This window comes from Diplotaxodon limnothrissa, linkage group LG16, assembly GCF_057381915.1.
Source record: "Diplotaxodon limnothrissa isolate DT_005_m linkage group LG16, D_limnothrissa_male_GT1.1, whole genome shotgun sequence".
In the NCBI taxonomy this organism is placed as follows: Eukaryota; Metazoa; Chordata; class Actinopteri; order Cichliformes; family Cichlidae; genus Diplotaxodon; species Diplotaxodon limnothrissa.
In genome coordinates, this window is record NC_140611.1 from 19,453,849 (window position 1) to 19,515,128 (window position 61,280).

At 42.0% G+C, this 61,280-nt stretch overlaps 3 protein-coding genes across 4 annotated transcripts; 1 reads left to right on the top strand and 2 right to left on the bottom strand.

Moving 5' to 3' along the window:
* Positions 1–23,590: 23,590 nt before the first annotated feature.
* On the top strand, positions 23,591–27,204 carry LOC146616043 (dynein light chain Tctex-type 3-like). Its single transcript, XM_085374370.1, has 5 exons — positions 23,591–23,685; positions 25,117–25,158; positions 25,254–25,377; positions 25,495–25,572; positions 26,830–27,204. Exons 1-5 carry the CDS (start codon positions 23,659–23,661, stop codon positions 26,904–26,906), a joined length of 348 nt encoding a protein of 115 aa, XP_085230496.1. The 5' UTR covers positions 23,591–23,658; the 3' UTR covers positions 26,907–27,204.
* Positions 27,205–29,692: 2,488 nt separating this feature from the next.
* On the bottom strand, positions 29,693–38,297 carry xk (X-linked Kx blood group (McLeod syndrome)). Its single transcript, XM_085374395.1, has 3 exons — positions 38,036–38,297; positions 33,669–33,931; positions 29,693–30,914 (listed from the first exon to the last, which is right to left on the bottom strand). Exons 1-3 carry the CDS (start codon positions 38,278–38,280, stop codon positions 29,986–29,988), a joined length of 1,437 nt encoding a protein of 478 aa, XP_085230521.1. The 5' UTR covers positions 38,281–38,297; the 3' UTR covers positions 29,693–29,985.
* A 4,165-nt stretch (positions 38,298–42,462) lies between these two features.
* LOC146616045 (lanC-like protein 3) lies at positions 42,463–50,092 on the bottom strand. Of its 2 annotated transcripts, XM_085374902.1 has the most exons (5): positions 49,559–50,092; positions 47,153–47,276; positions 44,827–45,024; positions 44,534–44,741; positions 42,463–42,622 (listed from the first exon to the last, which is right to left on the bottom strand). In XM_085374902.1, the coding sequence occupies exons 1-5, from the start codon at positions 50,090–50,092 to the stop codon at positions 42,463–42,465; spliced, it is 1,224 nt and encodes a 407-aa protein (XP_085231028.1). The 2 variants fall into 2 exon arrangements, with proteins under 2 accessions (XP_085231028.1, XP_085231027.1); XM_085374901.1 differs by lacking the exon at positions 42,463–42,622 and having other exon boundaries at positions 44,365–44,741.
* Positions 50,093–61,280: the final 11,188 nt, after the last annotated feature.

A 61,280-nucleotide genomic window follows, 5' to 3' on the forward strand; every position in this document is an offset into this window, starting at 1 on the left:
TTTGAACTTCTTGTTGGCTGCTGAGTGCAGTCTAACAAACGTCTTCAAAGAAAGGATGACTGCTAGCTGAGCTATCCGATCACTGCGTCTCGCCCTGTGTGAGAGCATTCAAAGCTGCCTGCTGAGGAAAAGCTTTAGAAAAACTCATTTGTTCAAGCTTCATTATTCCAAGATAGCTCCCCCGCCCACGGATAACCCCACCGTCACACCAGGCGAAATACTTAATTTGTTTGTTTTGTTGTTACATGTTTGCAGCAGTCTGTTTCCACTAATGTTGGCTTTGCAGACGTTTTTCCAGCGCTTTTCCAGTGATAAATGTTGGAGGGAAAAAAAATCACTGCCCTTGACACTGTATCTCAGTAAGCTGTTAAAGGCCTTGGCAGCTTGTTACCATGCAGTGTGAGCATAGCAGTTTTCTACTCAATTTGAGCACACAGAGAGTCTTTTACTAGATGCCTCATTCATCTACATTCATACAAGCACTTTCTTCTTAGCTTTAAGCTAATATTCACACACTCGTACATCCGACATATGCAACAGGAGTGACTTAGGGTTCAGTATCTCGCCTCAGGGTTTTCTAACATTGTCACTGGTGGAGGAGCCAAGGATCAAGCATTGACCTTCCAATTAGTACACAACCTGCTCTACCCTCCTGAGCTATAGACACTCAGGAGGTTTTTGCTCAGGATATTTTGTTTGTAATAGCAGTTGGATAAATCTCTCTTATACTCACGTCCCAAAATTTGTAACATTTTTCCTATAAATGGGGAACAACCCCTCTCCCCTCCACGTTTGCACAGTTTGGAACAATTATAAACGCTTGTTGATTAAGACCTCATCAAAAATGTATTGTAAAAAGTAGTTCACTTCAAAGAACCTGATACCTGCAACCTTCCAAATATTATTTTGGATTTGTGGGAGAGGAGGATGTTTAAAGCGGGTACAAACACTCAATAGCCAGTTTGTTAGGTGCACATGTTCACCTGCTTCACAAATATCTAATCAACCAATCACATGGCAGTAACTCAATGTATGTATCATTGTATGGTAAAAGTAACCCCCTGAAGTTCAAACTGAGCATAAGAATGGGGAAGAAAGTTGATTTAATTGACTTTATTGGTGACAGATGAGCTGATCTGATTATTTCATAAACTGCTGATCTGTTGGGATTTTCCACACAAGCGTCTCTGAAGTTTACAGTGAATGGTTTGAAAAACAGAAAATATCTAGTGAGCTGTAGTTCTCGAGGAGAAAATGCCTTGTTGATGCCAAGGATAAGAGGAGATTTGCCAGATGACTTCAAGCTGACAGTAACTCGAATAACCACGCATTACAACGTAGATGAAGAAGATCATTTCTGAACCTTGAGGTAGATTGTAGTGTTAAGTGCTGGTAGAGTAAGTGACGGAAGTGATGTTGTAGGTGACGTCAGACGCCGGAGATTTTGGCGGAGAGAAAGCAAATGGTAGCATAGAGTTTAACAAAGGTTTTCCAAGCTTCAGTATTACCAAATATACTAATCAATTGTCATATAACTAACAACATCTATTTTATCATCTCTAACACCCTGGAGGACAACGGGGAGAGTTTAGACGCTCTCCAAGATTACATCGACCGCTGTTTTCAAGATTTAGTAATGCATAAGGCCCAGAGTGCATCTTCCCCGGCCAAAATCGAGACGCCGTCATCGAAGAGAAGTCGCCAGGCAGACTCCCCCGGTACAACATCGCCTGCCGGCAAAGACATCGCAGAAATCCTGGAGTCCATCGACAAGCGATTGTCCAGTTTCGATGCGAGGCTGTCCCTGGTGGAGATCTTACACCGGGAATTTAAATCTCTGAGAGAATCCCTGGAATTCAGCCAGCGGCAGGTGGAAACGCTTGCCGCTGAAAATGCCACGCTACGGGAGTCGGTTAAATCTCTCACCGATAACGTGACCCAGCTAAACATTGAAAATAAAAAAATAAAAGAGTCCGTTATCGATTTACAAGCCCGTAGCATGAGAGATAATCTTGTGTTTTCTGGTATTCCAGAAACTGCCGGAGAGGACGCAGAGGCAACGGTGAAAAGCTTCATTAAAATCCACCTGAAGCTGCCGGAGGACACCGTAAAGAACATCGACTTCGATAGAGTACATCGCTTGGGGGGCGCGCGGTCGCGGACCGGGAGACCACGGCCTATTGTGGCCAAATTCAGCCAATTCAAACAAAAGGAACAGGTGAAGAGTCGCGGCAGAGAGCTGAAAGGAACGGACTTCAGCGTGAACGACCAGTTCCCCAAAGAGATCCTGGAACGACGCAAGGTCCTGTTCCCAGTTCGACGTAGCTTTATCCAGAAAGGCTCCCGTGCTGTCATCGCTGTGGACCGGCTCTACGTGGACGGACAGCTGTACCGCGACCCCGGCACCACACCGTGGTTATACTGACTGCACTCCAGATAAGAACCCGCTACACTCTTTTCTTATTCATTCACACTTTCTCCTTTAAAATGTGTTTAACCTAGTAATATCAGTAGGATGTCATAGCAGATATAACACCGTCACCCTCCGTCATTGCTTTAATTGGAATGTTTCCGTTTCGTCTCTTTTTTTTTTGTTGTCGCTCACAGTTCATGTGGTTTCTTTCTTTCTCTTGTCTTTCACTGCTGTGGTCACCTACTTCCCCACTCACCTACAAACAACACCCTCTATTTCTACATATTTTCACAACACGATCACGCAAACACATCAGCTCAACGGCAGCACATTCACAACAGCCTCACAGCACGCACAGACTTGCAGGACACATAAGCAAGCCACGCTTGTTCATATTAGTGAATATTCACACACATAGTCAGACTTATGGAGTCTCTCACCACACTTCTTTTTCTCTTTCTATTTACAAACAAGGGATGTTTCCATATTCTCTCCACCTGTCTAAACGAAACACCCAGCATACATCATTAAACATACACGCACAATTAAGGGCATGCTGAGGTTTGTCACATGGAATGTAAATGGAGCTGGCACCAGAGGAAAGAGGTTAAAAATATTTAACCAGCTTAAAAAACTACAGGCAGATGTTGTTTTATTACAAGAAACTCACAAACCTGTCACAGGTTTAAATGAACTTAAAACACCTGAGTTTCCTAACGTGTTTGCAGCCGGTTATAATTCTAGACAACGGGGAGTAGCAATTTTAATACATAAAAATGTTAATTTTACAGTACTCGATACAGTTATAGATCCAGAGGGTAGATTTCTAATTATTAAACTATCAATATTGAACAAAAAACTATGTATTGTTAGTATATATGGTCCAAATGTTGATGAACCCTCATTCTTCCACGGTTTTTTTAGTGCACTCTCTGAACACCTTGATTGCACACTCATTCTTGGCGGTGACCTCAACCTTGGACTAAATGAAGAAATGGATAGGCTCAACACAACAGGAACTCAGCGTAATTGGCAGTCCACAAATATAATCAAACAGTATATGAACGACTTTGGTCTTTGCGATGCATGGCGCTCTCTTCATCCCACCAGTAAGGAATATACTTTTTTCTCGCATGTTCATCACTCTTACTCTCGTCTGGATTATTTTTTGGTCAGCAGCTCACTGCTGTGTGACATTTCAGACACTGAGATTCATCCTATAGCTGTCAGCGATCATGCTCCTGTATCTTTAACACTAATGCACAAGAATAATACTACGCCAAGTAAAAACTGGAGATTTAATATATCACTACTTAAAGATGAAGACTTTATTAAATACTTTAAAAAGGAATGGACTTCATATTTAGACTTTAATGACACTCCCGGAATATCTGCTTCTGTTCTATGGGAAGCAGGGAAAGCTGTGATGAGAGGTAAAATAATTTCTTTCTCATCACACAAAAAGAAAGAAGAAAACAAAAATATTCAGGAATTAGAAAAAAACATCAAATCACTAGAAGAAGCCTACGCGTCCCACCAAGATCAGGAAACATTGAACAAAATATGCAAAACAAAACTAGAATTAAATGAAACTATTAATAAAAAAACACAATTCCTTATACAAAGACTTCGCTTGCAGAATTTTGAACACAGTAACAAATCAGGTCGATTTCTAGCTAACCAGCTAAAAATAAATAAAGAAAAAACAACTATATGTGCTGCTAAAGATTTATCGGGGAACACAATATATGATCCTGGAAGAATAAACAACATTTTTAGGGATTTCTATGAAACTTTATACTCACCACAAATAAACCCATCTAAAAATGAAATTGATCTGTTTCTTGACAACGTAACTCTTCCAAAATTACTAGACAGTCAAGCAATGGAATTGGATTCGCCACTGACGCCAAGTGAACTCCAGGAAGCCCTGATAAGTATGCCCAATAATAAGGCTCCAGGTCCAGACGGCTTCCCTGCAGAATTCTACAAAGAATTCTGGACAATTTTGGCACCAGTATTCCACAGCATGTTGCAGGAAATCGAGGAAAAGGGCAGACTACCACCAAATATGAATTCTGCCAACATTAGTCTCCTGCTAAAACCAGGCAAAGACCCTTTATTTCCCTCAAGCTATCGTCCAATTTCTCTTTTAAATGTAGACCTTAAAATAATCTGCAAAGCTCTCTCAAAGAGATTAGAGAAAATGACCCCCCTCTTAATTCATCCTGACCAAACTGGTTTCATAAAAGGTCGGCACTCCTCAACAAACACTCGTAGATTACTTAATTTAATAGACTACTCATACGATAAAAACATCGAAGCCATAATATTATCTCTAGATGCAGAAAAAGCATTTGACAGAGTTAATTGGAAATTTTTATTCGCAACTTTACACAAATTTGGTTTTGGAAACTCTTTCATAAACTGGATAAGAATATTATACAATTCCCCAACGGCTCGTATCAGAACAAATGACCAGACATCCTCCAGCTTCTGTCTCCTGAGGGGCACCAGACAGGGATGCCCACTCTCCCCCTCACTTTTTGCAATTTTTATCGAACCTCTAGCAGCAGCATTTAGACAGGCTACAACAATTAAGGGCATAAAATGTAAGAACATAGAACATAAAATCAGTCTCTATGCGGATGATGTGTTGCTTTTTCTGCAAAACACACAAACCAACCTCTCTGAGGTAATTACTTTAATAAACTGGTTTTCAAGAGTTTCAGATTATTCAATTAACTGGCCAAAATCTACAGTTCTCCCCATTAACTGCTCCTTCCATAATTCTTCCTCTGCCCCACTGCAATCCGGAAACATTAAATATTTAGGTATTAATATCTCTCCTAAGCTTTCAGACTTAACTAAACTAAACCACATCCCACTTCTAAAGAAAGTAGAAGGCGATCTGACTAGATGGAAATCTTTACCCATATCACTCATGGGAAGGGTCGCCACTATAAAAATGATGATCTTGCCAAAAATAAATTACTTATTTTTGATGATCCCTAACAAACCATCACAAGATTGGTTCAGATCTCTGGATTCATATATTTCCAAATTCCTTTGGAAAGATAAACCCCCGCGTATTAGCTTAAAAACGTTACAAAGAACCAAGGATAGAGGAGGATTAGATCTGCCTAATTTTCACCAATACTTCTTAGCCAATAGGCTTCAGTTCATCTCAGAATGGTTAAAACATACCTTCTTAGTTGAGCCCTGGCTAGATGTTGAACAGGCACTATGCAAGGATCTAGAGATTTCAGACCTACCATTTATTAGCTCAAACATCAAAAGACATGAATGCTTTAAAAGTATCAACATCAGCTTTTCTCTAACAGCATGGTGGGAGTTTCTAAAAATAACGGAGTCTTCATTAATCCCATGCAAACGTACACCTATCTGGAATAATCCTGACATATTACAAAACAATAATATGATTAATTTCCCAGAATGGAGTTGTAAAGGAATTAAATACTTAGAACATATATTAGAGGGAACAGAATTTATTCCATTTGACAGACTAGTTGAACAATATGGGATCAACAAGACAAGGTTTTTAGAATATCAACAAATTAAATCCATAGTAAAAAAGAAATTTAACCTCAGTCAAGTTGAATTACAAACACCACTAAGTGCGGCACATTTTCTTACTCTTAAATCCCCCAAATTATTATCTAAAATATACAGAACACTTTCTAAATTAGATGAATCAATATCCCTTCCTACTGCAAAGTGGGAAGCAGATTTATCAGTCAACCTAGACCAAAACTTCTGGTCTCAGATTTGCTTAAAAACTTTTAAATTAATTAAAAATCCCAGTCTGCAATTAATACAATACAAAATACTTCATAGAGTGCACTATACAGGTCATCGGATGTTCAAGATGGGCTTTACATCTTCCAACAACTGCTCACACTGTCAAGGCAATACACCAGACAATTACATCCACGCTCTTTGGTTCTGTCCACCAGTGCAAAAGTTTTGGCGCGAGATATGTGAAGACTTATCAAAATGTCTGAAATGTAACATTCCAACCTCCCCCTTAGTGTGTTTGTTGGGCAGCTTAGATAATGTCACTTCAGAAAAGAATATAGCCCATATGATCTTCACTGCCCTATGCATAGCCAAGAAAACAGTCCTCATGAACTGGAAAAATAAAAATAATCTTAATTCTAACCAATATAGAAATTATCTATTAGATTACATTAGTCTTGACACAGCCTCTGCCACCACATCAGATCAATTGCTCTGGGCCCCTTTTATCAGCTCCATCACCTAGTGGGGGTGGGGGGGGTCATAGTTTGGTCCCGCCTTCACTGTTGTGATTGGTGAGGGGGTAGGGACAGGCTTAGGGTGTCGGGGGGTTCCCCGGAGGCATCTTCCTTGGGGGGCTCAACCCGGGGTAGCGGTCACGTCCGGTTGAGGGCTCTGTTGGCTCTCAGGTGACTGTTTCCTCGCGGCTGCGTGCAGCGGGGCTAGGGGAGGGTCTGTGCTGACGGACGTGGGTTACTGACCTGGCAACCTGGCTGCCCCTGGGTGGGTCCGGGATGGGCGTGAGGTTCTGGGGGTGCTCCGTCTCTGGGCGGGGGCCCGGGCCGGGCCTCGGGGGCTCGGGTCCTGGTTGGTGTGTTGCCGGGGTTGTGGGCGGGTGGGTGCATGGGGGCCCGGCCCTGGAGCAGGGTGCCGCCGGTGCATCGAGCCGCCTGGGGGGCTCTTCAACTGGTGGGGGGGATGGTCACATCTGGCAGGAGCTTTCTTCTCTCAGGAACTCTCTGCAGGAGGGGGAGATACAGGAGAGGTGGAGGAAGATCTCAGCCTGGGCGTTTACCGTCTTATGTAGTCTGGAAGATGTGTGGTTGGTGGGGTGGGTGCAGTTTTCTCTGTGGTGGGGTTGGGTGGACTGTCCAGGGCTCTGTGGAGCCGGGGGGCGCTACTGCACTGGGCCCCGGTCTGATGGGCCTGGGCCCCCCTTCCCTGGCGGGTCGCGGAGGGTGGGAGTGCCTACTGGGGTCAGCGGGGGAGCTGGCCCCAGGGAGGGGTTACCTGCCCCTCCCTTCCTTCCCTCCCCATCTCCAGCTGCCTCCCTCTTCCCGCTCCTCCACAACCACCCACACATGCAGGGCCTTGGAGTGGGGGTATGTCACCAGGGTGCAGAGGAGGCTACCCCCCCCCCTGTCCCCTTCTGGCTGCCTCTGCCTCAATTTTATCCCACATCTTAGACATTCACATTATTCACACTCTCATTACACATACATATAGGATCTTGGGGGTGGGCACAATCACGGAGTCCAAATCACCATCAGGGTGTATACCTCACCCCTGACGTCGTTGCCCACCTCTCAATTTTAAATACACTTAGTCATTGAGGGTTAGCAGGAGGGACTATGCGCTTACCTGCTGCTCCTTGGCAGGTAGCTCCATGCCCTCCTGGGTTTTAATTGCACCTTAGAACACATATGCATCAACACTACAATGAGCGGGTGGAGGGAGGTTTGGAGTCTTCTCCCACCCCCATTCTCTGCGGCCTGCTGGAGCGGGAGGGCTAGTAGGAGGAGTTGGCCGTCCGACTGCGGTCTGGGGTGTGGGGCCTCCCTGCTGCTGCGGAGTCGGGGTGGTCTGCCTCTCCCCACCGCAGGGAAAAGGGTAACACCACCTGGGTCTGGGTGCAATTCCCCCCTCCAGGGGCAAGGGTACCTAGACCCGGATTGTAGAGTACGCTTGGGGAGTGTGATTGTGTGTACAGCGTCTCTTTATGTCTGTCTCCACGTTGGTTGAGTGTGGAGTGAGTGCATATGAGAGCATGAGGGTGGGAATGGATGTTTGTGTCTGTGTGTGCCTGTATGTCTGTGTCTATATGTCAGGTTGGGTATCAGACGCCACCTCTCTGGGGACACCTCAGGCCCTCCAAGGTTTGGAGGCCTATCTCCACCCACCACCACTTCCCCTGCCGGTGGCGGACTCCCTCAGGTGTCGGTGTGTTGGTGGTTCTTTGTGTCTGGGGGTGGGCGTCCGGGTACACACCGGCTCACTCCTTGGCGGCCGCTTGTCGGGGCCTGGGGCCTGGGGCTCGCTCGGGCCCCCTTTGGGGGTGGGGTGCCCCCGGCCTCTCGGCCTAGGGCTCGGTCACTCAGGCGCAGCTGGGGGCCGGCGGAGCTCACGGGCGCGTCACTGCAACCCCCCCTGGCTTCTGCTCCGCGGCTGCTGAGTGAGCCCTCATCTGGGACTCTCCTCAGCTCTTACTGGAACAGTGGCGCGGCTGCCCCTCTGTTGGTCTTCCATGGTCTTTTGTGTTCTGGGGGCCTCTGGATGTCTGGAGTTTTGATCTCCTCCATACCCGCTTCACACCCTGGAGGACGGGGCTGAGGCCCCCCCACACTCCCTAGCAGATCATTACATGGAGAAACCTTTGGAATGCAAGCATGCTGATCCACACAGGTATGCACACATGGGTATTCACAGACGCGGACTAAAGCTTTCTTGGCTGCTGCCTCAAAGCACACTGTGCGCTGTCTATCTTGCGTGCTGCACAATATTGTTTATTACTTAGTAAATACTGATATCTATGACTAGCTAGTTTATTGTGATGGTGCTTTGTTTTCTCTATTATTATGTTGCTCTTTGTTGTTTGCTGTCTCCTCTGTTTGTTTGTTTGTTTGTTTGTTTGTTTTTTCTCCATACAGGTGACCCAGGAGTTTTTTTTTTTTTTGTCTCTCTTCCCCCCCCTTCTCACCGTCTCTTCTCCCCTTTGGTTTTCTTTCTTTTTCTCCCCCTCTCTCTCTCATTCATTCCCCCTGTCCTATTTATTAAAAAAAAAAAAAAAAAAAAATGACAAAGGATGAACTGAAGCTCTGCCATCACGTAATGTCGCATACTGCTGTTTCTGATGTCATTTAAAAAAAAAAAAAAAAAAAAAAAAAAAAAAAAGTGCTGGTAGAGTGAGAAGGGGCAGATAGGGTAAGAAGTTTTCAAAAACAACAACAAAAAAAAAAAAGCATAGCTCAATCCTGCCTTGTATCGATGGTTCAAGCTGGTGGTGATGTAATGGTGTGTGCGATTGTTTCTTTTATGACCACAGCGTACCCATTTTCTGATGACTGCTTCCAGCAGGATAACGCACCATGTCACAAAGCTCAGATCATCTAAAATTGGTTTCTTGGACATAAAAATGAGTTCATTTTACTCAAATAGCCTCCATTTAGTAGCAGATCTCAATTCAGTAAAGCATCTTTGACCTGACATCAAGTAATGGATGTGCAGCAGACAAATCTGCAGCCAGTGTGTGATGCTATGATGTCACTATAGACCAAAGTCTCTGAGAAGTGTTTCCAGGACCGTGTTGAATCTGTATCACAAAGATTTAGGACAGCTCTGAAGGCAAAATGGGGTCTGACTGAGTACTAGCAAGGTATAGCTAATAAAGTTGTCTAGTGTTTATAGAGTTTATATGAGATTTTCCATCTTCTGCCGCTTTATACTAGGGCTGGAGATGAACGGTTACCTGCTCTAATGTTTACTCTCTGACCAATTTCTCTTTGATCCGACTGCTGTCAGAGTTACTTGGGTAAGAAGAGCTAACCCAACATCAATTGTCTTTCAGGACTCAGCCATTATCTTTGGCAGCAGGAGGAACAAACTACTGCTGAGAAACCAGAGTTCACTCAAACTTAAAGTGACTGTTAGCTTAGTGAATGTTTACTCTGAGTCAGCTCCAAACTCAATGACACTTAAGAAGGAAATTGACATTGTGGCAGCATTTTGTTCAAACAGACAAACGAGAAGTCCATTTTGTGGTTCAAATACCAGCAGGACAAGTCATATTACATTTTTTTTTTTAAAGAAGTGGTAAGCTTACTTTTTGTTATGATGTTTTTCCATCCTTCATTTAACAGCTTAAGCTTTGAGTGAGAGCATGTCAGAAATGTGTATAGTTTATATATTACATTATGTTAGTAGACACCAGCTAAATTGCTAAAACGCTACCTAGAATGCATAAAATATACAGATAATAAAAGAAAAACTTGAGTTTGAAATTTAGATTTTTAATATTTCAGATTTTTTTGTGAATAATATTTGAAAAAAAAATTCCTTTCTTGAGTTACTGAAAAGAAAAAAAAGAGATTTCCTCCATGGCTGTCTTTCACAGTTAAGATACAAGCCACCGATGTTTAACACATTTGCTACCAAGCCTTGACCAACATTTAAAGTGCTGCCCTTACAGCCATGAAGCACACATGTCACAGCCGCTGTAACATTACACTCGCAGCAGAGCCGTCCTCTGTAATGACCTATCAAGCCTGCAGGCCTCCACAGTTCCCTGCCAGGCTCAATGGAGCAGAAAATAGGAAAAACAAACCAGCATAGACAGTTCCTCTAAAAAAAAAAAAAAAAAAGTCTTATCCCACCCACTCTCTCAACCCCCGTTAGCTGTGCTCTCTTAATCTCCCTGCACTCCTTCCATTTTTTTCTTCTTTTCACCTTCACTGAACTCTCGGGCATCACTCTTATCTGAAGGCTGCTTGTCCTTGTGCTGAAAGGTTGCTTGTGTCATTTCACCTGCTAATTAAGAGGAAAAGGGCAGCGTGAGCTCAGGAAAAGGCTGTTTATCCTCCAAAACAAACCAGCAGAGAAACTGCAGAAGAGACAGAGCCAGAAAATTGGTCGTGATTATTGTGCTGTGCTGTTAGGTGTTGCTGGTAAAATAAAAGACTTCCAGGAAGAGAAAAGCCCATCTGGACTTCAAAGGGAAAGATACGTACACCAGGTTTTTACCTTTAATGCACACCAAGTGTTCTGACCCCAAAAGCCTTGTTTGGAGTACAGAATGCCTTAAAACACAGCGGTTTGTGAGAGAAATACAAATCAAACTAAAACAAAGGACCTTTCTTCTCCTCATCTCCTCAGCATTGTGATTACTGTTGCCTAAAACTAAGAGCTCCTCCAGCGTTTGGCAATCAGGACAAGAAACCATATTGTTCCTCCTGATCCAAGGTTTGACTAATGGACAGACTCTCCTACCCAATACCCTGGCCTTCCTTTCCAGGGAGGCTGAGGAGTATGGCCCCCTCTGTAATTCTACCATACCTCCAGCACCACTTGTTAAAAATAGGCACCACCACCTCAGACCTCCATGCAGACAGACCACAGCATCCAGAACTTCAGGCCCCAGGGGGCCCTGCTATGAGGAGTGGTTTAACTACCTCAGTGAGATTTTCCCCAGTGATGTGCAAGCCATCCCCTTTTCCTGGGAATCCTCAAAGTATTCCACTGTACACTGTATCATGTTCCCCTCCCAAGTCACCTTATGGTTTGCCAGATTTGCTTTTAGGCTGACACTGGCCTACCACAGCTAGGTTTTTGCTTCAGCTGTTCGGCCAGCGCCGCACTGCATCTGGAGTCCCACAGGCCAACCAAACCCAATAGGAATTCTCGTTCAGCTTGATGACTCACTTCCTCCATCTGATTCATGCAGGAACGAAGATGGAGTGCTTTGTAATTGTTGGAGTAACTGCAGTTTTGTTTGGTAATCTACACTGAAGCTGATATGGGTTTTGAGGTCTTGTCTTATACAAAAAGAGCTGTCATGTTTACAGTGAACGGTGTACTGAACAGTTAAGACATTTGAAGGTAAACAACAAGACGAGAGGGAAAAGGGTTGGTTTATAGTGTGTGGGCTGCACACAATGCACTGTAAGCAATAATACACCGTGTCAAGACAATGCAGCTAGCAGTCATATTACAGAAGACAGCCCATATGAACAATGGAAGATGTTATATGAGCAGCACAGACTCAGAATGAAACTCTGACAAGAATCTCACATTGTAATTGAAATTGTTACTGCCAGGTCTGAATCAATCTGCAGCATCACATTGACAAAAAGAATTCAGCTTGCCCCTAGAATGACCTCAGAGTGACTGAAATCAACAAGATATGATGTTTTTTAAGGGTAAAACCAAGAACCAACAGCTGCAAACACTGCAAAGCCTACAACACTGAATTACATCTGCAAATTGATCTGTTTGTACTTCTCTTGCTTTATAAAAGTGCATGATGACAAAATGTATACCCACTTACAAGACTTAATTTAGAAAATGGTTCTCACAACTACACCAGCAGACGTGTAAAACACCTGCTGAAATAAGACAAGCCTCTGATGTAAATCAAAATAATGATTTAACCTGTATTATTACATTTGTTTCCTTAGATTCTGCGTGGCCAGTGACAGAGATGCCATTTGGTCCTTCAGTCTTCAGTATGATCAGCTGCTCTCATTTCTGCAGTGTGAAAGCTGCCAGTTTATTCTGGCAGGACTGAAAAGCAGCAGTAAAATTGTCCAGAACTGAAGCCACAGTCTGGCGCCTGTTCCTCAAATCTGGCACTGTTTAGAAACTGTGAGACGGTTCAAGTGCAGGAAGTCTGTTTGTTGGATAAACAAAGATTTTCACTGCAGAGAGTCTGAAATCTTTTACTCTTTGCCATCATACCCTCTGATGAGGGGAGGCAGATTTTAAAGAACAGATTAAACTAAGATTTAAAAATGTTGTCTTTATGTTTCGAGAAAACTTTACATAGTCAGATATGTAATAGATTTGCATGCTGCCAGTGCGCAAACACTTAAAGAACAAGAGACAAGAGCTTTTAGATTGAGGCAGGATCTCATTAACCCAGTTTCTGCTGCCGCTGCTTCTTCTTCGAGAGGAGAGGAGTGAGAGAAATGTTCGGGTTAAACCAGCTCCCTTCACTAACATGGTTGACTATTTCATAACACTCCAGTCCAACCAAATTGTACTTTCCTTCATCTTTTCAAGACACTACAAGCTAATGGACAGAAGGGAGATCCTCTGCATGCATGCGTGCGTACATGTTCATAGCAGCATTAGTATTAATCACAGCGTAACAACTGAACAGCATGTGTAATTTAAGGCTGGGCAGATGCTAATGGATTATGAAAATTCGTCTGATAAGCCCTTCATCATTTCGGCTTTATTGCGCTGTATGCTGGTACATTAGCATAGCTGGAAAATCTAGACAGATGCACAATGAAATTCAGTGTTAAGCGTCTGGGCTGGCAGAGCCTCCACAGCAGATCGATGAATAAAGATCTTCTAGCAAAGACAAACTGCTGTTTAGACAGACAGGTGGGACCTGAATCCTCCGGATTTAAAGCACTTCTGGATGTTATTTATCCCCATAACGTGTTAGAGCATGCATTTATAATTTTCCTAAGGATTATGTTGTTAATGGCCATGACATACATTCATCTGAAATGGAACAAAACATTTTCTGTTCTATATGCCAGCTCCTGGCATCCCACATGCTTGTGGAAAATCCAGGCTAGGAGCCAAAACAACTGCTTCTGCAAAATAATTAGCATTCAGCAACCAATATTTAGAGCACAGGACGTTTTGACAGAAAGGGCATCCTGCTCTGCATTTCAGAGCAACCACAGACAATTACTGATTTCTCACATAGGCTGGAAAAAGGTTTTGTTTTGAAGTTCAAAGATGCCCCTCCAACTCGCAATTAGAAAGCGTTACCAAAGAAGCAGCTAACAGGTTTGTTCATGCCTTATATTGCTTTAATTGTGCTTAATTTGTGGATTAGTCATTTTTACGAAAGGGTGTCATGTTGTGAAACATCACTTTGCACTCTTATAAAGCAAGACTAAAGCTGCCAGAAGGAATGGGAGACTTCAAATTAGTACAAAAATTCAAGACACAAGACTGGGAACTTTGATTTGGCAGATTTTTAACAGCAGCTAAACTTGCTGATGCAACCCCAAAGAGTTTCGTTTTCCTTCTTGGTTTGGACTGGGGATCTTCTATTAGAAGACTTCTTATAGATTATAGATTTACAGTCACTCAAAGTTCTCAAGGTCTAAAGCCTCAGTTACGTGGGAAAAAGTGTAGTCCTCGACTTGTTGGAAAGCGGTCCCTAGAGGTTACTGTCTGTTGCTAGGTGAAACAGGGCACAAAGAGAAAAATCTTTGTGATTGCTGTGGTCACTAACAGACTCCCACAGTCGCCTGTAATTTGCATGGAAGATGGCAATTTGCCTGCAAACAGCTGTAAAGACCAAGCAGTAACAAAACTTGATACGTAAACTGGAAACAAAGACTCGAGCTGTGCTTTCACTTAAAATGAACGCATTTCCAAACATGTAACTTTTACTTTAACTGCAAACTGTCATTTCAGGTTCGCATTGCACTAGCACTTAGCGATTGGTTGGAGAGTAGTTGGCGTTTTCTATACAAACTACAGGTGATGACGGCAATCTGCCAGCAACCAAAGCAATCACAAGTAGATTTTTGGTGTACCGCCATTTAGCTTTTTGTGAAAATTTCGCCTAACTGCCAGCAACCTCCAGCAAACACTTGCCAACTACAGATTGGGAAATGCAACTTTTTTCTAGTGTCCCATGGTTAGTAGTGGTTCACAAACTGGTCTCTAGAGCCTACACAATTAGGGCTTTAGCAGTCAATTTAACAGCGACTGACATCAGTCAGGAAGGATTGGAATACTGTTTTTATCCTAGCAACAAGTGGTTGCCAGGTGGTTGCCAACTAGTCTCTAGGCATGTGTGATCAGGGCCCAGCATACTAACCTAATGTGAGCTAGGTTCTGCTCATAAGCAGGCTACTGTAATTAGCAGGCAGCTTGAAGAACAACTAGAAGCCTTTCAAAGCCTGCTCACCAACACATTTCCAGTATTATATCAGGAGGGTCTATGAAGAACTATTTCTGTATTTAATTCAGTAGACAAACCAACATTCACACCCACGTAAATCTCCAGCTGCATGGATTTGAAAGTGAGCCAAGGTTAACTATGTGTTAGCAAATGATCTCTGAAGTCTACAAATTATTAGTCAAATATTTATAAATCTTCAATAATCTCTAACTTATGCAACTTTCGAAATCACGCTGCACTGGATGTGTAGCGACATATAAAAATGTGAGTCAATGAACTGTAACGTCATTGGAGGAACTAAAACAGCTAATTAATGAGCTCAAATGAATTAAAAACTCCAACATGATCTGACCTTAATGTAAGAAGAGGACTACTAAAGACACAAAACAAAAACACAACTGCATTTCTCAGAACCAACAAAACCAATACGGACTTTGCCCTTGTCGACAAATATGGGTGAGGTCGGCGGAAAATTTAACCGAAACTTCTGATTAATGTTCAGGATTACATGATTCAAATGTACACAGCAACGAGGACTATGTTATAATCCTACACCTGTGAGTCTCCGTCTGTTATGACGACATAAAGGCAGTGACCTCCTGTCTCATTCTGATAAAAGTCCTTGTTGACCAGATGAAATATAAAACCTCGCCTTTTTCTTCAGCAGCAGGTAAACATTGACTTCAGATTCAGCTTTATGTTTTCCAAACCTGCGCTTACTGGAAACAAAAGTCTATTCGCTTAGAGCTTAGCAGCTAGCCTTTATTAGGAGTCCCAATTCTTTTGATTATTGGCTCCATTGTCAAAAAGTTACTTTACTAATAGAGTTTAACAGCATGTCACATCGATTTTAGGAAGATTAAGTCGACTCCTAGCATCCAAATATCAAGATTTAACTCTAAAGCTCAAATCCAGTTGATTTCCATTTAACTAGAACACATTTTAGAAGCAAAATGCCAAATAATTAAATGATAAATAACAGTCATTCAACTCTGTAATACCCCATTTGTTGGTTTTCAAACATATAGCGCTTTTTAATCAGTAGTTTTCCATTCATCATTCATAACTCTGCAGTCATTTCACAGCCCAGGTTTATTGCACATTTCCATTAATTCCTCACATCCATTCACGTCACTGCAGCTGGTTAAAATAGTTATGATTAAACACCGTAATGTGCACGAAATGTCAACAATGAATTTAATTAATGCCTGTGTTACATGTACACCGTGCTGGGTGGATTTTCTTCACTGGCACATCCCGGTCAGCATGCTGAGTGCTGTGAAACACTAAGATAAGGATACAACTTTAAATAAAAAAGGGGCATTTTCAGTGTTTGTACTCTGTGTTTAGGTTCAAGTGTCCCATCATCCCACTGCAGCGCCCACAGAGGCATGTGTCCACACATTCAAGGTTTATGGAGGGCGACAGTGAGGCATCACTCCCTGACCAGCAATCTATTACTCAACTGAGCCCTTTCCCTCAGCACTGCCTCCAAATTACATTTCTGCTGTCGAGATGCTTTTCCCCTCCCCTCCCACATCCGCGGGGTTGTTGTTTGGACAGGTTGCCTACTGATTGCCTTGCTGCTGCTGTGATTGAACAAGGATGCGGTGCATCTCTGAGGCCACGCGGGGCTATAGGCTGCATACCAAACGGGCAAGCAGCATGCGTTTGGAGAGCTTTGGATGAGAGCGCCATCAGTGAGTGGGAGGGAGGGAAACCCCGCACAACACTGCACTACAGAGATCAGACATTCAGTGCAGCAGCATGGAGGAGCTTTGTTTCAGCACCTCAGGCATCAGCAGTTAATCTGAATGTAATTGTGCACCAATCTTAAACACAATATGACTCGCGCTTTAAAGGACGACAGTTTGATGTGTGAATCTCCATAATTCTTTAAGACATCTGTGAAAATATGAGTAAATGAACAATGCAGAGAGACGTTGTTTAAGAGGCAAAGAGGGTTCCCTACAGAGGTGGAGAATAACAACTAAAAAAAAAAGGATTTCAAGTTTCCAGGCTTTCTAGGAAACTGCAAGCACATTATGTATTTTTAGCCCCAGCTCATTCATATGTCTCATTAACAGAGAGATGAAGCTTGAAATATTAGGGACTGCAAGTATGAGATATTTCCAAACTGGTAAAATTACAAGAAAAGACTGTATCAAAATAAAATCTATCACTAACCCTTCTGCAAGAAATCAGTTCACTGTTTGTTTAAATCTGTTTCAATATGGTAAAAAGCTGTTACAAAAAACAAAACTATAGACTTTATTTAGCCAGATTTTATGTCTTTTGTGTGATTTTAGGCCCATTGTGTTAAGAGAATATTCAAATATTTAAAAAATAACTGTTAAGTTAGACATGTGAGGGTGAAGAATATTAATGCATGACATATTGTTATTACTCGGCTCATATCAAGTTTATTTTGCCTTCCTAAAGCTTCATGCCACCATCTTCCAAATCTATGTTCTGCACTCCACTTAAATTAAATCCATTATATTAAAACAGAGGTGAATAAAACTGACCATTTGAAGAGACATTGACTTTATGTCCTCTCCTAAACTTCTGGTTTCACTAGAGCTTTGTGTGCGTGTTGCTGTAAAGGGAGGGCAGGGTGAAGAGGGAGAAGCGACAGGAAGCCATTTCACAAAGAAAGTCTTGAACACATTACTATAAATTTAGTCCTAAAGAGGAAATTTTAAGGAAAACAAAAGTCACACAAAGGTTAACATTGCTTTAACTGCTGAGCTCATATCCATCCACTTAAGGTCACTAATTACGGTACTTCCAATCGCTCGATGCAGTCTAAACAAGGCTCATCTGCTGGTCGCTTTGTGAAGGAGATAAATGGAGGAAATAAACTCGCTGGTGTGCAGTATGCATTATGGTGGGTGGATATAGTTCCATTAACTAGTATACATTAACCCGTTCCACTTACCTGCCCCAGTGACAACCGTATCAGTTACTGGTGATCACATGAAAGGGACTATATGACGACACAGCCTAGAGATCACCACATGTTGTTTTTCACCCACAGACATAAACATGAATGTTTGTTTAAGACACTTTCTGAAGACAGAAGCCATGGCCATCTTTTATATACAGTTTATGGACAAAGCCAAGGGAATGAATTAAATATTTTATGGATACAGCAAGTCAGGTGTGAGGCTTAGCTACTCTTCTTTTATCCAGCACTATAACCTTCAACTTGAACATTTTATCATACAGCCTAAGAAATCCTTACTCCAGCTTACTCCCACAGTTCAAAGACATGTAGTTAGTGACGTTAGTTTAACTGGTGATTTTTAATTGCCCATTGGTGTGAATGTGAATGGTTGTCTGTCTCTCTGTGTTAGCTCTGCGACAGGCTAACAACCTGTACAGGGTGTACCCCTTGATTCGAACTATGGTAGCTGGGATAGTCTCCAAAAACCCTCCCTCCACTCCCTCAGGACCCTGAATCGGTTAGGCAGACAAGAATGGAAGGAAGCGTAAGAAATCAGAGGACTTTGGCTCTCAGACTCCAGAAAATATCTTCACATATTTTCTCATGTAAAAAAAATAGAAATGATTATGACCACACCAAGTTTAGATTGAGGCTTTAAATGCTGCACTGAGCAACATTTTACCATCTTCCCAAAGAAGCTTCACCTTCTTTATCTGTAACAACAACAAGATCTCACAGCTCACGACAACGCTGCGAGCATCAACCACAAGCGCAGCATGAGCTAGTCAGATACTGCAATCTAGACAGCTACAGAAAGGTGGTGCAGCTGTCTAGTTTGCTTTTTGAAATACGACTTTGTAGAAAGTATGACATATTTGTGGTATAATAGTTTTGTCTCAAGTCAATCTGATACAAAGAGCCACACCATGACTCAAACTTTAAGCAGAGGTTTTGGATTTGCAGCACACAAGTATCAGTCTGGCACATTTGGCTGCAGCCTGCAGTGTCTGTCACAAGAATGCATGTGCGAGCAAATGTATGTGCACACATACAAATGCACGCACACACTCCTCTATCCTGTGCCGGCAGATCCCGGAGACCTCTAATGCTGTGTGACTGCAATCCCCAGGGATTCTTTCTGCACTACTGGATGAGCTCCCCTGCCTTTGTGTTAAGACATCAGGGAATCCCTACATTCGCTTGCTTCTCTCATTCTTTATTTGCCCATTTGTTCCCCTCACAACCCCCACAGCGGGTGTGCTGCATGAAGGTTCGGTTATCATCACCGAGGTACCCTGCTCGAGACTACGATACAACAGCCTCAAATGATAACCGCACCTATTGCTTAGAGGAGCCGAATGAACCAATTTAGGGAAGCGTCAGTATGACAAATTACAGTACGGCAGGATAATTTCTTACACTGCAATGGCTTGTTGTTTATGAAGGAAACAGCAGTGTACATTTTGGATCTTTCACATTGGCCTTTAGGGGTTCATAATAAAAATTATGCAATATATGAGCTCATTAGCTCAGCAGTGTTGTTTAAATCTACTCAGTGGACGGGGCTGACAGATGAAAACGTTGCCAGTTCTCGTCTGAATCTACTTTGTCAGTGTTAAGTAGCCACTCTGGACAGCAGCCAACCCTGTCTGAGGTCTAAGAGCCACTTGGGAAAGTTGAATTGGGCTTTTCTATTTTCACATTATACTGGCTGTTAAGATGTAACACTTGAGGCCAAATAAGAAAAGTAAATACAATTTAATTATGGATCAGCCCACATGTCTGACCTAAGGAGCAAACTTGCTCCTCATTTCAATGGGTGCTTCAAATATTTTTTTTTTTAAATCAAATATTGCAAATTCAAACAAGTGACAAATTAAAAAAGAAAAAGAAAGAAAAAACTGTTATTTTGATTACACGAGAAAGAAATTAAAAGGGTTTTTTTCACCAGTTGTGTAAATATCATTAGGTGATTTCTTGTTGCTTGGATATTTCAAAAAGTATTCAACTTCATCCTCTCTAAATCAAAAATTATTTAGCACTTAAAAAAAACCCCCATCTACAAACAAATAATTCACTCTGGAGCCTAAATCACTGATGAAAAAAATGAACTATTCTTGAGTGAAAGCTCACTATTACGCTGTTGATTCAGACAAAACAAGGCAATCAGAAAACATCCTTTTTGCCACTTTTTCCTCAATTTTCTGTCATTTTGTATCCCGAAACAAAAACACACAAATATGCATTTGAGTCACCGATGATTACTTATTCTCCACGGCTGAGGCCCCAAATTGATGGAAAGCCAACCAAGCATAAAATATTAATAAATAAATCCTGCATACATCATGTTTTCCTGTTGGTAGCTGAGCAGAGGTTTTTTTTTACATCCTGCAGCTGACAACATTTCAACCACCAAATGGAAGAAGAACTTCTCATTTCTGAATCACCCACATGCACCTCTGCTCATCTGAAGCAAAACCCACCTCTGAACAGCAGAATGAGGTCAGCCTGTTTCTTTATCAGCGCAGCCAGAGTACAATGAGCACTGTGTCACACAACCAGCCCAGCCTCCATACATTCAGCAGCATCTCGAGGCCACTGCTGTGCGCCTGTCACCTTTACGGTGAAATCCCCATGAAAAGACCTGGTGGGATATCCTGGTGACTCCGCGGACAAGGTCATCACTAATTAGGCTAAAACTCGGTTTATTATAAGAATAGGATGAAACGGCCTTGTTACACGGTCACTTCTTGTCACATCAAACCCAGCTCAGATCACTTGATCTAAACACGCATTGTTTGTGCTTTATTTATGTTTCACATCATCTTTAACAGCTCTTCGGTCTGCTGGAACAAGTTCAGCAGTGCAACACATTCTCAACAGGTTATTAAATTAACGAACAGGTAAATCTACCGTCGAAATCAGCGGAGGCAAGAAGGGAAATACCAGCTTTCTGCTGCAATGCACCTGCCCAAACGCGCCTAACTTTAGGTAAGAAGCGGGGCTGTCTGGACCCACTGATGTGTGCTGAGTCCTCTGAGGTCGTGGTCGTGATGGTGGACGGAGAGAGCCCCCTCCCCTCCTCTTTCGTCCCCGCAAAACAAGGAAAAGGCACAAATAAAACATCAGGAACTGCGAACAAGCTGCACTGCTGACCATATGTGCCGTATGCAACGCGCCGGTGTTTCAGCGTCCCGGAGCGCTGCCGGCTGACCTGCAGAGCGGCGGTGTCTTACCTGGTGTGCTCGCCTTTCACGGTGAGGGTCCGGAGGGGGGTGAGCACGGCCGGCTGCGGAGTCAGCCCGAGAATCATGAACCGTGTGAGAGCCTCAGCACCGTCTGAAGGCAGAGATCCACAGCCAGGGTGTTCCCGACAGGAGGGGGCGTGGTGTGTGTGTGTGTGTGTGTGTGTGTGTGTGTGAATGAGAGAGCCAGAGAGAAAGAGAGACAGAGAAATGGCTCTTTTCTGACAATGCGACATTCATTCTTTTTCTTCTTATTGTCCGTATAAATTAAACTTTAAAGGGCAAGTCGGTTCATAAAGCGCACACTGCAGTGCAGATCTAGGCTGAGGGAAACTCCCACTTGTCACTGCTACATTATGTATTATGGATTTCCCTGCTGGCATCCTCTGGGAGTCTGTATTTCTGTGGTAATGGCCGCAGGAGATGCCTGCTGTAGAGTGACTGTTTATTTACTAGTCTCACGAAGGACTGGGAGGGTTGATTATCTTTGAATAAAACACACAAATCAATATTAACAAGGCACACAACTTGTTTATGTCTGTGTGCCGCACACCTTTTGGTAAACAGTGCAGGAGTCTGAAATAAAAAGGATTTCTGGTTACATTTAAAATGTCAAACACAATCTGACTCATCCATCCACACACCAAGCAGCTGTATTTGTCTGTTTTTGTTCAACACACTGAGCAATCAGCCGCAAAATGGAAGTGAACTCTTTAATATAGTAACTCGTTAAAAAAACAGAACACCTACTGGGATGATTTGAAGGGTTAGAGATATGACTGAATAATAATTTAATCAAATTAAAAATGTTGCAACAAATCTGAAAAAATTAACAAATGCTTTTTGCCAGTCTGTGAAGCTGGGGGTCAGACACCCACCTTTACCCACAGCCCAGCCTTCATTGCTAGGCTCAGCCTTAGAGATGGCGCCGAGTAGAGTCGCTGCTCATTTGGCTCAGAAGGAGCTGCTTGAGGTGGTTCCCTCTGGAGGTTTTTCAGATATTTGCCCAACCTGAAAGAAACTCTGGGTTAGATCTAGAACCGACTGGGAAGGTCATTTATCTCATCTGGCACTGGAACCCCTCGGAATCCTGCAGGAGGAACTGGAAAGTGTTGCTGAAGAAGGGCGTCAACAACATCCTGTTTACCCTGCTGCAAAAAGTGACCCAAGGTCAGATAAGAGGAAGATAATGGATGGATGCTTAGCCATCATACCATTAAGCAAATGAAAATAATGCAGTATGATTGTTTTACAAGTAGGCTACAGCAAAATCCTATATGTAAAAGTAAAAAATGATCAGTCTAATAATTGTTCTAATCAATTAGATCATTTGGCTTTTGTGCAATCTTCTTTGTTTCTCCCCCAATACTTGTTCTTAAGTTTTATCATTGAACACCAAACAGTTTAACACACACACACAAAACAAAGTTGTGTGTAGGCTTTTCATTCCCGGTAACAAAGGGTAACACTTGGCTCAGAAGCATTGATCCAACTGTGTAAAATACACTTTCTGGCAATTACAAGGAACTTCTCCAGAAGGCTTTAATGCGCTGTGGTTGGGGAGGGGAGGCTTAAGAGGAAAACGCCAGGATTTTAACATTTTATCTTTATTTTAAATATCTCATTATGTTCTTTGGAAATCATTGTCCAGAACTTGGAAATCAATTGATGCTTCCTCCCTATCAGAATGGCACTTAATGCACAGATGAGAGAGAGAGAGAGATTTGTCTTGTGCAAAACAACAGTGATATGTAGTCCATAACAAATCTTATACTGAGTCTCTCTCAGTCTATTAAATGTAGAGATAGGTTTGACCAGGGCTTCCTGCCAGTCATCCTTTATAAATGCTGTTTAAATCCATTTCACTTCATTTATGGGCAACATTTGGCAGCTTGTTTGCATCAGAGGACGTGAGTAGAGAGTGAAATGTGTAATGGTGTGTGGGATATTTTCAGCCCTTTGGACCGGAGCATCATTTAAACACCACAGCTTACCTGAGTGTTGTTGCTGACCATGTTTATCCCCCCAAAAAAGAATAGTAATATAATAAGTATAGTCATTTTTCTAACATATTTGATGAATCTTAGTCATCCTAAAGGTTTCACAAATGTTTTCTCCTCTTGTGTTTCTCAGTATATTTCTTTCTGTGTGGCGCTTCTGTGCTAAAACGCTTTTGTAATGTCTGAACTGAGCCACTGAGAGGCGATACAGAGAAAACAGAGTCCCGCTTCAGGCTGCGGGTCCAGCTCTTCTCTTCGCTCGTCATCCGCGAACAAGAGGAAGTGAACAGGAACAATAACAGCCGACACACCGGAGACCACAAAGAGGGCAGGCAGCAGTGTTATCTGTGACGGCAGCGATGGAGGAGTATAACTCTGGAGAGGAGGTACGGCTTTCTTTATGAGCGAAGTTCATCCAAAGGTCCGCAGCCAGCAGTAAACTTACAGCTAAATTACCTAGCTGCTAGCTTAGCCTGTTAGCTAGGTGTGGTCCTGTTATCAGATTTATTTAAGGCGATAACATTTGTTTTAATTTAACCCAGCCTCAAATACAATGAAGGGAAAATGTGATCATGCAGTTAATCATCTGATATTAATATTAATAACAAATAATACAGCTTTCTCTATCCTCCTGATGCAAACATCCTTCATTGTGGTGCACTGACATTGCTTTCCAGGTCACAGGGATAGGAGACGAGGAGGCACAAATTGGAGAAATGAGAAAAGCCTTCAGGGGTGTCCAACTCCAGGCCTCAAGGTGTTAGATTTGTCCTTGATCCAACACAGCTGATTTAAATGACTAAATTTCCTCCTCAACATGTCTCGAAATTCTTTAGTGGCTGGTAATGAATAAATCATTGATATCTAAAACCTGCAGGACACTGGTCTTTGAGGCCTGGAGTTGGACACTTCTGTGGTTTGGTCTCAAATCTCCATTATACAAAGCAATAAATCCTCTGCTATACAAACAGGAAGCGCAGTAGGACAAGAACTTCCTGCTCTCATTAAAAATAAAATAAAATGGTTATTAGTTACTTGCAGAGGTGAGGGCAAGCTGACTCATTTAGTAATACTTAGTTTAACTGTGATTCAAAAATGTAATTCATGCAACTTTAATTTCAAAGCAGAATGTCGACCTTAATGAGAGTTCAGTGGTGCGTTTATGGGCACGTTATTTTAGAGAAAATACACACTCATATAAAATTACCGAAGCGTGCATTTAAAAACAAAACAAAACAAATGAAACATGGACTTGGATTTTTATGTGATTTATTTAGGATGATTTCCAGTTCAGATTATTTTTACTCAGATTAAAATGAAGTCTTTAACTTTCTTTTTAAACCAGCCGCCTATGACATCACCAGGTTTAATCAAAATGTACTTTTTGAAGTTTTCGCCAGTGAATTGTCAGAAAACAAATAAAACATCCAGGATACAAATGCACGTCTCTGTTCCTCTGTGTCATAGGAGTTCATTTGTGCAGTTGAAACTATGACGTATCCTATGATATTGGTGTCAAAGTTGCCTGTAAAACAGATTTTGGTTTGAAATTCTCACTTGTTTTTAATCTCGTGTACTGGGAAAAATATGATGAATTAAAAAGGGCCAAATTTCAGCCTGCCCTGTGTACTTCAAGGACCTGTAATGAGGACTATTTTTGTAGCATGAACATCAGATTTCGCATCACTTGATTAAATATACGAAAATGACCGCACACAAAATCTGTTGATGTTGAGGGATTCAGGTGGAGGCAGTGATTGAACATTCATGGAATAACCCGGATCCTCTTTGTGCTTCTTTTAAAACTGATCCTGCAGGTCGGCTTTAATCCCGATGAGATCAGTGTCTCGGTAAAAGAGGTATGTTCTCTAATCTTTGGAAACATTCATAATAAACAGTATTTTAAATGCAATCAGATGGATGGATGACTTCCTGTTTACTGATTTAATCTCAGTGCGTTGAAGGCGTCATCGGTGGAACAGATTATAACCAGAGTAAAGTCAACCAGTGGACGGCCAGTATAGTGGAGCATTCACTCACTCACCTGGTGAAACAAGGTCGGGCGTTCAAATACATAGGTGAGCAAGTCCCTGTGTTCGATAACGTGAGCTTCCAGGACATCAAGCTTATTTGTAGCGCTTGTGTGTGAAGGTAAGCGTGTGTTTGTTGTAAAGCCGCTCTCTGATCTGTCCCAGTGAACTGTACGATCATGCAGAAGAGCGGCGCTGGGCTCCACACAGCCAACTCCTGCTACTGGGACACAGCCACTGATGGTGAGACACTCAAAAAACAAACATTATTTCAAAATAATTTAAATCCAATATTTTTAATTGGAAGTGGCACAAATGATAACACATTAGAGTGATGTGCCACTTTTTCTCCTCCACATCCAAGAGGAGAAAATAATCAGTTTTATCTAGTGATTTTTTTTTTTTTTTTTTTTTACTGATTTAAAACAAACAAAAAATAACCACAACAGTCAAAATACAGAGGTACTCAATCACCCACAGCATAAAATAGAGGAATGATCTTATAATAAAAATATAAGTAGATGGCCGGACCAGCATAGACCTGCCTGCAAGCAGATGAAATCATAATGAAACCTAAACGTGTTCTTGTAATTATTAATCCCATGGAGGAAATTAAAACTCCAAAAATATTTTCAGCACATGGAACAACTTAACTGTTTGATCTACACTCTGGACTTCGTCACCAGTTACTGGACTTCTAATTTTTTCAGACTTTCATTAAAACTGAAACGTCCCTGTCGACAGGGAGTGCTCCTAAAGAAGTTTCTGGGACTGCTTCACCCACGACCAAGGTTCATGGAGAAGAGGATAAGTTAAAGGCTCAGTTTCCCACACATGGATTAAGCCTAATCTTAGAAAACTTTGATTATGATTGCCATTGAAAGAAGTTTTTAGTCAAGGACTAGGCTTAAATAGACTGGAGAGACTGATCTTTTATTCTTTTCTCTATGTAGCTTAGAAGTTGGTGAAGTTGTGCCAGAAACCTCCTTTCTGTTTTTTGTTTTCAAATGTTAGAATAAATCACATTTTCTTGCTATAATGCAGAATCTCCATTTAACCTAACATACACAGAAGCTGGAGAACCCACACAGGCTCAGAGAGCGCCCAGAGAGGGGGTGAATTCAAACCCAGGACCTCCTTGCTATAAGGCAACAGTGCTAACCACCACACCACTGTGCTGCCAACTTGGAGCTATAATTGTGGAAATAACAATAATAATAGTTAATATCTGTGTTTGCATTTTACATATGACACTGATGTTACATTTTGGATTAAACCGGGTTAATTAATTTATGAGAGGTGGGTTGTAACACCCCCCAACACTCAGACCAGATTTGCCTCCCTTATGTTGATGCATGGTGCCATGGTTGTTGGTCAGTTTTTTTTTTTTTGATCTATTGAATAACTTGCCCACAAAACTGGTTTATAAATGGAATCATAAAAACATGTATTTCATGTATGATTTGGAGTAATTTCCTCTGCTTGTCTGTGGGTTTTCAGGGAGCTGTACTGTCAGGTGGGAGAACCGCACCATGTACTGTGTGGTCAGTGTGTTTGCTGTAGCTGTGGCGCTGTGACAGCCCTGCGCCCACCTCTCCATCTTCGAACACTGTCATGTCTCAAACTTTGCTTGAATGACACTGAAGATCCTCTGATTATATACCCTCTGATAGACGCTGACCTACAAGTATCTATTTCTCCCTGCAGGCAGGAACAACAGTTTTGGTTTGTGAGTTGGCAGCCTGTGAATACGTGCAGGTCTGACAGTGACAACATGTTGTTTGGTCTGGACTGGAGTCATGATCTGCAAACAGACCTGTTTGGAAAGTACTTTTCAAACATGCTCAGGTGTTTTCTTTGGCCCAGAAGTACCACATGTTGACTGTATTTTTTTTTCCTGTTGTGTAAAAACAGATGACTGCTCTTTGTGTGCAGCAGGAAGTTTACATTTGTGTTTTTGACTGAAATATCTGAACATTCATTGGATTGTTTCTTATTAAATTTAGCACTGATATTCATCCCTCAGGAAAAACTATTTTAATTTTTAATTTTAATTGATGACATTCCTTCAGTCTCAACTGTGCTTTGTGCTGCTAATTAGAAAATGTTAGCATGTTTGCAACTTTGTCTCCTTCACTATGTTCCCTTAATAGAAACTGAACTATGACTACAAGAAGCTTTGTATGTTAGAGAAGCTCTGTTTAAGTAATCACTACAGTATACTGTATTTCTACTAGTCTATATTAATATTTTAATAAGTTATTGAAATGTTTAGACAAAACAACAGTGTTTTTCCTGTGATGCATTTAATGGTCAGTCCCTGTAACCAGGATTTTTTTTCTTTTCTTTTTTTTTTTTAAGATCTTCTGTATTACTGTTGAGTTCAAGACTGTTTTTGTTGAATTTTGTCCAATAAAGTCCTTAAAGATGTTCCACTGTGTGTTTTCGTGAGCACTGATAAAGAAGCTGAAGGCCAACACCTTTGGATGAGAGGATGGATTTAACCAGTGTTGGAGTACAGCGTACTTGGTTTTTCACTCTAGTTTCTGGTCTCTTCATAGCACCACATTTGCTTAAACTTGCCTTCAACTCAGTGTAGCATATTTTTGTATACCACTTGGAGCATTGTGTATGCATTTCTGGCACTGCTCTGGAGTGATTCAGAGCGTACCTGGCTCAGAGAACTTTTCATATTAGTCATGTGGGGTTCCACAGGGCTCAATACTTGGGCCTCTGCTATTGGGAAGGATGACTGCTTTATTCAAATTTGAATTGAGTGTCTTGAGAAACTAAAAGCTTGCATGGCTCTAAATCTTAAGCCTAAGTCTTAAATTTTAAGAGGTGATTGTTTTTGTTTCTGATGTCACCGGTGGGACTTACCCTATGGCACAGTATGGATAGCCTACTGTCACAAACTTTTGTTTTAGGATGGACAGCAGCTTTAGACCGGATGGTCAGATCAGTGCAGTGGTGAAATCCAGCTTCTTTCAGGTGAGACAGTTGGTGAAGATTTAAAAAAAAAAAAAAAAAAAACATTGTTGAAATCTAATTTTAAAACCATAATCCACATCTTTACCATGGGATTACTGTAATTCTTTGTATGTTGGTGTTAGCCAGTCCTCCCTGTCTCATCTTCAGCTGGTGCACAATGCTGCCACACACTTTTTAACTGAAACACAAGTTATTCTCAACCTTTACGTCAAATTTATTTTTATTTCTGATTAAATATCCTGATTTTCTCTGTGTCCACCTCCAACCCACTGAAAAGAAGTCTTTTATAAAGGGTGTGCCAATGCACCTTTGCTAAAGTAGATAATTAAGTAAACAGTGGGTGCCTTTAATTTGCATTTAGAGCATCCCACTAGCCACACAGATCCCTCCCAGGTCACTTCAGTAAGTCAGGATAGAGCAAAATTCACTAGTCATCTGCAAACGAGGATTTGCTAAAACAGGCAGTTTCACTGATCAACCACTAGAGGTCAGCACAGATTCACATTGCGTGACAGATCAAAATAATGCAAGACAATATTCACATATAAATATAAATTTAATTTCTTTTTTTTTTAAAGTACGACTTCATATTTTCAGTGCCTCCTTTTGTGTCTCTATATGTTTGATGTGTATATTAATTCTTTTTGGCTTAAACAGTGCTTTTCTTATTTGTACAAACATAAGAAGCATTCATGTGATTCCCAAGGTCATCATCTCTCTGCAGACACGTTGCAAAAAGTAGTTAGTGCAAAAACAACCACAATCACATTCTCTCTCTATCTCTTGCTTTCTTAGTACATTAAAGGTTGAAATAAGAATAAATACTTTTAACAGTTCAAAACACAGACTCTTTTTCAGTTAGATACAGTAAATGTTTCGCGTGCACTCAGTGTAAATTTTCCAACTAAAGAGACAGACAGACAGAAACACAGTTGACAGACATAATAGGCGAAAATAAGAAAAGGAAAATGCAAATACATCCAAACAAAGCACATCACTACAGCTGCTGCTGCTCAAAAAATGAACCAAACCACCAAAGTCCTTTCTTTTTTTGTGTAAACGTGCAAAAGCCATTGGGAATGTCCGTGCTTTACAGTAACAGTATGTCTGGCGATGGAACAGGCTCTTTTACAACGTGTGGCGATTAACATCTCATCATCAAACACGAGCACATCACGAAAGCAGCGCGTATTAATCTTAAAGCTCTTATTAAGGAGTACAAAAGCATAATTGTGGCCAAAAAAACTAGCACGGGGCCGGCTCTCCCCCTCCTCTGCAGAGTAACCAGTTACACCTCGTCTGAGGCTCCACACATGCACGCCTCCATGCCAAAGAGACACTAAATACAATCACTTCAAATGCATTGGCTCCTTGTGATCAGTAAATGCAGCATATACGTGGACACGGTCTCCGAACCTAAAGAAGAGAGTGAGGTGATGGTGCCTGTGGGTTTTTTCTTGGTTTTAAAGGCTGCAGGATGAATTGTTGGCATGTAGTCTGATAAGACAGGCTGCGCGTTAACAGCAAGGATAGCTCTCACGTTAAGGACACATTTGCTTCATGTAGAATTGCAATGGATGTATGAGGGATCCATGTGGCACTTAAAAAGATTAAAGAAGGTTAGATAATGTCCTCTTAATGGCACGTAAGAATAATTCTGATGCGTTAAACGGTGCAGGGTACACCGTGTCTAATGTCGCCATTTATTCCACCTCCTATGTTGCTGTCCATTTCGTTCGGCGTGTCGAAGGTGGTGTCATTGAGCATGTCATACGTCGTGTCGTTAGGCATGTCGTCTGTGCTGTCGCTGGCTGTGTCGTGGGGCCGCTGTGTGGCTGGCTCTTTTGGCGCAGATGGGGTCGGGGCCTCCTTCATCATGGGCCGGTTCTGTGGAGAGCCAGAGCTGCACATCAGGCAGAGAAGTGAGGAGCAATCCCAAAGGCCCTGGGTCATGCTGGAGGAGAAGAGCCTCCGACATGGGTGGCAGAATTGGTAGAAGACCAGCATGAAAAAGATGGCGATGGCGTAGGCTACCAGCAGCTGCAGCACCAGCAGCGGGGCACAGATGAACTTGTAGATGTCTGTTTTATAGATGTACCAGAGCAAGAGCAGCGAGGCATTTTCCACAAAACGCAACATGTAGTACACGGCCATGCGATACCAGTTCTGGGACTTGTTGATGAGGTCTGGGTCACTGAGTTTCACCTGCACGGCAGACCAGCAGAACATGTTGATGCCAGCGTAGAGGAACGTGAGCATGCAAAGCACGATGGTGGTTCCCACTCTGGTCAGAGTTTTTTCTATATTCTCAGGGAAAGGGGAGTGGCTCTGCCAGAACAGGATCCAGGGGTAGAGGAAGAAAACGAGGAAGTTCAGCAGAACCACGGGCAGGATCCAAAGCTGGAGCACCGAACTGAACAGGACCAAAACCACAACGCGAGTGGCGATCTCAAAGCTTCGCCACAGGAATATGCAAACATAAGCCATAGGCCGGACGTCCACTTCATAGTCATCATATTTGATCTTGATGGCCAATATGTTGCAGCGCAGGGCTCCATACACAATGGACAGGAGGGAGATCACCATCAGTGTGCCTGACATGCAGATAGAGACAGAGTCATTTTTTTAAAAAAGTTGGAAAAAATAAAACAAACAAATCTGCCTATAAATCAGTGAAAGCACGTCTCCAGTTTAGGATACTTTGCAGCTCATTCCATGTAAACACTGCTTCGTTCCTGAAAAACTCTTCTACCAAGGTGAGTGTGTACATGAAGTACTGCGTTGCCAGATTTCTGAGAGAAAAAATATGATAATAGAGCTTTAAACTCACCATCTACTTTGTAAGGTACATCTGCTTAACTGGTAATTAAGATAAATATCTCAATCAATCAATCAATCAATCAAAGCTTTATTCGTCACATGCAGGTTGCCCTGCAGTGAAATGGGACCCCCCCCCCCCCCCGACCTTACACATATAGCACAAACATTACATGCAAACATACAGGTCGGAGATTGGTAGAATCAGAGAAAAAACATTGAAATGTACACTACAATGGGGAAAGTACAAGAGGAAAAAAAGAGACCCCAACTCATGCTATGCTTCCATGGTAGGACAGCATGAGAACAGGAAACAAAAAAACTCCTCTGCACAAAAAAGCACATAAATGTCCACAGCACAACATTGTGAAGACATGACAAGCCACAGGGGTGGGTGGGGGGTGAGGAGTAATCCGAAGCGAACACAGCAGCCGCCCTGCACAGCGCTACCATTCCAGCGCGGCACACAGACCCGCCGTGTTCCCTCGCAGGAAACAAGCATCGAAGGCGTTGGAAAGGGAGGGGGGATGAGTGAGTGCCTATCAGTGTAAGTCTAAGTGTATGTGTGCGCGTGTCCATAGTTCAGCTGTCGCATGCAGCAACTCAATTTAGGCATTCGTACACGATCAAAGCAACCTGCTGAAGTTAAACTAAGCATCAGAATGGAGAAGAAGGATGTTTGCGTTCGTTTTTCAGAAACCGCTAATCTACTGGGATTTTCTAACAACTGTCTCCAGGGTTTACAGAGAATGAAAATAAGAAAATATCCACTGATGACTATGAAAGCTGTCACACAGTGTTATCACTGCAGTGACGTTGGAGCACTGACAGAACGTCTCACTCAAAGACAGATATGACAGGCCACTGCAGACTCATTTCACAGCTGGAAGAAAACAGACGTCCTGTGCATATAAAAGAAGCTTGGTATGAGTTTAAATTTCTGCTGTCAAAATTACTATGTTTTCTGTAATATTCGAGAACAGTAATAAGGCTGACATTTTTAGTTTATTACAGGATAGACTGAATCACAGGGAGAAGTGGATGAACCTTCACAGACATGATACCATTAACTTGGCATTTTCTGCACGTGAAACTAATCTGTGATTAGAGATTGCTAATTGAAACAAATCAAAAGCAGACTGAAGGTGTAGTTAAAGCTTTCTCCCCTAGGTACACAGTATTAAAGTAACAAGGCACAAAGCAGAGATAGGCCTCTAAATACATACAGGCCTAAAGTTTTAGGTTATTTCTCTATTTATAAACCCAAAAAGGTTAAAAGAAGAACAACATATCACAGTTTAATTACATGCAACATAATTTTATACAAACTAGTTTTCTTTCATAAAATATTTTACACATGCTGAGCCATTAACATCCCATTTAACACTTGTTACGGCCCTGGGCCTTGGAGAGAGTGAGACTACCCTTTTGTGCTTATGCAGATCACAGTGTGCCAGACCTCGCGGACGATTGGCTGCCTGGAGATCCCATGACCACTCCATGACCAATTGACTGGCTGATTGTCTGCACCGGGGAGTATAAAAGGCTGAAGATCCTTCACACTATGGTGAACTGCTGCTCTGAGGTGAACATGCAGTGGCCGCCTCGTCTGCTTTGCATGTGAAGCTTGTTTGTTAAACCTGTTTGCTGTGTTGCTCTTTGTTTAAACCTGGTATACAGCTGAACTTAGTTTCATTAGAGTTTTGTGATGCTGGCTTGCCTTAGTTAACCCTAAGCTTTTACTCTTGCCTGTTCTTTTCTGTTCTAAAACCCCTTATTTACTCAGATTTTGTGAGAGGGCTGGTGTATGTTTCTCCCCTCCTGTCGCCTAGCAGAGGGGGTCGTAACAACACTTCAGTTACTTTAGTTGGTTTATATACAAATTATGAGTGAAGTTAGACGGTTGTTTCTTCATGTGTTCACAGATCGATTTCAGAAAGATTTTAAAAAACAAAACAAAAAGCTGTTTGTGCTTTCCATGTAAGTGAACAATTTACACTCGCAAGAAAATAAAGATGGGATCTTAAATTGGCGGTATGAGTATAAATGACTATAGCAATATGGGACCATTATTTTAGGACAGATTTAAAATATGTAATTTAAGATTTTCATGTTCGGGCTATGACACAAAATAAGACTGAGATATTTATAAAATCTTTTATTTTGACCCAATTCAAAGACCAGATGTCCTAGTTTGACTGTTTGAACCCTTTACTCGATTTCTCCCAGGAATACTCAGGAATAGACCTGCTCACCCCCCCACTCCACATACACAGAAACACACACAGCCTGGCTCCCTGTTGGCAAACAGAATCACCATTTTCCATCTTTAGTATCAGAGAGGCGGTTACATAACACCACTTTGACTCATGAAAACATCCATTCTCTCATTTCCAATATCGCACTTAGCTGATCAGCCCACATTGTAGAGGACCTGTGACGGACTCTTAGCAGAGCCGGATGGGTGGATGATCCATAAAACTGTCCGGTCCCACACAAACACACGCTTACGTCATACGTGCTCCCCTCACCTCTTCCGATGGACACCCCTTGTTGCAGGACGCAGATGTAGAGCTGCAGCGTGAGCTGGGGGGCTGATCCCAGGAAGGCCTGAATGACAGAGGTGCGGGCAAAGGCCGCTCGGTGCGTAAACAGTTTCCCCTCTGCCTGCCCAACCTGCCGCTCCACCTCCTCTGCCTGACCCCTGCGGGGCATCTGCTTCTTTCTCGTGATGCTGACATAAGGCTCCTCCACGCGGCCCACGCTGCCGTAGATGCAGAAGGCCTCCAGACACCTGAAACAGGAGAGGAGATGAGCGTGTGCATCGGATTTCATCCACCTGATGAAAGTTGGATATATTGTACTGTCTCATTAACAACCCTCTAATCTAATAATTCAGCACAGTGTTGTAAAGGTAGTTCTCTTTATTTAATTTAGAAACACTGACCAGCATAAGGCAAATGAACTGTGCTTATCTTTTAATGGCCATAACAGCTCTTTAAGGAAAGGACTCATTTTCCTTCTAAGGCCGATTTAGTCCATTTCTCTGCTTGCTGATTATGTAGTCTTGTGAGTTTATGTGAGGTTGTACTTTACAGGAAAAATGCTATTATGCAGAGCTTAAATTTGATGTAACATAAAGTTTATTACTGTTTATAATAAGTATAGCTGAAGAATACATATAGCTTATTCTGCATATTAATTCAATGCTTGTTGCTCAGAATTATGAGCAGCTACAGAAGCCCAAAGAGCCAGGGGTAATTTTCATATGATCCTCATTTGGCTATCCATTATCTGTGTCAAATGAGGCCTCAATGACAGGACAGAGTCATGTATTGGCAAGTGCGACTCTAAAAACACTGAGGTGCATAGAGCGGGCAAAGCGCCAAAGGTTGAGGCAGCGTTGTCCTTGTCAAGCAGTGCTGATGCACAGCCGGTAAACAGCAAGTCGCAAGGATTTAGCCACAGGAGTGCTCAGGGACACACCGTTTATCAGCATGACTTACACTGAACAGACGTGCTTAGTGAACGCCTCACTGAGTTAGTAAAAATAAACGACGTCATTCAAGGGTGAATATCAGTCTTTGCTCTGTCTCTGCAGAGCAAAGCATGTTGTCGGGAATACCTGAACACCTGCAATCCCATGTAACTATTCGACTATTGGTGATGCAAAATCCTGCAGATGTTTTCATTAAACAACAGAATTGTGAAAAAAATGTGATCACAGCGCCAGATGGCTCGATTTCACTATTTTTAAAACTGCAACTCTCCTGGGATTTTCACCGCAGATGTCTCTAGAGTTTACTCAGAGACATCTGAGTAAAAAACAACCAAAAAACCCATCGTGTCAGCAGCAGTGCTGCAGACGGTGATGCCAAAACGGTCGGGCTGGATGGAGATAAGAAAAAGGTTACGGTGACTTAGATAACCACTCTTAACTGCTGAGCAGAACAGCATCTTGCAGTGAAAAATGAGTCCGATCCTGAGACTGAAGCTGAAGATGTCAGCTGAATACAAAAAAGCTGTGGCTTTTCTGTTGGGGGAGGGGTGGTGTTGTCTTGTCATCTTGGCACACTTTGGGCTCATTAATATAAATTAGCAATTGTTTCAATGCCACAGCCTATTTTAGTGTTATTACTGGACATGTGCAGCCCTTTAGAGTTCAGCATGTTTTTATGGCTGCTCCCAGCCTGTCACAGAGCAAAAGCAACCTGGATTCATTATGAACATCATGATGAGTTTAGTAAAATGTCTGTCAAGCTACCAGATCTGAATCCTGTAGAACAGCTTAAAGACGTCGTAGAACAGGATCCTTTAGCTGACAAAACTCATGAACTTATGTAACAGGATCATGTAAACAGCTGTTTACAACACTCCAGGTCATATGATGAACTGCTGGCAGAATGATAGTCATATGCTTCAGTCACTCGTGTGTATTTGAAATCAGCATTTGCTCTCTTTTGCTCGTCTTTGGTCTCCACCAGCTCGCGAGGAAAACATCTGCTTTGGATTCATATTACAAGTGACCCAGTTCACTTGGTTATTTCACGTTTCTTGCTACGAAATATAGCAGTTATAACCACTATTTTTATATCCCCGATGACAGGTTGGGACACGTCACTTTATAAAGACTTCTGATGCACATCCAGTCATTTTGCTCTACAAGCAGGCCTGAAATACCACAGAAACTGCTCACTTCACAAAAGAAAAAAACAAGATTTCTCCAAATAAGCTTTCAAGAGTTAAAAGGTCATTTCACTCCCAGATCAGCTCTGCGTATTTGTCCCTTTAGCCTATGAGGCCTCTGTTCCCATTCATCTAGCAACATTTAGATTTTTGACCTGTAACATTACTGCAGAGTCACGAGTATTTAAAAAAAAATGTTATTGGAGGTTTAAATACATCTTAAGGATAATTTGTTTAATAATTTTGCATACGCCCATTTAAAAATCCCACATCTATGCAATTTTTTGAAGCTTTTGCACTTGTTTAAGTTGTACATGAGCTTTAAATTATTTCGAGTTGCAGAAAAGGCGGAAGTAGACTTCTGTTATTTTGACAAACTACTCTTCAGCAACACTTTAGTGTTAAATAGATTAAAGAGCACTTCTCTTTAGGGCGACAACAGAAGAAATGATTACACCCAACGCAGACTTGTGAGAGATTTGAATACTTTCTCTGATGGTGACACACATCAAAATATCAGAGGTGTTGTTTTGGGAAGTCAAGAGGAGGAAGTGCTGCTGTGCTGTCTGCAGCAGAGAAAGAGAGAGACATTCCCCGGTCTGCTGTCAGAGATAAGGAGCCAGCAGTGACATGTGCTATTCTTAGATCTGGTCTTCACCGAGGAAGGATGTAGAGGTCTGAACAGTAATCATTTGAATGCAGTCGGGAGGGTAGGGAGGCTGTGCTGCTCAGTACGACTCTATTCACGAGCTGAATCATGAGGAGGCATAATTACCGTATGTGTGGCTGCAAATACTGGTTGTTTAGATTGTCAGGATTGCCTGTCACAGTTGTTATTAATATGGTCTATTAATTTTGGAAAATAGCAAAAGCTTGAATTGAATGAGGAAGATTAGAAAAACACCCATGAGTTTAATCAACTGCTCAAATAACCGATCTTAAAAAATAATTACTTGTTAAATCAGCTTGTTTTGTCCAACATGATACATGTTCACAGTTGAGAAACCAGTTGTGCATTTTAGCTCAGAAAGGACTTAAAGAGTGAGTGATAAAAACAGATGTGGTAGTATGAGCATGTGGAGTTGCACTTCCATAGTCGTCATCATCATTCATGGCATGAGTCTGACCTTTAGGTCAAATGAAAGATAGGATTTCCCTCTGAAGCCTTTCTAGGTTTAAGTTACAAAAACAAAAGTCTATTTCGATTTTAATAATGGAAACACCTTTAATGCTTAGTCTTTACCACTGCAGATCAGTCGCTGGGTTCTATTGTTTACTTCCCTTTGGGCAACTACTAAAATGATTTGCGTTTGTGATGAAACTGCTGATCAGTTCCCAAATGACTAATCCAAAATTTCTGGTTTATCGAACATAGGAAAAAGAGGAGAAATGTACCAACCCATAACATAACCAACTTTGAACTAAGACAAGAGCAAGTCTTCCCATTTCATCACTGAATCACACACATAGTCTGTAAATCACTCTTCTGTCCATCTGGAAATGAATTAATCAACCAACTGCAAACCATGAGTGGGTTTTAATGAGTTTACCAGAGTCAGATTTCCTGCTGTTTGTATGTTTGATAGCAGTTTCATCTCTGTGTGTACAGCAGGGATGCTTTCTATGTACAGGATTGGGCTCAGGCTTATACAAAGAGGAAGACCGGGCCTATTATGATTTAAAGGTTTCTCCGTGAGTGTGGAGCGACTCCAGTTAGGCTTCATAACGATGATTTAATGTCCTTTCAGTCAGAACAGTCATAAATCAGCTTTGCCCGAACGATCATGGCTGAAGGTGATCAAACTGGTAGAAGACCTTATTGTACTGTAAGTGCTTTGGCTCAGCAGCCTGCCAGCTGTGTATATATGTAACATATATCGATCAACAGTGGCAACATTGATCAGCCTTTTGCTTCCGAGCTGAACAACACGGACATACAGCACATCATGCGCCAGTATGTATGGAGCCAACCAGACAAAAGGCGAGAGAAAATGAAAACAACAGCATGTGCGCAATGCATTCATCGCACCATCTGTAAGCAGCTTATGCGCTGGCAGGCCTGGCATGTTTTTAAGAGGAGAAAAAAACATCCGTGGGCACGACACCTGTGGGAGGTAAGAGACATGCCCTCGGCAGAACACAGTGGACACTGTGGATACAATGGGATCCAAGCTCCTGTTTGACAAACGGAGGTAAACATGTCAGCACTGACCTGACGATGGGACCGAGCTGCAAGATGTGCAACAGCAGAATGAGCGGTCTGTCTCTGCTCAGGTCCCGGTGGATGAAGGTGAGGGTGAGCTGCACGAGCACGGACGGTACGAGCGTGAAGAGGAGCGTGAGCCCCTGCCAGATCTGGTCTCCGGCGGAGCGGTACGTGGAGCTGAGGTACAGCGCTGCCGTGGTCTCGGCCGTGAACAGAGACACCGACACAAAGATGGAACTGGGGAATCGCATCCTCACTCACTCCGCCATTTGGGGAATGCGGCGCGCTGCTTCGCTCAGAGTCTGCACGTCCATAACGAAACCACCGAGTCGTCGGTTGGAGTGTTGGAGGAACGCCGCCGCAGGAGCAGCAGCTTGTCTGCGATATGTGAGGCAGGCGGGACAGGTTCACAGCCAAGTGTTGTCCCGGGGAGAGACTGCTGGGGGCGCAAGAAGCGCTGCGCTCTCCAGTGCGCACTGAAGCGCCAGTCAACGAGACGATAACGCCCCGAAGACTGATGTTACAATGGTGGTGCAAACATCTGCAGGGCCATGAGGCTAAGAGTTTCAATTACAATTCACTAACCAGCTTACTCATTTTTTGGACAATTTCACAGGCCTACTAATCTATCCATCATGGAGCCAGAAAGCCCAAATACTAATGTCACGTAAAATTAAACATAAAACAAACAAATAAACAACAACCATGAGCTATGACTAGTCTGTAAGGAAGGAAAAGCTTACAATTCAAACGTGACACAGGAAACTGTCTCTACGTAACACAGTCGCAAAGCTGCTTTGACGCCCCCAAATCATAACAAATGTTCCTCTGCTGCAGTGAAGTTGTGACAGAGGCTAAAAACATTTGAAACTGTACGAGCACACACACTACTGTAACTGTATATGAGAAAAATAAGGAACACATAAGTCAGCTTTAAATAAACCTGACACTGTACACATTCTCGGTGTCTCCTGTCACCAGCAAGCTGGTCCAAATTTTTTGAAAGGGTTTCATTCAGACAGCGCTGACCTAAAGAACCTGCTGATTAGTCGTGGAAACGACACAAGTGGGACACCACCTCCGCGCAGGAAACACACTAACTCAGGCTGGAAAATCCCCAGACACTTCCACGGACCATGACAGTTTCAGTGAATCAATGTTCTGATGGCTGCTTACAGCAGTATAGCGCACCATGTTGCACAGTTTAAATTATCTCACACTAGTTTCTTGAACGGGACAGTTCACTGCACTCAAATGGCCTCCACAGTCCTTTGGCATGTGTTGCAATGTGAGAATCACATTATGGATGTGCAGCTGACAAATCTGCAGAAAGTGTGCGATATTATCATGTCAATATGGACCATAATCTCCGAGGACTGTTTTCAACATCTTGTTGGATCTGAAGTCAAAATAGGGTCCAATATTAGCAAGGTGTACCTAATAAAGTGGCCAGAGAGTGTACATGTATGTGGGATATGACCAAGATGAGACCTATGTTGTTTTTGGCACTTACAGCTCAGTTAAAGTCCTGGCAGGAACAGGTGTGACTTGACATCTGGCCCATGTAAGGTGAAAATGTTCTTGCACTGAGGCAGCTGAGCTCACCCACGTAACAGCTGTGGCCCACTACATGTGTGGGCCGCAGCTGGACCAAATACTCACCTCTAAATAGCCTGTAGTGCTGGAGTTTAATACTGATGAGAAAGGTTCAGACATTTTATTGAGACTCTGTTCTAGACGACATTAAGAGCCTCTAACCCACGTTAAGTATTAATATCTTCACATTGTCTTCAACACTCCTATAATGGATTAAAATAAAGGTAAAATATAAAATAAAAGATGTAATAGTGTAGTTTTTATCTGCTCAGAATACGCAGCTTCCATTAAATTACAAATGTTTATAGGCTGCAACAAAGCGAAGCGTCCTTCTCCTCTTACGCTCTAAAAGCCAACTGTTCAGTGCCTCTACCAATATCAGGGACTAAGCAGCCATTAACATACAGGCACAAGTGTAATGATTTCCAAAATGTGGGTTTTATTTTACCCCACAAACAACAAAAATAATGTCAGATATGCACAATCACATAAATAAGCCATTTTAAGAAATAAATGGGCACTGAGAGGTTCAGCTAAATACAACGGCACCAAAAAATAATGGCTAACAAAATTAAATCAGCTGAATGTATATATTAACTGAGTAAACAATTTTAAATGCAAAAGGAGAAACAACAGGAACAAAAACTAAATTTAATTTTGTAAAAAAAAACACAAAAAAACCTGTTACCCCCCCATGTGGTCATAGAAGATGGTTAAGTCTATTTGTTTCACCTTTGGACTTAAACTAGCTCCATCTTCAACCTCCACTTTTGCTCTAACCTTAAAGACTGCAGCAGGAGCCAGGTTGATAAAAGAACCCCCCAAAACTGAAATATAATTAGTGCAACCTATACATACTTGCATATACCTATAAAATACTGTTAAAATGTTGTAAAACAAGTATGTACAGCATCATTTATTTATCTATATGAACCTCACTGACGGCTGTTGTGCGGTTGTGGACCAGCACATCCAAGCTCGATGGTTCCAGCTCTGAAAAGCATAAAAATACATTTGAAAAAGTGTAATATTTTTCTATTGCGAGTACTGATCCACTCACAAGGGGATTTTTTTTCTCTGTCACATTGTTCATAAAGCGGCATTGAAAAGCTGATAAAATATTACAGCAATTAAAAGTCATCAGTTTTTATGCAGTCTCCAATAACAGATCCTCATCAATCACCAGTGGACGCTTCGGTTCTGTGTTTTCATGTATTGAGTGTGTTTTCCTGCAAGGCCTTTCCCTTGAATAAAACACCAGTCATCTCTATTATTTTGTCATCTGGACACTTTATTGGTATCAATAATCCAGTAGCAGGTATTGTTTTAAACAGCTTGGATTGCAAATGAAAAACAGCAGCACACATGTACAGCTTGTAAATGTTTCACAACCGGCTCAGTTAAAGTTGGGAAACTGCTTTGGTTTGCTGTTATTCGCAGGCAGTTTTTTTTAATCAACATGAGCCACATGTTCATATAAGCTTCCCAAAGCATCTTCAGTTTCCTGTATTCTCTGCCTTCTTATTCTCTGAGAGATGTGATATCATATCTGAAAGCTAGACATTTGTTTGTAAAGCCTCATTTGCGCATTTAGCTCAAGAAATTCACCACAGAAAGAGTCGCCTCAAGAAACGGACTGAGTTGGACGAAAAGTGAAATTCTCACATCGGCAGCACACTTTGTTCTTTTCTCCTCCGTCTCCATCACAAAGGTACAGACTAACTTATTGTTTATCTGTAGGGTAAAAGTTGAAACCAATCACAACATATTGATCACTTTGAAAGTACCCACACAGTAGCTAACATAGTTTTGAAATATTAATAAACACAAATGGCTGTCACACTGGTACAAGGCGTAACCTCAGCTTCAGCGGGTGAGAACAGCACAGCGGAAACAAAGTGTTACTTTTATGTCGATAAACAGTTACATCCCTTCTGTACCTCCCCACCCAGCTTTGATGATCTTTATAGTTTGCGATTATGTAAAGACATGAACTCAAAGGTCTGCGATATGTGACGCTGAGCTGGTGAACTGGTAGAAAAATTTTAAAGGCATTTATGTGACACTCGTTTTTCTGTTTGCAGCTTTTTTGTGTGTGTGACTGGGGTGTGATTGCCTTTTACTTTTATGTGTAAGTAGCTTGTGTGTTTCTGACCTGAGAGCAGCATCTTGGAAGAATATCTCAGTTTCTCATCTCTGTACTTTAGTGCTGGGCTCCTTTCTTAGAGTGACCCTGATAAAGCAGACGACAACACAGACGGAACAATCTGGGCGCTTTGGGTGATGTAAACAAGAAGTACAGCTTAGTGTTAGCGGAGTCAGTGAGTTAGTTGTGGCCGCGTTGTTTTTAGCCTACATTTGTTTACACCATTAAAAATATTGCACTGTACCCATGGATGCATTCACGACTATCACTGCATTACTTTTACGATACAGAAGCAAACTTGATGATTCCCAGACGAATCTGGAGTTACAAGAAGCATCTTTGTTTTTTGTTATTTGTCCCCAAACAGATTTATTGATGTATACGCCCAACGGACATCTCATATAGACCTCCATCACTAGTGACAACAATGGACAATGTTTTTGTGAGTGCCATGCATCGGATAAAGCCTCAAAGCTCAACATTCAAACAGAAAAAAGACAATTTTTCTACAGCAACTTTCCTCTGTGTGATATTGATCTAAAGCCCAAACAAAAAACATTCATCCCTCCACTCTCGTTCTGATCACAATATCAATCCTGACTCTAAAGTTTCTATAAGTTGTTTAGCGATTTCACTGGGAAAGGGGCGGGGTCTGTTCAGGTCAGTGAACAGCAGTAACCTTTCAGTCCATTCACACAAAGACACTGAACAGAGGGAACTCTGACTGGTCTGGCTGCAGGAGGTCGACCAGGAAACAAACGGTCCCCGACAGGCCTTCGAACAGACTGTAGATCCTGGTAACTGAGCGAGAGCCTGCCTTGAATTCCTCAGTGAAGAGGAACTCTGCAAACCTGTGTGGACAAAACAAGAATGGAGACACATAAAAACACAATGTGAAAGCAGCATGTCCAGAACTGAGCTATAACTTCTTGTAGAGATCAGGAGTGCACCTGAAGTTTCTGAACCTCCTTTTAAGACAATAAATGTACACAATGTGGATAAAAGCATTGGGCCACACCTCTTAATCTTTGATTTCAGGTGTTTTCAGTGCCACAGGTGTATAAAATCAAGCACTTAGCCACGCAGTACAACTTAAACAAACATTTGTAAAAGAGTAGGTTGTTTCAAAAGAGGTCATGACATTGAAGCATGGTGCTCTAACAGGATGTCATCATTGCAACAAGTCTTGTGAAATTTCTTCCTACCAAGATATTCCACAATCAACTGTAAATGTTATTGCTGCAAAGGGCAAGCAGATCATGTAAAGTCACAGACCTGATATGCATATAGTGTAAAAGTCACATGACAACGGCTGCTGTAGATGTAGATAATGCGTGTTTGTCACTGCTGCTAATGTAAAAACATGACCCACATGTATGAAGCTTTTGTGATGAAACAGTTTTTGTGATTCTTGTTATGCCCAATGTGTTTTTTTCAAACATTTAAGAGTTAGAAAAGATTGATGCCGCACTCCTTGTGTTATACATGTAGCAAAAGCCAGGAAGCCTAGCTTAGCATTAGCACTGCAAATAAACCAAAGCAGACAGCTTGGCTTTGATAAGGTAATATAATAAAGGTGAAATAATTCACATGCCAGGACCCCTAAAGCCCTTGAAATGTGTCCAAAAATCAAAGTGTAAAAATGACAGTTCACTGTTTAATGGCCAGGCTAGCTGGTTCCTCCCATGTAGCTCTGTGCTACATTATGCTAACTGTCTTCTGTCAGCTTCAAATAGACACGAAGACAGGACCATTGTGTCAATTTACTCATCTAATTCTTGACAAGCAAAAGTTCTCAAAATTTTAAGCATTTCCTTTAAATCACCAGCAATTTTACACACACCAGATAATGCTGAATACAGCCTGAATATTCCCACTATTTTGGTTTTACAAAGCCATTAATCACATTTATGTTACACTTCTTAATAGCAGACATGGTTGAAACCCTGGCATCATCTTCCTGGTAGAAACTGGATGCAGTAGACCTGCAGAAACCAAACTGTAGATGGTTAGATGTTAATGTTACCAAACCCTGAATTACACACTGCTCTCACATAAGCTGCCTTGATGGTTTGAAGTACCTCAAACCAATGTCAGGTCAGCTGTCATTTTGAAACTACACTCAACAAAAATATAAACGCAACACCTTTGTTACTGCTCCCATTCCCCATGGGATGGACGTAGAGACCTAAAATTCATTCCAGATACACAATATAACCATCCCTCCCAAACAGTGGTCACAAATCAGTCCAAATGTGTGGTAGTGGGCACATCTGCCATATTGAGATAATCCATCCCACCTCACAGGTGTGCCACATCAGGATGCTGATCTGACATCATGAGTAGTGCACAGGTGTACCTCAGACTGCCCACAACAAAAGGCCACCCTGGAATGTGCAGTTTTTTGCGCTATTGGGGGTCTGGGGACCCAGAACCGGTCAGTATCTGGTGTGACCACCATTTGCCTCATGCAGTGCAACACATCGTCGCATGGAGTCTATCAGATTGTCAATTGTGGCCTGTGGAATGTTGGTCCACTCCACTTCAATGGCTGTGCGAGGTTGTTGGATATTCGTGGGAACTGGTACACGCTTTAGGTCTCTACGTCCATCCCATGGGGAATGGGAGCAGTAACAAAGGTGTTGCGTTTATATTTTTGTTGAGTGTATTTATTCGAACTTGATGTTGACAAAAAACAGTTATTCAATATCAAAATGTTTGCTGGGTTGTTGCAGCTCCCCAGAAAAGGAGGGCTTTCTTGCCTCTGAGCACGGTAGATGTATTTGGAGTTGCCTGTGAGCCGATAAAGCAGGAGGAAGACATATGCGCTGCCTGCAACTCCGTGACAAATCCCAGGACCTTTCTTCAGCAGACCTTTCTGCCATACGAGTTCTCCACTTCTAATGCATTTATCCAAGTACTGTGGCTTCTTATTGATCAGATAGGCTTTTGCGAAAAGGTACGCCACACCTGTAAGAGACAGGACAGTGTAGCAGTGGGGCTCTAAACCACGGGACAGGAACAGGATGATGGGCATTAACAGCTCTGAGCTTACCCGGGGCTCCGTGGCACCAGTGCACCAACTCGTTCTCCCTTTCGATGATGGCTCCCAGCTCTGCAGGCCAGTTACAGTTTTGCTCCTGGTTCATGAGGAAATCAACACTCTGCCACACCAGATCTTTTTCAGCCCCACTGAGCATGTCTTGGTAGCTCAACAGCATCTGCAGCACAGATGAAAGGCCGTGGGCTGCGCCTGACAGAGGAGGGAGGGCGAGGTGTGTGGGGAGGGTCGCACATGCACAAACAAAATCAGGCATGCAGGAAAACACCATGCCAGGCTCACAGACGGACACCACCCAGAGCACAAAAGCGCAAACGCTCACAGAGCACAACGGGAGGACTTGTTTTTGTTCCATTCTAATCCGGAGCTCACTGTACATATTTGACAGTTTTGATAGGTGACATAAAGTCCTATTTTCCAGCACTGAGGAAATACATCAGCAGCCCGAACTTGATGCAAGAACAGGGAAGTGTCCGTCAGCTACATGACATCTGGCCCACAAATAGAATGCTTCAAAACTAGAGATCACTTCGTCAGGACAGTATTTACTGTACATGATGCAGGAATGCAGCACCTGTACTAAAGAGCTAAAAAGACACTGAAGGGATCCAGTAATATAGAGTAATTAGGCTTCAGACTATCTGAACACATGTGTTGTCCGGAGGTCCTCTAGTCTGAACAATAGACACACACATCTACACACTGATCTAATTACAAGTATACGGACATGCTTGACGCTGGAAATAACAAGAGATAGAAGAGTAACCCTTTGTAGCCTTGCAACCATCCAAGAAGATTATCTCCTGACAAGAACATCATAGCTGGATGATTCTGCACATTTTTAGATTCGCATCAAGTTTAACTGCTTTCCACATCCAATGACAATATTTCCAAACTCTCACATTATAGGTAACAACTACATAATACTCAAAATACGGTAGTAACTATGGTAACGTACAAATGTCTTGAGTCACTCATAATTTCTTTTTGTTTTGCTTCTAAAGAGCCAGACTTTGTCATTATCAAAATGGTCTTTAGTAGTAGTTTTCTAGGCTTTCTGAAGGTCTTTCAAAAGTTTGGGTTTCTTTTTTGGACATTGGCTGCTTTTTCACTCAAATTCAATCCAGTCTTTGTACCTGGACATTTTCAGAGGACTTGTTTTTTTAAATAAGCCACTAAATACTGACCTATAAATCATTCAAGCATAAAAAGACACGACACTGAAGTGTGATACCATCTGGAAAGTGGCAATGGCTGTGTGGGATCATCTTGACAGAAAATGGAACAAAAGGGAACCAAGATCCATCCTGTAAGAAGCCCGGAGCACTATTCCTGAAAACTGCGTAAAGAAAATAGAAGAAAGCTTTCCAGAGAGAGTTCAGGCTGTGCTGGAGAATAAAGGTGATCATCGCAAATATTGACTTTCAAGTTTAACAGAATTAAACAGAATCTGTTTTTGCTGTTTAAACTGTATTTCCATGTATGTTTGCACATGTTTCAATAAATCACTGCAGCTGTTTCCCATATTAATCGATAAGGAAATGAGGGGTGGCTCAAGACTTTTGCACTGTTGCGCTTTTGTACTGAATATTCAGGTTTTCATATAATGTTTAAATGACCTGAAAGCAACGTGAAAAAACACTGTGAACATGACTGAATCAGTTACCGTAGGAAAGCATTTATCATAGGCCCATAGCTCCTGTCTCCAACCATCCACCACCCCAGACTCCACCAAAGAAATGTCTTCCTCCTGCACTGGTGTTGGATGAGAATCGTAAGTTACAGAATCATCAAACATGGATGTAATTCGTTGGGATCCTGGAGCGAGACTTCCTAAATAATGCTAAACACATGCAGGAAACCAAGACTCTCTGAGGCAGCCCAGCCCACCGCAAATCGATCAAGAAACTCCTCCAATAGCAAACCTCTCATGACAGGCAAACTGAGAACACATGCAGGATCTTCAGCATATATTTTCATCCAGGTATTTCTAATCTACAGATCTCTCAAAATATAACTGTTCCACTTCCTCGTCATCCTCAAAGATGTTGCTGTATCCATGCAAAAGTGGCCAGCAGGGCTATGCTTACTATGAACTCTGTTGATGTGAAAGTTACTTCAACCCTGAGGGGTCTCTTCCTCTGATGCCCATCAAGGAAAAGGACAGTTAGTTTTACACACATGAACACACCAGTCCTGTGACAACAGAAGCTCCTGCTGTGGTCAGAGGACTGAAACTGTGAAAAATCCTGATATCTGTGCATTTACACTACCTTTATAACAAGGGCACTGAACGTTGCACGAAGCTGGTGGTTCTTACCGAGGTACTCTGTTCCATAGTACGAGTACATGAGGGGGAAAGGCTTTCTCTTCTTCCTGGCATACTGTTTTCCTGACTCGATGATGGCCTGGCAAATAGATTTGATTTGATCTTTGCTCAGAATCTGCAGAGCAAATGACACACTGCAGTTAACACAGATAAAAACTCAATTGGAAATACATTGTGCAGCGTTAAAATATTAAACATTTTAATGGCTGTGCACACCCACACTGCAAACTGACCTTTCTCCCAGGAGACATTTTAATATTTTGAAGCACAGGTGTAATTAAAAACATGATGGTTGTATTGATTCAGTCCAGGCAGGCCCAGCATCTGATAATGCACAGTAGCTCAGTGAAAAGGCTTCCTGTGCTGCTATTCCTCCCCCAGCAAAGCCAGCCCCAAACATTTCCAAGTACAGGTCTAATCATGCAAAATAATGACACTGACTGACTCGTGATGAATGTTTAAAGGAATAATGACAAGAATAAAAACTTTTAAAGCAGAAGCAGGCTTAATGTTTAACATAGATTATTCATCTGTTATCTTTTTATGTCAAAACCAACAACATGTTCAGTGTAACTCCAGTGACTCACAACATTTGGTTATATTATGCTGACAAAGTGCTGCAGGGATGAGTTCTGTGTGAAATAAAAGCTTATGATTCCAAAATGTTTTATTGAGAAAGACTCACAGACTAACACTTTTAGAAATTTTGAAATGCAAAGCATCAACATAGGGCTGTTTGCAAACTGCACCATGGTTGCATAATTTCTAGCTGCTGCTCAAGAGCTTCATTTAGACAGCTGTTAGTAACCACCATCTCTGGGGCACTCAACAAGCATTAGAATTCACGAGTGGTGCGATTACTTACTTATTTTATGTAAAGGTCTTTGACACGTTTAAAAAACTGACTTTGAGACGACGAAAAGTTTAAGACCTGTTAGCTTCAGGCAGACATCCACTACAGTGAGCCACAGATGTCTGGGAAACTCACTTTTTTCTACTCCATAACAACCTTTTTTTTCCATTTTCAAACATCCATGTGGTGCTGACTCCAGTGACATCACTTGAACCAGTCTGTCTGGTCTCACAGATCTCTCTCTGAAATCACTAAAGGTTTTTTTTACATCTCTTTTTTCCACACTTGAATTCCCTGTTAATGGATAAAGGTGTGAAACCCATACAGCTGCTCTTTCAGCAGTCTCAGGGCATGTAACCCAAACGTCTCACAGGGGGAACAGCGACACCTTATGAAGCTACTTTCCACTGTTCCCTTGTCACAAGGTGTTACCTTTCATTTGAAAGATTCTTATGCTGGATGCCCTTCCTAACATAATCCTAAATTTATCCAACCTGAAAATGTGAACACATTTTTAACAAGTGGTTATCTGAGTTACTTCTGTCTTCTCCTGAGTTTGAGGTAGACTGGCCATTCTTCTCTGAGTTCTGATCAACAACATGTGTGTGTGTGGGGGGGGGGGGGGGGGGGGGGGGGGGGGGGAATCATTCAAAGATGATAGTGTGGGAAAATCCCAGTGAATCAGCAGCTGAAGTAGTCATACCATCATCCCATTCTGATGCTTGGTTTGAGCTTCAGCAGGTCATTTTGACCTTGTCTACTTTGCCTAATTGCACTGAGTTGCTGCCATGTTATTGGCTGAATAGTATATATATATTTTATTTTTATTTTTTTGTCAAGCTATGACTTAATAACAATGTGACTGGTCACTTGCAATGACCAGTCACCAGCGCTGAACCAAGGCCAACATTAGTTTTATATACGCCCTCATTTTTCCCCACCTTGGAGGAATTTGGAAATTGTGCATCACACAATTTGTCCAGCAGTGGGCGTAAACAGCGCTTCAACACAACGCCCTAAAACTTGTACCCAGACTCCCTGTGGTGTTATCTGCTTTTATCTTTATTTTGTATAATTAATGGTGTGAGAAGAATCGGACAATTTATTTAGTGAGAAAATCTTTATCAGCATTCATCGAGATGATGGATTTATCCAGTTAGTTACTGTCCGAGGAAAATGTTAAGATTTCTGTGGGAATTTGAGATTTTCCCACAGAGATTTTCATACAAAATTTATAATCAGTAAACTAATAAGAAGTATTTAAATCAATGAACTGCAATATGAAATGGAAGTTATGACAGCACCTTGAGCTTCGAAATAAAAATTGGAATCACTTGTGTTTTTAAAATCTCGGTCTATAAAATAACCTTTGCAGAAAAAACTGACGTAAACAAGCTTTTGGATTCAGATTAGGAATACGTATTTATCTAATCTAGTCCACACTTAGACCTGTTTTTCGTTAGTGGCAGCTCCGGCAGCTGAAGTTTATTCTCGGAGAGGGATTTATCATTTTAAAGTGCGCCATGCTGTTGTTGTGCGCTCACCTCTATGCCCAGCTTCTGTTTGAGGACCAGGGCGGCGCACAGGTACCCAGCCCGCCCTACAAACAGCTCATCCGAGCCGCACTCCAGAAAATGGATGGGAGCGCACACCTCCCACAGGTTACGGAATTTAGTCAGCGGCTTCACGAAATCAGCCAAGCCCAGGGACTTGTAGATCATAGCGGCCACAGCGTAGATGCCCGCCCCGCCGAGCAGGAAGGCGGCACGCATGTTTTTGTCCGGCTCCGCATCCACGTATCTGACCGACATGTCGATGATCTGCTTGGCCGTCTTCAGGTAGACATCCCGGTACTCAGAGAACAGCGGGAACTCGCTGACGTGATACAGCATGTAAGCCACCCCGGCCGGCCCATCGTATAGCCCTCCGTCGCAGTCGCTGAGGTCGATGGGAACAGTTTGAAGGATTTTATCTATGCTGGCGACCACGACGGGCACGGCAGCTTCGGCGCCCTGGCCCGGGAGCAGCGCACCTTTGTAGTCGGAGAAACGGTTGGCAAAGCAGCGAGTGTTTTCCATCACCGACGAAAAGCCGATAGAGACAGCACGACGTGCACGCAGGACCCACTGATAACGCAGATCCGTGTCAGCTACTCAAAGTATCCAAGAGGAGAAACACTTTAATCCAATCCCATCAGGTCTCAGCTGATTGGACGCGAGCAGTGATGGCTCAGCCTCATATTGGCTGGAAGGACCTGAGCCTGTCAGCCTCCAGCTTGCACCCTCTCAGCAGTCCTTCTAGAAGTAGCAGAGTCGCAAACAGCCACAACAAGCATAGAGAATGGTTTGGCCTCTTTTAACAGTAAATCACAACAAAAACAGGCTAAAGATGCATTTTAATGGGAAACTATGCAGTAAAATTCATTCAGGTGTGTATTTATTGGTTAGTAGTCTGCACAAGTCCTGAATGGTCATGAACATCAACCACTCTGAGACAGTTTACCCTTCATGCAGCCCGTGCATTTCCTCCTATTAAGATAACTGCGGGTGCTTCCAAGTGTTACAATAAACACAACCAATAATTAAACTTAAATAAAGTAGAATACATCAATAGAATACAAAACAATATGGCAAAATAAAGTAACCCAGTAAGGGAAAACCACACAGAAGACAGAATCTCAGTTACAAAGTAACATAAAATAAAATAAACAAGCTCGATATGTAAAAGAAAAGTAAAATTTTAATTTCTTATGTTAAAGCTGATCAAATTCAACTAGTTTTTTGAAACAACAGCTTGCTTCATGTTGCGCATACAATTGTACTATAACCCTTTGTGCTGTATGTTGTTGGGCAGTTAGAGATTTGCCATCATATTCTGTGAATTTATTTTGTATGACAAACCTGAATCTGGAACGGATCATTGCTCCAAAGAGGAAACTTTACTAATCCCTAAGGAAATGATGTGGTCACAGTTGCTCCCAAACAATAAGAACAGTAACAGACTGAACTAAACGAAATAACACAGTTATATTACAAAATAAATGTAAAAATAGCTCAGTTATTATATCCAGAATATTGCAGAGGTGGAGTATATATGATTGACATTTTTATTCTAACCTGTAAAACATGTTATTTGTTATTTCACTCTAGAGGATGTGCAAAAGGGTTTAACTGCTGCACTGTGTCCTGTACATTAGATGGAGGAGAGAGCCACTGTCATGGTCCTGGGTCTTTTGACCCAGCGTTTTAAGTTTGAGTTTATTTTGTTCATTAGGTTATCTAAGTTCATTTGGTTATTAGACTCCTTGTGTTTTCTTCCCCTGTATTTAAGCTTCCCCTCACCCTTCGTGTTTCATGCTGCGTGTCTTATGTTATCAAGTTTGTATTATCATGCCTAAGTGTTTCTAGTTCTTATTATTTCCCCCTCCGTTTCCAACCATGTTAAATCTCCCCTGCTCTTCATGCGTTTCATGTCTGTGTCTTACATTGTCAAGTTCTGGTTGTCGTGTCTAAGTCTGCATGTTTCCTGTTTTATTTTGAAAAGGGGTCTTGTGTTCTGTGCTCATGCGGTTAGTTTTACTCTTGCCTGTGCATCATTATGTTTATCCTAGTCAGCTGTTTCCTCATGTGTCTCCACTTCCCCTAATCACCTCCTGTGTATTTAAGTCCTCTGTTTTCAGTGTGTGATTGTCAGGTCATCTGTTGTCCACGCCATGTTTCCGATGCCATGCCATGCTTCCAAGTTTCTTGTCTAGGTTTTTCTTATTGTTTGTTTAGATTCCCCAGTTTAGGTTTGTGTTAATTTTGCTTCAGTTTGCCTTGCCCTTTGTTTGTACCTTTTCTACCAGCCATATTAAACGGCTCGCCTTTTGTTAACATTCAAGTTTTGTTCCCTGTTCCTTGGAGTCTGCGTTTTGGGTCCTTTTCTCAATTCATACAGTCTGCCCTCGCCAGACTGTGACAGCCACAGGCAGGAATAATTTCCTGTGTTGTTCAGTGGTGCATTATGGGTAATACCAGTCTCTCACTGAACGTGTTCCTGTGACTGGCTAGCATGTCGTATTGTAGGTGGGAGGTATTATCTAGCATTGTCCTTATGTTGGACAACATCTGCCTCCCTGACACCACCTCAAGGAGTCCAGCTCTGTCCCCACAACATTACTGGCCTTGTGGATCAGTTTATTGGGTCTTGTGGCATCGATTCTCAACCTGCTGCCCCAGCATGTAACAGCATAGAGGATGGCACTGGCCACAACAGCCCCATAAAAAATCCTGAGCATTGACTGACAGATGTTAAAAGACAGCCGTCTCAGAAAACAGAGATGACTCTGGCCCTTCCTGTAAAGTGCAGAGCTGTTTTAACCCAGTCCAGGTTATTATCTATGTGTAATCCGAGATATTTATAGTCCTCCACAATGTCTACGTTGACCCTGTGGATTGAAACAGAGGTCAGAGGTTTCCTGGTCCTCATAAAGTCCACAATCAATTCTTTGGTCTTTGTCACGTTGAGCTGGAGATGATTCTGCTTGCACCATGTGACAAAGGAGTCAACCACAGCTACGCTGAGTCATGAGAAAACATCTGAAGATGTGCAGTGGCTGAAGTCTGTGGTGTAGAGGGTGAAGAGGGAAGGGAAGAGGACGGTCCCTTTTGGTGTCCCTGTGTTGTTGATCACCTTGTCAAAAACATAGTGTTGGAGATGCACCTATTGTGGTCTTCCTGTCAGGTAATCAACAATCCTGGACACAAACGGGGCATCCACCTGCATCGCTGTCAGCTTATCACCCAGGAGGATCGACCTGATGGTATTAAATGCGCTGGAAAAGTAAAAAAAAAAATAACACGACCCTCGAAGTGCTTGCCTGCTGGTCCAGATGGGCGTAGCAGGTCCTGATCTCCAAGGTGGGGCTGGTAAGTGAACTGAAGGGGATCCTGATGTGGCCTGACTATAGGTCAGAACTGGTCAAGGATGAGTCTTTCCAGGGTCTTCATGACATGGAAAGTCAGTGCCACAGGCCTGTAATCCTGGGGGCCACTGGGAAATATCCAGTATGCTGGTTGGTACAGGAATGAGGCATAATGTGTTCTGCTTCCATGTTTGTCAATATAACTAATATTAACATCTTCTGCTGTTCATCAACGTGAACTCATTCATGTCACTTAATCATATTGACCAGCAGGTGGCGACAAAAGCCCGCAGGCTCACTCTGGCTGCTATCCATGGTGCTGAAGGACGCATGGCGCTGTTAATTGTGACAGAGAGTTCACTGAGCAGAGGATTACTTAACTGGGTCAGGAGCTTCGCTTCACCAATCACTTCAGATTGAATTGGTTGGTAAAATCAACTAACAGAATTATACAAACACAATAATGGGCGCCAAGTGACTACACAGAGACTCAAAATGCACACAGAGAAACAAACCAAAGTCAAGAGGGTGTACGGGAAAAAGTCCAAAAGAAACAAAATGAATACAAAAAGATCAGAAAAAACAACAACAACACAAAAGAGCAATTAAAAGACAGAAATTAACAGAGAGATTTCACTGCATTTGCTCACTTTCTACAAAACAAAGGTGAGAAAATCAAATGGCACACCAGCTGGAAATTTCACACCCACACCACAATTTAAAATAGGAGGAACACTAGCTTATTAGTGAGGGAGCACAAATTTATAACCTCTGTAAGAATTCAAATATCCAGCATACAAAGGAAAACTAGTTGGTGTGAAAAATGTCTTCTTTTTAATGAGCTACGCTTGGTTTAATTAGGAAGAAAATCTTCTTTTTTTTTTAGCAGATCATGGTGGAAAATGTTAATATATAAAATGCATTGTTGTACTTTTCCTTCAGTAAAGAGTCTGAGTGCTTCTGCAAACACTGATTGAGTTCTCTCAATTTCAATTAAAAAATTCTTTGAGGTGTTTGTTATGTTATTATCCGAATAATTGCATTCCTTTTCTGACAAAGTCTGTAGTCAAATACAATGTAAATAAAGTTTTGCTTAGTTAGCTTTTATTGGCAGCGAGAGCCAAAGTTTTAACAAAACAATCTTGTGAACATTCAAGAGGACCTGTTGTGTTTTCCTATCACACGTCACCACAGTGGAATTTAAATCAAACAATCGAGATGTAATCGAAGTGCAGACTTTCAGCTGTAATTTCGAGGGTTTAAGAAAAATGTTGCATTAAATGTTTGGGAATTACTATTATTTTTGAAGTTCAGATACTCTGCTAGATCTTGATTTCACCTACCTTCAGCTGTAGCTTGTTTGTGGCGCATCCTCTGTCGGGCAGAGACCAGTCAACTGACTTAGTGATTGAAGAATATCCCATTTCTTTGCCTTGATTTGCTTTTGTACATTGCTGTGCATCACTATGCACTTGGCCAGAGAGATTTAGCAGCATTTGGCTCAATCTGAACAGAGACTATTGCACTGTACATTTCAGACATCATCCTGCTGTTTCCGTCGGCAGTCACATCATCAATAAGCTCTAATAGGCTGGTTCCACTCACAGCCATACACAGCCATGCCATAAAACTGCCTCCTAAATGTCTGATGGATGATGTGGGATTGGGGCGTGAGCTGTTCCTTCTTCTCTTTAATTTAAGAACATGAGACAAAGGGAACTTAAACACTGGCTGATTTGACCACTCAGACCCACAAGGTGAAACAAATACAAACAAACAAACAAAGACGCAAAAACAGTTACTTCAAACTTATAATCAGACACAACTGGTTACATACCTAAGCTAAATTATAAAGATGAATGGATTAATTACCCACCCTCCTGTGATGCTTGGTGTAGCCCATCCATCCATCCATCCATCCATCCAGCCATCCATCCATCCATCTTCTTCTGCTTATCCAGTTCAGAGTTATGGATGCCAGTTCACCTCAACAGCTAACTGGTACCCCTAACGCTGGTGAAAGAATAGAAATAATTTAAGAAATTTGAATATAATACACAAAAATTAACTAAATATGCATACTACAAACAGGGTTCATGTGTTCCAACAGTAAATATGAGTATGATATTTAAACTCAAGATTTACGTGTCATTATTTTTGTTTCTGTGTGCACTGTATGAAGTGAAATTCAGATAAACTGTATAAAAGCGAGGGTGCATGCAGTTATTGACTTCATAGCTGTGTGGCTGCACAGATCCAAAGACTTCATACTAAACCAAACACTCAGTATCAGGCGGTTATCTGTGAGAGTAGACATCATCGCCTTCTGTTTGGCCAATCAGACCGAGGCTGGCTTAAAGGTTCAGGAGCTAAAACCTCTTGTTTCACTCAGAAGATTAACCAAGGGGGCTGCGTCAAGTCCAAGTGCCAGAAAGATTATTTTGATCCAGGTGTCATGCAGAGCCACTGTAGAGTCTAAGAATCAAAATACAGAGTTGGAAATGAGCACAACAGGTTCAATTTAACTCTCAGTGACAGCGTGAGTGTTCAGAGGTGGAAAACAGCCCTGCAGCAGTAAACTACCAAAACACGATTTACTGTATTATCACACTTTTTACTCTTCTGCAATCCCAGCAAATGCAGACTTAAAAGAAAGCTGCACTGTTGCTTTTTTAATCTGCTCTATTCAACCTACAAGAAATATGTGAAATGTTCAGGGCTGTCACAGGTGTTAGGCACACACTCTGTTCATTACAGCTTTGTCCCTCTGTGTGCCATTTCCAAGATGATTCGAGTATTTATCAGAGTCGAGATTGTGATGGTGAAAAGCTTTGAGCGTTCTAATTTGAAACCAGGCTCTTTTTTGCCACCATTTGCATGCAAAGAGATAAAAAAAAGAGGATGAAGGCCAAGGAGATATGAATTTGGAAGTAAAGGCCATCTTATGAATATAGAACTAATTCAAAATTTTCACCACTAAATTTCACTTTTCTACCCCCCAAAAAAGACAAAGTAGAAGTGAAATAAATCCAAATTAAGCAAAGGCAAAGCTTTTTATGGGCATTTATCCTAAAACGGCGCACGGGAGAAGAGATTGCTTTAACATCAAGAGAAAACAAAAGTGGATGCAGCTGCACTCAGCGCTTAGAAAACGTTGTTTTTGGTCGAGCTAGTTATTACGGCGGTGGAATTAATGTCAGCTTCTTGGAGCGAGTTTCTCTCTGGGAGTTCAGATAAAAGCCCGGTTCAACTGCAAGTGCACTTTGATGGCCATTTTCCAAATAGCAGAAACGTATGCACACACTGGGGGTGGAAGTTGTGGTTGGGCGGAAAGGGGGGTAATTTGGAGAATTACCAAACACTGCAGCCATTTTGTTCTTTGAAAAAAACATTTGAGGCAATTTTTAGTAAAGTTCTGGAAAATTAAAGTGGCTCGAGTCGTGCTCAGAGAAGCATATTTTCATCTGTCTTATCTGCTGCATTGATACAAGACAACTCAATTTGCATTTATATTAGAAAATGATTTGGGGCTCAACATGGCCCCATCTGATGCCCCAGAAAGTGATGCCTCCCTCTATGTCTCCAGCGCGAGAGACAGAGGCCTCGGATAGCGCTGCGGAAATCAGAAACAAATCGCGGTGCACTTTTGCAGAGGGGTCAAACAACAGCACAGACAGCATGACAGCAGTCCGGATGCTTCTAGGACAAAGACAGGCTGTAAACTTGGAATTTTTATGAAGACAAGTTATCTGTCTGGCATGGTCACAGGATACAGTCATAACATGGAGTGCAAAAGATAACTTGCACATCAGCATGTCGTAATCTGAAAGATTATAATATGGAGATTTTTGTTCATGAAGGTCACCTGGACTTTTTCAAAAAAATCCAACACACTCCTCCATTTCCATCATTCATTAATCACACTGTTACACAAATACGGCACAAGCAACAGACCTAAAAATCCAGGCAGGTTCAATGTAGGTCATCACTGTGTGTGTGTGTGTGTGTGTGCGTGTGTGTGCGTGCGTGTGTGTGTGTGTGTGTGTGTGTGTGTGTGTGTGTGTGTGTGTGTGTGTGTGAGTCACAGGAAGCACGTTGGTGGTTTTGTGTATGGCACAGACATTCCTTGAGGCGTAGCGATCTCTAAGGAGAAACGAAGGCAGGCTCTGAAACATCAGATTCCGTATCTCAGCCTAGATGAGAAGTTGGGATCCGGTCAGGCACATGTCAGGTGTTTTTGTTTAAGTGGGCGGGAGGCGAGCGATCAACGGAACAGAGGACAAAAAACTTTGAATGACAAACATAATGAGGTACCATATTCAGTTCATAGAGGTGACTAAATCTCCCTTAAGATCCTGAGTTTGCATGTCCTTCATCTCTGGTTTGGTGTGCATTTGTCACACTGATGTATGGAGAGAAATAATAAGACATGTCAGAGCACAGATAAGTCAGTCCATCACACCTTACTGCTTTATAGCCCTAAAGTGGGCCAATGGCTGGAGCTCAGAGTGCAGGCAGAGCTCACTTGGCACGTCTCCCTTGCCAATGGGAGTTTAGACTTTCCTCCCTGACCTGGTGTTTGGTGGAAGAGAGCACTTTACTTCTCCCCGTCTGCTCTCCCCGTAAATGTGATGTTCACCCAGTGTGGGGGTCACATCATGTGTGTTTTGGGAAAACACAGTAAGATTAGTTTTGCAGTATTTCAACATGTTGATCTCACAATGGTTGCTTGGGGGCCTACACACATCTCTAATCGTCTGGGAGGTGAGGTGAGCACAGCCCATTTAATATAGCAACACATTTATGTTCTTCCACTTCAACAGCAACAGGCAGCAACATGCATGGATTTAAACACTGCAGTGCTTCACAGAACTGCATTGTATTTGACCAAACACGTGTAAACGAGCCAAAATCCTCCCATCTGTCACTGTCATGCTTTGACAGCGACCCATAGGGAGCAGACTTGGTGCACTAAACAGGCTGAAATGTGAGCTGCACATTTATGTTTTGACTACAAGGAGCTTGTGATATCGAGGCATTTGTTTCTGAAGTTGTCCTTGTACATCCAGAGGTATGTACAAAGAGACAGTCTACGTGTTGTTGTTTTTTTTAGTTAGTTTCTAGAAAACGTTCAGTGTATTTTTTATTGTTTGAAAATGTTTAGCTTTGGTCCTTTTAAATATAATTTTATGGAGGACATGCACTGCAGGCAGGATTTAGGAAACTTAGTACAGGTAATATAATAAAAACACAGAGCATTTGAAAGCAGTGGACGGACGTTCTCGTAGGTGTAGGTATGTATTGTTTTTTTTTATTTTATATTAGTTAGTTTTCTAAATTCATAAAATCATTTCACTGAGTTTTTCTCTAAACTGTAGCGTAAATTTTTATTTTTACTTTAATAACTTTCTTAAACATCTATCTGGTTTTAATAGATTAATTGGCAACAAGAAGACGGTAAAAGTACATGTTCAAAGTTTATCATCACTGTAAAACTTTCTCTCACCACTTGTCCTGATGCCCTGACGGGGTGAACTCCGCAGGTTGTTGAACACACGGGACTTAGAAACTGTCAATTTGTCTTCAAGGTGGGGAGCAGCTGGTATTACATGTGTAAATAGCTGCACGCCAGGGCTCTAATGACGGATGAGGTAGATGAAGGTTGAACATAAAGTTTAGGATTTATTCCAAGAAAAGAACAAGTCACAGGCAGTCCAGAAACAGGTGAAACAGGAAAAACACTAGGGACAGCACACCTAGTGGGATGATTTGACAAAGGGCGAGGGGAGACAATGACAATGACAATAAATGCATGAAGTAATGAGGTAAGAGTAACTAAATGCCAAACACACTAGACACAGGTCACCAAAATAAAAAGAGGAAATAACATCACTGATGGAGGCTTTACACAAAAAGGTGGGACACTAGGAAAAAGTCCAAAAAGCCCAAAAGGATTGGGTAAGAGACCCAGGACCTTAACAAAAGCGAGGGCCTACATGTGGATCTCTTTGTCCACTTTCTTCTGCTCTGAGGTTATTTTCAAGGTGAATGTTGTCTGACCTCACATGACCTCTCTGTACACCTCCCTGTCATCATCATCCCAAACCAGACTGTGTGCTGATGTCTTTTTTGGGAAACGAGTCGTGAGCCATGACTTCTTTCATCTGAGCTTCTGACCAGGGCCAAAGACTACTGTGGACTTTTGTAGGGCAGCTGGAGGGTCTACTTGTTGTTGTCTGGTGTGGTGGACTCAACACTGGTGTGGTTGTCGTGCATTCCAATGAGGGCTCGTTGCTGGTGGGCTGTGGTCAGTAAAGAATCACTGGAAGAGTCTGCTGCCGCTGTGAGTTGTCCATCTTTTGTTGTATGGTGGTGGTGGAGGCAGTGGAGGTCAAGACTTTCCTCAGAGCCTCAGTGTGACCATTCTGACTAGCCCGAGGAGAGCCGTGACCAGAATTTATAGGTTTCATCCTTTCCTCTTTTCTCTTTTCCTGAGCTCTTCTTTAGATTTCTCTCTGTCCCTGCGTCACATTTCCACACACTTAATGTCTTCAGGTGATTTTGCATTTCAATAAAATCTTTCATATTTTTCTTGGCTTTTATCTCCTGTATTCTATTATGTTTTTTCCCTTCCAACTACATTAAAGAAACTTTATTTCAGACACTGTAGTCCATTTGAATATAAAAGAACGGAAAATTAATAAAAGACGACATGAGGACAAAACGCACTGAATTAACCGACATGTAAATTTCTGTGTAAGATTTGTAAGCAACCCATGAAAGGGAACATTCGTATCACATTTAGGTTACACTTGTCAAATGTGACCTCTGAGCACAACAACCAAGATCCTGAATGCATCATTATATGCCACCCATCAACTTTCATATCATTTATTTGCACTGTATGAGTATGTGCTCTAAAAACATCATCCATCATATGGAATTTACAGACTAGTGCATTTGCTGCTGCATACAGTTTACCACAAGGGTGCATCATCATCATCATCATCATCATCATCATCATCATCACGGAGATCATCCCTGATGATGTGACCCAAATATCTAACTTTAGTCACCTCACTGAATATTTGCCTCCAGTCCACCTTAGCTGAAGCGATCATTACCACATTATTTTTAAGGGTTGAATTCAAAATCAAACTGCAGCTGCTGCAAGCCGTCAAGGAGATCAGCAAACATCAAATGATTAAAAAGGCTCTCTTCCATCACGATCCAGTATCCTGCTTGTTTGGTGTTTTAGAAAGATCATCTCTAAATAAGCTGAACTGAACAGCTGACAGACAATATCCCACCTCAATGAACCCCAGAGTTTTCTAACCCCATCAGATTTGCTTAGTTTGATGTAAGTAGCATCCTTGTAACTGGTATTAGTTTACCATGAATAATACAACAAAATGCTTTTAATTGAATCAATAGTGCTGTCTTAGCTGCTGTGTATTAGAAGAACTTCTTTCAGAGCCTGTATGCACACATCAGTGCTGTGTTTATTTTTGAAACCAAGCTGAATATTAGTGGTTTTATATTCTCGAAGCCTTGACAGCATGCTAGTCAGAGCAACTGGCCTGTAGTTTTCTGGGCTGGATTTTACTTAACCAGTTTTGTCTGTGAAAATGTTCTATTTGGTACCAACAGAACAGTTAACATGTAGTCTGGTAGGACGCCACGCATTAACAATACAATGTGAGTAATGCTGAGATTCTTCTGCACAGATCAGGGCTCCATGCTTTGTTCCCTGCCAAGTTCTCAACAGCACAGCACACTTCATCCCGCCTAACAACACACTCATTGTTAGAAACCTCACCAACATTAAACTTATCGCTTTTAACACAGTTAGGAAATTCCCTACAAAGCTTTTCTCCACATTTCAACAACATTTTCAGCCCCAGAAATCCCATCAGGACTGGCTGCCAGAGGCCTCTTACTATTGTTAACAGCCTCTTTCCAAAATTCATACAAATTATTCTGCAGCAGCTTTTTGTGCATGGAGTTTGCCCTCATGGCATGCTCATTTCTTTTAATAAAGCACCCTGCACATTTAAATCTTGCATTCGCACATTTCTTGTGTTCATACTCTGGTCCGTATCGAGCTTTACCTGATAAAAGCCACTTTTTAAAAGCTTCTTCAGACTATATAGAGTTCAGATCCAGGGATATGATTATATGGTTTTAGTCCTTTTTTGAAAGAATGGTTCAGCACCATCATTAAAGCCTAAATCAGTATTGTGACTTTGATTCTCCCATTTAATGTTTTTGGCATCAAATGGTACATCAATGGTGCCTTTATCGGTCTGTAAACTGTACTTTCATTTCCCTTTTTCCCCCTTTTTTGTAACTTGTCAGTA

What these genes read in the sequence shown, in the direction of transcription:
- LOC146616045 (XM_085374901.1), bottom strand. Translation starts at nt 50,092, where the DNA reads ATGGAAAACACTCGCTGCTTTGCCAACCGTTTCTCCGACTACAAAGGT. An exon ending in CTATGGAACAGAGTACCTCG is followed by an intron (nt 45,025 to 47,152) that starts GTAAGAACCACC and finishes CTCCTCTGTCAG; the next exon opens with GCGCAGCCCACGGCCTTTCA. An exon ending in CTGGTGCCACGGAGCCCCGG is followed by an intron (nt 44,742 to 44,826) that starts GTAAGCTCAGAG and finishes TGTCTCTTACAG; the next exon opens with GTGTGGCGTACCTTTTCGCA.
- LOC146616043 (XM_085374370.1), top strand. Translation starts at nt 23,659, where the DNA reads ATGGAGGAGTATAACTCTGGAGAGGAG. An exon ending in TCGGGCGTTCAAATACATAG is followed by an intron (nt 25,378 to 25,494) that starts GTGAGCAAGTCC and finishes GATCTGTCCCAG; the next exon opens with TGAACTGTACGATCATGCAG. An exon ending in CTGGGACACAGCCACTGATG is followed by an intron (nt 25,573 to 26,829) that starts GTGAGACACTCA and finishes GTGGGTTTTCAG; the next exon opens with GGAGCTGTACTGTCAGGTGG.
- xk (XM_085374395.1), bottom strand. Translation starts at nt 38,280, where the DNA reads ATGCGATTCCCCAGTTCCATCTTTGTGTCGGTGTCTCTGTTCACGGCC. An exon ending in CAGCTCGGTCCCATCGTCAG is followed by an intron (nt 33,932 to 38,035) that starts GTCAGTGCTGAC and finishes CTCCTGTTTCAG; the next exon opens with GTGTCTGGAGGCCTTCTGCA. An exon ending in AGGGGTGTCCATCGGAAGAG is followed by an intron (nt 30,915 to 33,668) that starts GTGAGGGGAGCA and finishes TCTGCATGTCAG; the next exon opens with GCACACTGATGGTGATCTCC.